Below are 72089 nucleotides of genomic sequence, written 5' to 3'. Positions count from 1 at the left end.
GTCTTCAGACAGGTTGCAGAGTGGATGGAGTGTGTTGGGTAGAAAGTGATCAGAGTGGGAAAGAAAAGGATGATGGGAGGGTGCTGGCAGGGATGGAAGACGGGGAGGGAAAAGTGTTAATGGATCTAATTATGAAATCATGATTGGCACAATTTCCAAGGCAAAAAGTGACTTTAACACGTGTCAAATTTCAAATTCCAAAAGATCTGGGTGGGACCCACACGTGTTAAAAAACGACTATATTTCACACGTGTGGTATTTAATAACTCCTTTATTTGTATTTTGCAATAATCTACTCTCCTAACTCAGTTCTCTTGCATCTCTACCTCCCTACTCTACACCATCAGCATCCAGACCAGCAGCAGTAGAGGTTCATCCCCAGCACAGGATACTCATCATCAGCACAGCACACTTGCAGATAGCTTCCAGGTTAGTAAGACAATCTATTTCCTTCTCTTCTTGTCTAATAGGATATTAGGGTAAGGAACTGATTGATGTGATGTAGGTTAGATATTATGATAAATATTATATGCATTTTTTAGATTTTCTCCACTGCATGTAGAAGCAGGAAGACTTTTTATTTGGGCCTGTTGAGTGAGAGCTTGATCACTTCTTGATGTCTATAGGCTCAATCCATGTTGCACCAAGCTGCATACACACTGAAATGACTAAAGGCATGTTGAAGTATGCTACCTCTAGAATTTGCAGCAAAACGCGAGGAGAGGGCTTTAGAAATCTCAAACAGCCCAAATCGCATTTTGTTGCAAATTTGAAAATGCTTCTTCATCCACCCATTTCATTGTGATTTTGTAACTTTCTCGGCTATTCAAGGCTGCATAGTTCTTGCATAAACTCAATACATATTGTTTATAGTTGAAAAGACAGAGAATTCACTGTAGGGATGCAATAGCATGTTGTTTCAAGTATTTGCAGAAAAACGTGATGATGAGCTGTTAGAAATTTCAAATCATCATAATCGCGTTTTGTTACAAATTGTTCAATTTTGCTTTATCCAATTTGTCATCACCTTCTTTTATCATTCCATGTTCTCCATGGTTGTAATCTTTTTCTATTGCTTTGTATGGACCTTTTCAGAGTGATGGTAAGAACCAAGGCAACTGCAAGGAGGTCTGGCAAGGGGCCAGGGCTTGCAGCAGCAGCAGCTGGGGCTGATGTCAAGGAATCTAGTGTGCCTCCAAAAGGAAGAGTTGCACATGGCAGGAAGGGGAAGCCAATGAGCATGCTGCAGCAAAACTCGTGCGGATGTCATCTTAGGACGGGAGTGGTTGTATGGGTTAGGGTCATCACTCAAAAGGAGTTATGAACATAATACGTTTACGTTTGAGGCCAATGGTAAGCATGTTTTACTTATTGGGGAACGTGATGTACCCCCAACACCACTCATATGTAATGCCGAACTCTCTTTTTTGGAGCATAGTAATCAAATAGAAGAAGTCTATTTTTGTTATTGTGTGTCTCAAACTAGTGGGTTTGATGTGTCTCAAACTAGTGGGTTTGATGTGCATGATGTTTCTTCTTCAAATGAATCTTCCTCAGCGATGCCTTCTTTCTCTTTACCTTCTTCTAAAATCTCTTTAAATAATCTTAAACAACCAGTTAATGCTTTGTCTTTGCAACAACTGTTACAAGAATTTAAAGATATTTTTCCTAATGATTTACCAGAGGGTTTGCCACCCGAACGAGCTTTGCCTCATCGCATTGATGTCGTTCCGGGCACCAAACCAATTAGTAAGCCGTCGTACAGGCTTAGTGCGACTGAAGTAGCTGAGGTGGAACGTCAGCTTGTTGATTACCTTAGTAAGGGCTTCATTCGCCATAGTGCTTCACCATGGGCATCGCCCATTCTTTTGGTGAAGAAAAAGGATGGATCCATGCGCATGTGTGTGGATTATCGCTCCTTGAATGCGGTAACCATTAAGAACAAATACCCGCTACCTAAGATAGATGAGTTGTTTGATCAACTCAAAGGTGCGAAGTATTTTTCTAAAATTGATTTACGTTCAGGATATCATCAAGTGCGTATTAACGCTGATGATATAACCAAGACTGCGTTCCGGACTCGCTTTGGACACTATGAGTTTTTGGTTATGCCGTTTAGGCTTACTAATGCCCCGGCAACGTTTATGACGCTTATGGATAGCGTACTAAGGCCGTACTTAGGCAAATTTGTCATTGTCTTTCTTGATGACATTTTAGTCTATAGTTTGACTTTAGAAGAGCATTTGGAACACTTACGAAAAGTTTTTCACGCGAGAATGCACTTTACGCGAAAGAAAGTAAGTGCGAATTTCTCAAGGATAGCATACAATACCTAGGTCATGTAATTTCTGCAGACGGAATTGCTATGGATGCTAGTAAGGTTGATGCTATTATGTGATGGCCAACACCTCAAAGTAAGGAAGAACTTCAAATCTTCTTGGGAATGGCAGGATTTTATCGCAAATATGTGAACGGTTATGCAAAGATTGCCGCTCCCATGACTGATCAATTGAAAGGTGCGGCAATTACCTTTCAATGGCGTGAGGAGCAACAACGTAGCTTTGATAAGCTTAAAGTTGCTTTGGCTACGGCTCCCATCTTGGCAATTGTGGATCCTCAAAAACCATTTGTGATTGAAACGGATGCCAGTGCTAAGGCAGTGGGTGCGGTTCTCATTCAAGATGGTCATCCTGTTGCCTATGAGAGCAAGAAGCTCAATCGTGCTCAACAAAACTACTCAGCTTATGAGCGTGAGCTCTTTGCCATCATATATGCCTTACGAAAATGGCGACATTACTTATATGGTGCGCAATTCGAGATTGTTTTTGATCACGAAAGCATAAAGTGGTTTATGAACCAAACAGATTTGCAGGGTCGAAAGGCCAGATGGGCTGAGATCCTTCAGGAGTATGATTGCAAGCTACGCTATCGCAAAGGATGTTACAATATTGTAGCTGATGCTTTGAGTCATATGCCGGAGATTAATTCGCTGCTATTCACAGAGTTGAAAAGCGAATTGTTAGAATCTTTACGAGGCAAATGCAAGCAGGATTCAACATACTCAAAGGTGTGGAATCATGTTCAAATGAGGGGTCCCTCTCACTCACACGGTAGTGTTCCCAGTTCTTCCACACACGGTTCTTCTTTATCACAAGATGAACTACAGCGATGGAAAAACTTTTCCATCGATGATGGATACTTACTCCACAAGGGGAGAGTTTGTGTTCCATTGGACTTAGAGGCGCCAAATTCTTTTTGAGTGTCATGATAGTCCAAGTGCAGGTCATGCGGGCATTCGCAAAACGTATGCTCTCGTAAGAAAGCATTTCTATTGGCCTGGACTTCACAAGGATGTTACTGACTATGTTCTGCAGTGTCAGAAGTGTTAAGTGAACAAAGCAGAACGTCTTAAAGCTGGCGGGTTACTGCATCCATTAGAGATTCCCGACGGAAAGTGGGAAAGTATCTCTATGGATTTTATAAAACGGGCTTGCCACAACGAATCGTGGACATGATGCCATTTGGGTAATCGTGGATCGATTAACCAAGCTTTGTAGGTTTGTGCCTACTAAGAAAACAGTTACAACTCCAGAATTGGGACGCCTTTTCGTGGAGAATGTTTACCGACTTTATGGCTTACCGTCCAATATTGTCAGTGATCGCGATCGCAAGTTTAACAGCCATTTTTGGCGAGCAGTATTCAGTAAGCTGGGTACTATGTTGAACCTTAGTATAGCTGATCATCCGCAGACAGATGGTCAGACTGAACGGGTTAATCAAGTGCTGGAAGATATGCTTAGGGCATATGTCAGCAAAAAACAATCTGATTGGGAGTCTTATTTGCCTATTCTTGAGTTTGCTTACAATAGTGCAAAGCATGTCTCGACAGGCTTTAGCCCTTTCATGTTGATGTATGGTTTTCAGCCACGTTCACCAGTGTCGGTGGGACTGGCGAATGAGAAAATCAAAATGTCAGGACTATGGTCCTACGGAAGTCGAACCCTAGCATAAGTTAATAGCTTTCGGAGTCTCGAGAGTATTATTAGTGCTAGCGGGGTTCAGGGGTTAATGGGCGTTAGGGTTTGGTCGATGTGTGTACACATCTAAGTTAGCACGGCTCTTAAGTAAGATGGGCGGCCGGGCTAGGAGGTGTGGACACAGGCCAGGGTTTTGGTATAAAACCCAACGAGAAACCCTAACTCGTCATTATATGGTTGGGAGGTGAACCGACTTCCATATAATGACGAGTTACGGTTTCTCGTTGGGTTTTATACCAAAACCCTGGCCTGTGTCCACACCTCCTAGCCCAGCTGCCCATCTTACTTAAGAGCCGTGCTAACTTAGATGTGTACACACATCGACCAAACCCTAACGCCCATTAACCCCTGAACCCCGCTAGCACTAATAATACTCTCGAGACTCCGAAAGCTATTAACTTATGCTAGGGTTCGACTTCCGTAGGACCATAGTCCTGACATTACTCCCCCCTTCGAAAAAAGTTTTCGTCCTCGAAAACAAAAGTGGGGAAACGTTTCCTCATCACACTAATGTTTTCCCAAGTGGAGCCTTCCTCTGGACGGTCCTTCCACTTTGATAAGAGCTTGTTTCCGAACTTGGTGGCGAGTAAGTAACATGTGGTAATCCAATACTCTTTCTGGTTCATGAGGCAGTATTGGGGGTTCCACATATTCTACCAAGAAAGAATCATCCACCGGCCTTTCATGACCCATAAGGCGTTTTCTTAAACGGCTTACGTGAAAGATGGGATGAACCTTGGAATGTGCTGGTAACTCAAGTTTATAGGCTACTGGGCCCACCTTCTTGAGTATCTTAAACGGTCCACAAAATCGGGGCGATAATTTTGGTACGGGACCCGTTTTTAAACTGGTGGAGTTTTCTGGTACCTTCAGAAACACCCAATCACCTTCTTGAAAGTGAAGTGGCCTACGTTTTTGGTCCGCAAACTTCTTGTAACGATCTTGCGCTTGACGAACATTTAATCGTGTAAGGCGCAACATATCCATATGGTCTTGGATAAAATCCTTAAACTGACTGATTTTCTCATTCGCCAGTCCCACCGACACTGGTGAACGTGGCTGAAAACCATACATCAACATGAAAGGGCTAAAGCCTGTCGAGACATGCTTTGCACTATTGTAAGCAAACTCAAGAATAGGCAAATAAGACTCCCAATCAGATTGTTTTTTGCTGACATATGCCCTAAGCATATCTTCCAGCACTTGATTAACCCGTTCAGTCTGACCATCTGTCTGCGGATGATCAGCTGTACTAAGGTTCAACATAGTACCCAACTTACTGAATACTGCTCGCCAAAATGGCTGTTAAACTTGCGATCGCGATCACTGACAATATTGGACGGTAAGCCATAAAGTCGGTAAACATTCTCCACGAAAAGGCGTCCCAATTCTGGAGTTGTAACTGTTTTCTTAGTAGGCACAAACCTACAAAGCTTGGTTAATCGATCCACGATTACCCAAATGGCATCATGTCCACGATTCGTTGTGGGCAAGCCCGTTATAAAATCCATAGAGATACTTTCCCACTTTCCGTCGGGAATCTCTAATGGATGCAGTAACCCGCCAGCTTTAAGATGTTCTGCTTTGTTCACTTGACACTTCTGACACTGCAGAACATAGTCAGTAACATCCTTGTGAAGTCCAGGCCAATAGAAATGCTTTCTTACGAGAGCATACATTTTGCGAATGCCCGCATGACCTGCACTTGGACTATCATGACACTCAAAAAGAATTTGGCGCCTAGTGTCTAAGTCTAATGCAAGACAAACTCTCCCCTTGTGGAGTAAGTATCCATCATCGATGGAAAAGTTTTTCCATCGCTCTAGTTCATCTTGTGATAAAGAAGAACCATGTGTGGAAGAACTGGGAACACTACCGTGTGAGTGAGAGGGACCCCTCATTTGAACATGATTCCACACCTTTGAGTATGTTGAATCCTGCTTGCATTTGCCTCGTAAAGATTCTAACAATTCGCTTTTCAACTCTATGAATAACAGTGAATTAATCTCTGGCATACGACTCAAAGCATCAGCTACAATATTGTAACGTCCTTTGCGATAGCGTAGCTTGCAATCATACTCCTGAAGGATCTCAGCCCATCTGGCCTTTCGACCCTGCAAATCTGTTTGGTTCATAAACCACTTTATGCTTTCGTGATCAAAAACAATCTCGAATTACGCACCATATAAGTAATGTCGCCATTTTCGTAAGGCATATATGATGGCAAAGAGCTCACGCTCATAAGCTGAGTAGTTTTGTTGAGCACGATTGAGCTTCTTGCTCTCATAGGCAACAGGATGACCATCTTGAATGAGAACCGCCCCTTTTGCCTTAGCACTAGCATCCGTTTCAATCACAAATGGTTTTTGAGGATCCACAATTGCTAAGATGGGAGCCGTAGCCAAAGCAACTTTAAGCTTATCAAAGCTACGTTGTTGCTCCTCACGCCATTGAAAGGTAATTGCCGCACCTTTCAATTGATCAGTCATGGGAGCGACAATCTTTGCATAACCGTTCACATATTTGCGATAAAATCTTGCCATTCCCAAGAAGATTTGAAGTTCTTCCTTACTTCGAGGTGTTGGCCATCGCATAATAGCATTAACCTTACTAGCATCCATAGCAATTCCGTCTGCAGAAATTACATGACCTAGGTATTGTATGCTATCCTTGAGAAATTCGCACTTACTTTCTTTCGCGTAAAGTGCATTCTCGCGTAGTAACTGAAAAACTTTTCGTAAGTATTCCAAATGCTCTTCTAAAGTCGAACTATAGACCCATTAGGGGAAGGTTGAGGTCTATAGGGGCCCTTTAAGCTGCCATATTATGATTTTAATGATTTTTTGTTAAAATGTTAAGTTTCTTTGACTTTAGATACCTTCTTATTCTTCAAATGGCTAGAAGTTTGAATTTCAAAGTTTCCCGCCAAAATTGAATTTAAAATTGAGTGGGCAAAACCATATCATGTGACATATCTATGGAAAGAGCTCAGCGAGTAGATTCTGGATCTCTAATCTCCGACAAATTTTGAGCTCATATGTAGAAGTTATGGATGTTCGAAATTTCAAAACCCCCCCCCCCCCCCACTTTTTGGGGATGAAAAGTACAAAAGGCATCTTCTAGAGAATCTTTTGACCACCTTTAATCACCCAACATTTTTGTATACATGGCATCACATGATTGGCCCTTTCCCTTAATAACCTTTTAATCATATGGCATCTTAAAGGGCCCCTATAGACCTCAACCTTCCCCTAATGAAAATGTCATCAAGAAAGACAATGACAAATTTGCCTAAGTACGGCCTTAGTACGCTATCCATAAGCATCATAAACGTTGCCGGGGCATTAGTAAGCCCAAATGGCATAACCAAAAACTCATAGTGTCCAAAGCAAGTCCGGAACGCAGTCTTGGTTATATCATCAGCGTTAATACGCACTTGATGATATCCTGAACGTAAATCAATTTTAGAAAAATACTTCGCACCTTTGAGTTGATCAAACAACTCATCTATCTTAGGTAGCGGGTATTTGTTCTTAATGGTTACCGCATTCAAGGAGCGATAATCCACACACATGCGCATGGATCCATCCTTTTTCTTCACCAAAAGAATGGGTGATGCCCATGGGGAAGCACTATGGCGAATGAAGTCCTTACTAAGGTAATCAACAAGCTGACATTCCACCTCAGCTGCTTTAGTCGCACTAAGCCTGTACGACGGCTTACTAATTGGTTTGGTGCCCGGAACGATATCAATGCGATGAGGCAAAGCTCGTTCGGGTGGCAAACCCTCTGGTAAATCATTAGGAAAAATATCTTTAAATTCTTGTAACAGTTGTTGCAAAGACAAAGCATTAATCGGTTGCTTAAGATTATTTAAAGAGATTTTAGAAGAAGGTAAAGAGAAAGAAGGCATCGCTGAGGAAGATTCATTTGAAGAAGAAACATCATGCACATCAAACCCACTAGTTTGCGACACACAATAACAAAAATAGACTTCTTCTATTTGATTACTATGCTCCAAAAAAGAGAGTTCGGCATTACATATGAGTGGTGTTGGGGGTACATCACATTCCCCAATAAGTAAAACATGCTTACCATTGGCCTCAAACGTAAACGTATTATGTTCATAACTCCTTTTGAGTGATGACCCTAACCCATACAACCACTCCCGTCCTAAGATGACATCCGCACGAGACATATTCATCACTTGGAAGTCAAGAACCATAGTGTGTTCTTGCACAAACACAGGCACTTGCCGTACTAGAGTATCCCACACATCGTGATCATCCCCCTGAATGGTGGACACCACATAACGATGAGAACTCTTTGTCTCCGGCAACTTTAATTTCTTAACTAATGCATAGTTCAAGAAATTGTGCATGGCACCATCATCAATGAGAATACGTACTCGATGACCATAAATGGAGCCATGCATACAGACCAAATCATGTGGTCCAACTGTCTCTTGCCACATAGATGCAGTGAGATTACACTCATGCATCTTGGCAGTGTGCGAAACCTCTACCGTAGAATACTTAGGATCAGCATCCAAGGGAAGCGTTTGCACCATGTGTACAGCCTTCTCCTTGACCTTATCCTTATTCTTGCGAGGCAACTGTGGACAATTTTTCTTCTCATGATCACTACCTAAGCAATGATAACATAGTTTCTCCTTCTTGGCCCGTTCATAGTCTTGTGGAGACAATGGACCACTTGACCCTTTAGACTTCTTTGTGTTTTCAGTAGAATTGCTGGCAAGTTTACGCTTATTAGCATTAAATTGCGAGCCATTGAATTTGGCCGGTCTATCCATGTCCTTCTTATCCATGGTGTCATCAAAGATAAGGGCACTTTGGATAGCCGCTTCCAAAGTTTTAGGATATTGGGTTTTAACCTTTGCCTGATATTCTTTATCAAGGCCTCTAACAAACCCACGAACCTTTTGAAAGTCGTCCAAACCGTCTAGCTTGAGAATGACTTCACGGTATTTGGACACATACTGATTAAGTGTAAGACCTTCCATCTTGCACTTGTCCCAGGCTGCGATCTTTCTCGTTTTGCGGTAAGAACTCCTTTTTAAAAGCTGCCGCAAACTCCTCCCAAGTCTTAGGGCGAGTTTCAAGAGGTAGACTCATCCACCACTTGTAGGCTTTACCTTCAAGTGTGAGACTCGTCTCAGTGACCATAACAGCAGCGGGAGTGTGGCATAAGCGATGCAAGTCCGTCCACTTGTGTAAAAATGTATGGACCGCATCCTTGTTATGATCGCGCTCCTCTCCCTTAAACACAGGCGGCTTCACGTTTTTCAACATAGCCCCTTCCTGCGTTGCAGAGGGTGCAATAGATTCTACTGTAGGATTTGGAACAAGAGGAGGCATAACTATCGGAATAGGCCCTCCACTTGCCGCTGATCCACTTGCAAAACGTGCCATAAATTCAGTAAAAAGCGTGCTCATGTTTGTGAGATTGGTATTGACATTTGTTATAGTGCGCTCAAGTGCAACTACCCTTGAAGTGAGACGCCCAAACTCTAACGTGTCTACCAAACCATAATCATCTAGTGGACTCGCACCCCCTTCGGCATCGGTCATGTTGGCATCCCGATCAGCCGCAACGGCCTGTCGCGAATCACCCACACCACCACCCAAAGGGCGTGCAAGGGCGTGCCTCACTAACATCAGGCATATCATTCTCAAAATCGAAGTGAACATGAGACGGTTCCGTTGAGGCCATGGTATGCATGTGCTTACAAATAGAGAATGGATTACCTTCAAAAGCGAACTCCAATTGAAGCGTCGTAGAAGAATTCCTCTTGCATGCACGAAAATCGAGAAGAAATCACCACTCGAGTCGTCAATCAACACATGCATGCAAAAAAGTGTGTTGCATGTAGCATGTCGTTGAAGATCCGTCCACCAAAAACTTCCAAACTTGGAGCATAGAAAACTCCTCTCACAAATTGAAAGAAGGAAAGTTGAAGGTGAAAAGGTCACTTTCCTTGTAGTTTGTGTCACTTTCCTTGCAGTTTGTGTCCTCCCTTGAAAGAATAAGTAGAGTTCTTTTGAAGAGAAGAACAACACAAGTGAAAAGGTGAAGTGGCTAGCACACTTGCCTTGGAGCTTGAGGTGGTGGGTTCAAAACCCCACTCCTTGGATGGTGAAGCCTCCCCCTTGTGCCACTCAAGTAAGGGAGAATTCTCGCGTGCTCGGCAACGGCGCGCCAACGATCGCTCACCGATCGCCTTCTAGGACTGCCGGACTGCCTTGGTCGCCGCCTTAGGCGTCCGCTGTGGTGGCCGTACGGACGACGGGTAGGCAGCGACGGCTGCTGCGCTCGCTATCGGCTATTCACGCAGTCGTCCGCGCGGCGGGTGGAAGGCTGCGCTCACTTCTTTTGCTGCAGCGCCGAGCTATTTCCCGTGTGCAGGTCATGCCCGCTGGCTCTGATACCAGTGTAACGCCTCTGCTACGGCTGCGTCTTCCTCAAGCCGCCATAGCCTAGGCGTGGAGAAGAAGAGAGGATGGAAGTCGGTTCACCTCCCAACCATATAATGATGAGTTAGGGTTTCTCGTTGGGTTTTATACCAAAACCCTGGCCTGTGTCCACACCTCCTAGCCCGGCCGCCTATCTTACTTAAGAGCCGTGCTAACTTAGATGTGTACACACATCGACCAAACCCTAACGCCCATTAACCCCTGAACCCCGCTAGCACTAATAATACTCTCGAGACTCCGAAAGCTATTAACTTATGCTAGGGTTCGACTTCCGTAGGACCATAGTCTTGACAGCAGCGTTTATTTGGTCGGGATATTGAGGATTCCACTCGCTGTCTCGTGGAGCGAAATAGTGATGCCTAGTAGTGACATTTCACTGTTGGGCAGCACTTATAGTGGCGAATTTTTGTTGTTCAGCAGCACTTATAGCAGTGCTTTTTTGTTGCTGAGCAATGCCTATAGTAGCAAAATTTCACTGCTATACTGTGATTTCGCTGCTGTGTGCAGCGAAAATAGCAGCAAGATTGTGCTGCTATTTTTGTTACATAAAAATCCAAAGAGTTGTTGGATGCTGAATTTAAGTTATACATGTCACATACACATAGAAAATGATTTATAGTTTTAAAAAACATCAATTAGAATCCATGGAGCCATGTTTCAAGAAAAAAAAAGATAATTAAAAACTTTTGAGAAGCGAAACAATGTGTCAAGATCATAAATCTATCCCATCTTGTAATAAATTCATATGTGTTGCTTCATCAATGTCTATATCTAATGGAAGCTCAATGAAAAGATGGGGTTCCATATCAATATCACTATCACTATCACGATCCAATGAAGCATTGTCATGATTGATAGGTGACTCATCATCTTCTTTGAATTGATGTTCCTTATGCTCTGGATCAACCCCCTCCAAAATGTTTTCTTTATCATCTTCTTCCAATGAGCCGATCTGAGGTAGTACTTGCATCTCATTCAGAGATTCGATCTCCACATCTTGATCTTGAAAGATATGTTTTGAACGAGAGGAAACTTGTATAACATACCACCACTATGGATCAATTCGATCGGCGTGAAACACAACCTAATATTACAAAAAGTAAAGGAGTTACACTTTTATTATACTACATCAAGATTTAATTTGGGATTGGTTGGATTACTAACCTATTGATAGTGTTGAGGTAGTACGAAAGTATCTTTCTCATCATTCCAAAACTTGGTGGAATCAATTTGAAAGAACCCATTTGGTTTTTCTTCATGGTTGCTTGAGCACCTCTGTATATCACCTTGAACCATTTGACATCAAAGATGAATAGACTAAATGCTCTAAATCTCACCTTTAAAATATCTTGAATAGTTCCACAATACTCAAGATTATCAGACTCTATGACATTGGTATATGTCTACTAGCTAGACTTTCTTGCTCAAAAGTTGCCATCACTTCATAATCAAATGTGTTTCTTTTAGAATCCACATACTCCGTACGCGAAAGTTCATTCCCTCTAACCATATTGCATTATATAGTTTGTACTAACATTAAACAAAAGCATCACATTTAGTATAGTGCATTAAACAAGGTATATACATGAGACAGAGATGAAGAATGTACTTACTTGAGGGTAACATCCTCTTGCATACTCATGCTCTTCTCTTGTGATCGTCTCTCCATTTTGCGATGCCATCGATATTGCCATACGAAGCCATTCTATATTGATCACATTTGGTAGAGGTTCCAAGCTAGGCGGGAATGGCAAGCATCTATTTTCTCTTCTGAAAGTAGTAGTGTGTGGAATACGCGGGCGCATCTCCTTGGAGCAGGCCACGTGCGGCTGTGCGTACGGGCTACAGCCAGATGGTTGTGTACGGGTGACCAGGCGGCTGCGCAACGAGCGACCAGGCGGGCTACAGTTAGCAACGGGCGCCAGTCGGGTAGCCAGGCGGGCGTCAGGTGTGATATGCAGCGGAAGTCTTTGTATTGGAAGATCTTGTCACACAAATGCTCACACCGTCTTCTGTATCGTGAGTTTCGTGAGTTTTGCAATCCACTTTAATACTTCAAACTTTAAAGAGATATGAGAGAGATATATGAGAACTGTACACCAGATTGGGTCCCGAATTACCCACTGAAGGGCCCCCTATCTCGATAACTGGATAGTATTTGCTTTATTTCTTTAGAGAGAATGACTGTGGACTGTAGATAAGCCAAACGCAAGATCTCGGAGGATCGGAGATTGGCTGAACTGTACACGGCTGTAGAAACACCTCGATGAACTGATCTCGAGCCTATGCACTCTTCCCAAGGGCACGAGGAAGGGCTGCACACCTGAGGCTGAGAAAAGGAGATGGTGGACTGTTCTAAGCTATGTTAGAATGCTGTAAATGCTTGTTTACCTTCAGCAGAGGGCTGGGCCAGATGTAGATGATGCACTGAAGGCTGGATACTGATGTAAACTGATGATTCAGGGCTGAACTGCTGTAGACTGAAACGCAGACCTGTAGGGATGATGCTGGACTGAAACGCAGGGCTGTGCTGCTGCTGGACAGAAACGCAGAGTGTAGGGCTGCTGCTGGACAGAAAACACAGAACTGGAGGTGCTGCAGATCTGTAAACGCAGGCTGACTGTAGGCGGCTGGTTCACATGCAGAAAACGCAGGACTGTATGCTGAATCGGGCCTTAATAGATGCTGAATGCAGGCGCCTATGGCTGTAGGGACTGCTGAACTGCAGATGTTGGAGAACCAGGGCTGGCTGAAGCAAACTCAAGCACTCCAAGGGCTGGATGAGACTAGTCTAGTGCTGAAGGCAAGGGAACTCCTAGGGCTGAGGAGGAAAGCTCTTAGCACACTGAAGATTGAATGATAAACTAAGCCCTATGCAAGCCTATTTATACTAATTGGAGGTTGGTCAAGTTGGCTGGTCATTTAATAAAGTTTATATTTATAAATGACAATAAATGCTAAATAAATACTATAAAATATGGAAAAAATACCAGATAAATCCTAGTAAATTCCCTAAGGCTTATGGGATGTTCTAAATGATGCACAGGCATATGAATGCATATTATGTAGGATGCAGAGTGCTTTCTGATGCAAACCCTAAGGCTTCTACTGACTCTACATGCATGAATGATTCTCTCCAAGTGGGTTAAGGGACTTGATTGACTGACTGACCCGCTAAGGCTGAGGAATGACCTACGTAGCTCATGCCTGACTTATCCTGGACTGAGGATGTACAATGGGGTCACGGCGTACGACAAATATCATCCTACTGGGTTCTAATACTGTACAACTGTTGCACTTCTGATGATGAGCCATCTTGTCACCATGCACTGAGTGCAGAGTGCATGTGACATAAGGTTCTATGCCAGGCGGCTGCGCTTATGGAAACAGCCAGCAACCGGCTGTGTGTATGGAAATAGCCAGGCGGCTTCACGTGTGGAAGCAGCCAGGCGGGTAGTGTTCTGCAGCGTGGAACAGGCCGGAGAGCGCGCATGGGCTACTGTTGGGCGCACCTCTGTGCTATGGGTGTTCGTACTTTTGTGTGGCGCATCTGTTGGGCTGCGTGTGGATTGCAGGCGCTGGTGCGTGGATATTGTTCTCTCTCTCGTCGCTCATTGCAGGCCTTGTTTTACGAGATTGGGATACAGAGGATCAAGCTAAGATGCACAGGATGATGTCCTTGGAAGAGATGTGTTGTTGCTCTTCGTCTTGGACTTACGTGTATTCAGGGATTGCTTGCCACGTCCTCTATCTTTCTCTCTCTGGGTTTTGGCAACCGTGCTTGGATGGTATATCTGTCATGGAAACAGGACATTGGTTTTTCGAGAGGAAACAGGACTTTGGTATCGAGGAAAGAGGCCTATGGTTTATGGGATACAGGTCTTTGGTTTATCAGATACAGGTCTTTGGTTTCATGTGGAATACGCGGGCGCATCTTCTTGGAGTAGGCCACGTGCGGCTGTGCATACGGGCTACAGCCAGGCGGCTGCGTGTACGGGTGACTAGGTGGTTGCGCAACGCGCGACCAGGCGGGCTGCAGCCAGTCGGGCAGCTAGGCGGGCGTTAGGTGACAGGCTCTCTACGCTAGGCGGCTGCGCTTATGGAAACAGCTAGCAGGCGGCTGCACGTGTGGAAACAGCCAGGCGACTTCACGTGTGGAAACAGCCAGGCGGTTGCACGTGTGGAAGCAGCCAGGCAGGCAGTGTTCTGCAGCGTGGAACAAGCTGGAGAGCAGGCACGGGCTACTGTTGGGCGTGCCTCTGTGCTATGGGCGTTCGTGCTTTTGTGTGGCACATCTGTTGGGCTACGTGTGTGGATTGCAGGCCTTGGTGCGTGGATATTGTTCTCTCTCTCATCGTGGATTGCAGGCCTTGTTTTACAAGATTGGGATACAGAGGATGAAGCTAAGATGCACAGGATGATGTCCTTGGAAGAGATGTGTTGTTGCTCTTCGTCTTGGACTTATGTGTATTCAGGGATTGCTTGAAAGTTGACACGTCCTCTATCTTTCTCTCTCCGGGTTTTGGCAACCGTGCTTGGATGGTATATCTGTCATGGAAATAGGACATTGGTTTTTCGAGAGGAAACAGGACTTTGGTATCGAGGAAACAGGCCTATGGTTCTTGGGATACAGGTCTTTGGTTTATCAGATACAGGTCTTTGGTTTCATGTGGAAAGCATGTCTTTGGATTCCTGTGGAAAGCATGTCTTTGGATTCATGTGAACAGGTTGTAATTTTCTCGAGGTTACATGCAAGCTGTGACTATAGGGAAGGACATATGGTTTGGTACAACCCTATTGCTGTTTGGGAAAGGGTTTGCTTTGCAACCGCACCACCTCGCAAGTAGCACCACAAGCGGCCCGGTACTCTATCTCTATAGACGACAAGGCAATAGTTGGCTGTCTCTTGCTGCTCTATGAAACAACTCGAGCCAAGGGTAAAACTGTAGCCTTATGTAAATCTCCTCGTGTCTGGATCTCCTTCCCAAACTGAGTCACTTCAACCATGGAGGCTGACTCCATCCGTCGTTCCCCCTCTAGTATCATAGCAGAGTCCAAGATCCTTCGTACGCTGTAGAAACCGCAAGATCCGCAATCCTGTGTCCCAATGAGTCTTGAAAGGCGTCTGCAAAAATGAGCTCAACAGCCCCACCAGGAAGCTCAAGTACAATTTGGTGTTCAACAACCAAATCAATGAACTACACCGCTTCCGAAACAAAGAGGCATCAACCTGCTCACAAGGATCATCAATTGTAACTTTGGTATGCCAAGTCCTGGGAACTTGCTGAAGACCACACAAGGTCTTCCGGAACCTGTAAACCACCCCCTCTGAACCCGGAACCTCAAAGCCTGGAGGCTGCTCAACATCCACCTCCTCCTGCAAGTCACCATCTGCCACTTGCATGGCTTTCCTATTAGTCCCCTAGGAAAGAGCTTCCTCAATTGCAAGAGGCTCTTCGTCCCGATTGAAACGAGACATCAAAGCATAGTTTACCTGTAAAGGCTCCTTTGACTGACGAATGTAAGAACTGGAGTGTTCTTGCTTGCTGCCATCATCTGGCAAGCCATCCACCATCAGGTCTCGGAAAGCCTGCTGCTGTAACGTATCCACATACAAGTGGTCATGAAGAAACTACCACACATCACCCAACTGAGAACCTATAAGAGAGTGTTGAGAGTTTGTAAATCCATTCTCCACTCCACCTTCCCATACAACGTGGCCTATCGCTTTGTCTCGGAGAGCAACAAAACGCTCCTCAAACTCTACCCATACACCAGTCTTGCAAACCTCATGCACTGACAATAGATGAACCAAGAGATGGGACAAAAGAACCTGGAAGGAATGCTTCCTCCATTTGCTATTGGGAACGATCTCTAACCTGCCCTCACTGTGAATAGGGATAGTGGACTCGTCACCAATCAGGATGTGACCTGCGTGCCTCCGAAGGTCCTGTAATAACTCTCGGGAAGGAGTCATGTGTATGGAAGCACCACTGTCTAGAATCCAGTCCCGAGTGTCCCTAGCGGTGAGTCTGACCTATAGTAACATAAAAACCCGTTTTGCCCTCTAGAAACGGCACGAAACGTTTTTGGCACGAAACGTATGGAAACAAAATGGAACCTGCCCCTCGGAACGGTGTTTTGCCCAAATGTTAAGTGAGGTCAAAAAAACGGGCGAGAGGTTTTTTTTTGCAAATGCGATTTTTGCTGTTGTTTCCATCTTTGTTTGCCACCCATTTGCCACTTCACGCATCCGACACTTCTTCTTGGCCGCAACCTGTTGCTCCGCCTCTTCTCCTCGTCCACTCCTTCCTCCTTTTCGCTCCTTCACTTCTTCTCCTCCATGCCTCCTCTTCCTCTTTCTCTCTTCTCCTCCACGGTCCACCCCTCCTCTTCCCTCCTCCTCTCTCTCTAATACCAAAAAACCTACTCCCAAAATCATGAATTTCATACCCACCAGTCCCAAAAAATGCATCTTCATCTTTCTATTGGCTATGTTATAAATTTGGTATGTGTGTATAAGAAGTGTCATTTCGAAACCTTTGCGTTTCGTCCAAAACAGGCGAAACGAAACGAAACGATGAAGCGTTTCATGTTACTATGGTCTGATCGCCTCCCTGCTCGAAGAAGATGAAACGCCGGTGTCCATAATCTCCAAGTGCACAAAAGTTGGAGTCTTCATGGTTACTGCTGAGGAATTTGCACCGTGCTTAGTGCTTTGCTTAGGATATTTCCTCCAATAGTGGCCTTTCTCGCCACAATTGTCACAGGTTCTCTTTGCCTTCAAGGCATCACGATCCACGTCGGGCTCTTGCTCGGAAGACTTCTCCCGTGAAGATTTCCCTTTGCCCTTACGACCGCTGGCCAGTCAAGGCCTCAGAACCTCCGCCCTGTGGAGGGTTCGAAAAACACTCTTCCTGGTCCAAGACCATAGGCACAAGCTCCTCCCATGTGATGGTGCTGAGCCTGCCACTGGTGATCAAAGAGGAGTAGAAAGCTGAGTACTGAGAGATCGGATGAGACAACAAAGTGATGGCCATGTCCTCTGAAGATATCTCCTTCCCAGCCTGAAGAACCTCCTACTGAAGAGCCTGCAACTTGTTGATGTGCTCCCACATAGTCGAAGACTTGGCAGGATCCATCACCCGTATCTGCACTTCCAAGGAGATTTGCTTCATGGGTGATACCCTGTTATACAGAGAACCCAAATGCTACCAAATCCCTCTGGCCAGCGTCATAAGTTTTATATGGTTAATCACCTGTGGTGTGCAATTAAGGAAGATGAAAGAACGCACAGGGGCATTGACACGATCCCACAACTGTGCCTAAGCCTCTCGTTCTTTCCGAGTAGAGGGTAAAAGCTCCCCGACCTCCAACTCTGGCCGTGGAACACCAACCACAATGAAATCAGCCAAGTCATAAGACTCCAAGATAGACTCCATCATTACCTTCCATATGCTGTAGTTGTTCCCGTCCAACTGTTGATCCACCGAGAAAGTGGGGAGAGTAGGGATCTTCACGTGCTTCTCAGCCATCTCAAGCAAGTTTGCCATCTCGGGGGGTTAATTTGGTCTTGTGAAGGGAGAGTGGGTGGGAAAAAAAATGAAGAAGAGGCTGCAACTAATATGCAAGGTGATGGCCGCCTTCTACCCAATCTCCAAGTCCCGAACAGCCCAAGAGATCTCCAATCAACACCAAAAAACCAGTAGTCCCGCAAGCTCTCCAAAGTCTCCAACCTTCAAGCCGCGTGGGGCTCTGATACCATGTCGGAATACGCAGCGGATATGAGACAAACTGCTGAGAGCACAATGTAGCAAGACACCAACATGAAGATGAGCAAACGCAGGAGAACCACCAGCTTGAAAACGTAGAGCTGTGTGGAGAAAAGGAAACGCAGAAGAGAGAGAGAAGCTGTAGGAACTCTGCTCTATATACAAGATCCGGTACAATACCCAATACTTAAGGTGTGGGGGGCAGCCCCTCTATATATCGTCCAGGGCTTCTGAAAGGCCAGCCCAAAATAGGCCGACAACAGTCCCAACTGCTCACGACCAGAAAACAGGAGTCGGCCAGAGAAAATCCAAGTCGGCCAGGTCACCACAGTCGACCAGACCAGAAAATAGGCGGCCAGAATTCTCCTGCCCCACGACCACAGAAAACAGGGGAAAAATACATGGAAAAATAGGGGAAAAATGGAGAAACACCTAATGGGCGGGCACACCCACAACAGAGGCCCTAGTGTGTAATGTACAGACAGGAGATGACTGCTAACACCTCCTTGTCCACTGCAGATGTCAACGGCAGCAGCCATCCCGGTGGTGCACATGTTGGTACATCCTGATCCATTGGTCTGGGCAGCACTGGCTCCTCCCCAGGTTCTTCACGTAGTTCACGCACCTGTTGGTGTCAGCAGTAGTTGTGCGAGACCCGTTGTTGGTCTGGTAGCTCTGCGCCATGCAGAGGGCGAGCGCGTAGGGAGGGGGGAGCGAAAGTGGGAGAGGGAGTGAGAGGCTACTGCTGCGAGGGGTTGACAGAAGGGTGAGGGAGAGGCTGTTGTTGTGGGGGATTGAGAGAGCTGGGAGAGGGAGGGAGAGAGAGGTGGAGCTGGGAGATGGTTGGTGGGAGAGAGGTTGGCGAGGACAGGAGGGTGAGAGAGAGAGAGTGTGGTGAGGGCGTGGCTGGCGAGGGGATAAATTGAGAGAGTTGGGGGATAGAACTGTTGAGAGAGGCGAGGGGGGAGGGTGGCTTTATGGTAGCAAGAGGGGGTGGCTAGAGCATATGTGCATGAGAGAGAGGGAAGGAGCTATCACCGGCCTGCGCAAGGAGACCATAGGTTGCTAGCGTGGCTGGCTAGTGGGGAGGAGAAGATAAGGAGAGTCTACGCGATAGCATGATTTAGTGGTCGGTGTAGCCAACGTCACTGTGCAAGGGGGGGGGGGGTCCAACCAGCGTTGACGTAAGGGGGGTCCAGTAGTGGCCAGCGCAAAGAAGACGGGGGGTGGGTTGGCATAGTGTTGGCCGCCTCCTCTATTATTATATAAGATGGGGGGTGGGTCGGCAGAGTGCTGGCTGCCTCCTCTATTTTTGACTATTATTATATAAGATGGGGGGGTCCGGTAGAGTGCTGGCTGCCTCCTCTATTTTTGACTATATATATATATGTGTGTGTGTGTGTGTGTGTGTGTGTGTGTGTATGTATGTATGTATGTATGTATGTAAGGGAAGGTTCTCATGCATGAGAAAATGCGGAATTTTACAGTGTGTGTGGGCCAAGGGTTCTCTGCCAGGGTTGTCCCCCAAAATGAGATGTAATAATCTAGTGTGTCAGAATTCTGTTTTTTTCCCCTTCTATGTGTGTAAAAGGGCCTTGATCACATAAAAGGTTCCATTTCCATATCATACCCTCACCTCTTGCATGAGTGTAAGCTATTGCACCTAGCAAGTTATGAGGATGGGAGGGATTATTGCTATGGAGAGGGCTTAGTTTTTTAGTTGTGGTAGAGCTCCCTTAACATGCCTTGTTGACCGGAGTTCCAGGTGTTGGCACCAGTAATGTGCAGTTCGGAGGCCATCATTGATGCCGTTGCTGAAGACATTCTCGAGCATTTCTCCACATTTGCTCCGAAGTGGGGTTTTGTTGGGATTTGGAGCTTAATGCATGTGAACCCCCCCTTAGAATGTGTAAGTGTGCTTATGTGTGTGAACAGCCTGGACAGGCTAGATATTATGTATGTATGTAGTATAGTGATGTGAGCACATGTGCCATGTGCCATTATTTTAGTGTGTGTGATTGAGTCATAAGATGAGGCTCTAAGCCTATAATAGTATTGTACTTGGTGAAGGATTTACAACACAACTTCATCATAATCTAATCATGATGAGTTGTGCAACACTATGAGCTTTGTCATCTCTTTCTCTCACCGGCTCTCCACACACTCGCGCCATGGCTGTCTTTCATCCACCCTAGCCTTTGTAAACCTTGACTGTGGATAGGACTCTATGCATAAGATTCTTTTGCTTAGTATTATGCATAGAGTCTATTGCATAGTCTTATGCATAAGACTCTATGCGATAACCCTTATGCATAAGAGTCTTTTGCAGAGAATTTGTCTATTCAACTTTTTCTATCGATTCCATAGCATGCTTTGGTTCTTGCATAACATTCATTTACAAGGAATTTGTTTGGGTTTTGCACTTCTTCCTCCTTTAAGTGCAACTGGAAGAGACAAGTTATCCTATTTGAATATACGACTGGCACACTGAGAACGTGCCAGAATGCGCAGCGGAAGACTAACGCACGTAGGAGACGCATCACCATCGAGCTCCACAAACACCCCCAACGGGCACTGTAGCATCCCTCCACTGGGCTTCCATCTCCCGGTGAGCTGCCTCCCAAAACACCGGCCGGAGGAGATGATTATGACAAGGTGCCACTCTAGCCTATATATGGCTCTTCAACTTCCCATGCTTCCACTTATGGGATAATCCAAGGCACCTTCTAGCCATAGATCACACGCTCGAAATCGCCGACCTTCCAACACCCTCCCTCGTTAGTCTTCCGCTGTGCATTCTGACATGGTATCAGAGCGCGGGCGTGTGTGGTCCTAGGCGGCTCAGGCGTGTGTGGTCCTGGGCGACCCCCTTCGCGCCTCGGTGGCTTGCGGAGCTCGATTCCGGGCTCCCATCTCCCGGTGAGCTGCCTCCCAAAACACCGGCCGGAGGAGATGATTATGACAAGGTGCCACTCTAGCCTATATATGGCTCTTCAACTTCCCATGCTTCCACTTATGGGATAATCCAAGGCACCTTCTAGCCATAGATCACATGCTCGAAATCGCCAACCTTCCAACAGAACCATAGCTCTGATACCAAATGTTGAATGTAGAGTTAGGGTTTACACAGGCTAGCGTGGATGAAAGATGTGTTTTTAGGGCACAAGACTGTGTGTAACCTCTATGCTAAGAGGTCTAGAGGATTGGTAGATTGGACATGCAAACATACAAGCCATGAATGGTCATGATGTGCTCATTTAAACTCTTCCATTGAATTTGAATAAAGAAATACCGAAAGGGGTGCCAAGCTTTGGGGCCAACTGGTGTCGTTCTTCTTTTCGTGTAGGAGCACTCTAGCTCCCATATATTTGTCTTATTTGCTGGATTACAACTGGTTTGGGTGACTGCTAGTCTACCGCACTTTGGTTTCTACCAGAGGCCGGTTTCAAGGACCTATGAGTACTTAGTGGATGATGATTATATCTTTTTATAAAGACTTGTTTTTACAAATGATTATGATTGTGTTTTTAAGTGTAAAATTGAATTGTAAAGCGTGTGTGAGTGAAAGTTAAATGACAAATTCAATTATGTTTGTATGCGTCAATCAACGAATCTGGGGACTAAGTGGTTGGGTGGAGGCTTGGCCAACGGATTCGGTAGGAGCTGAACAAACACTAGAAAGTGGGTGGTAGGGTGGGTTCATAAATACGGGGCCTTAACAAATGTCAAGACCAAAAGTGATTTTTAAACAAGAAAATCTAGGAATCAGCTTTAGATTGTAGAATCTTTAGAGAAATTAAGGTAGAACCGTTCCCTTCATAATCAAGGAATAAGATGTCGTATTGAGCCTAGGGGAGCCGTCGATGCCTCTTATTTGTGAGAATTATGAAGACATTTTTTACTTGGAGGAATCACACTCAATTCCTACCGCAAGGTCTATTCTAGTCCAGCTATGTTGACAAAGCTGTTGGATTGCTGAGCGATAGAATATTGATATATGGAGGCTCCGAGTGAGTTCGCTCTACCCTTAGTTTAGTCTTTCGTTGTGGTTTATCTTTTCATAGGGGGTCTCACAAAGGCTTGCCCAATAGAAAGGCATAGATTATGATGAAACTTTTGCCCCCACTTCTCGTATGACCACTATTCGTTGTGTTGTTGCATTGGCTGCCCATCATGGATGGAAAGTGTATGAGTTGGACATTAAAATAGCTTTTCTCGATGGGGATTTGCATGAATAAGTTTATGTAAATCAGCCCATTGGTTTTATTTGTCGTACTTGTTTAAGAAGGCAAAATATGTTTATGGCCCATTGGTTTTATTTGTCGTACTTGTTTAAGAAGGCAAAATATGTTTATGGTCTCAAACAAGCTCCTGGAGCTTGGTATGAGAAGATACACTTTTACTTGACCAGCTGGAATTTCAGGAACAGTCCAATTGAGGCATCCTCTCTGTGAAAGAGGATCATGGGATTTTGTTGGTGCTCATATTGGTCATCGTCTACACCAACTGAACGTTCATCAACACATTCAGCAGCGTTTTCAGCCTTGCACATCACTTTCAGCCGTCAGCTCTACCACAGTAGAAGCCCAGCTGATCTACGCACACATCTCCATCATCGGCTCTACTCCTGTAGCGTTTTGCTCCATCAGCATTCAGCAGCACACCTGCATCTACTTCAGTTCTGAGGTTGCAGCTTTCTACCTCTACATCCTCACGGAGTGCCACCGCTGTCCTCGATGCGAGCCTTCGTCACCGACTGACCTCTTACACCGACTTTGTCTTTGCTTTCTCGCCAATCCACTCCTCAAAGTCACCTCACATCAGAGGGCCTCTTGTACTGGATTACTTCACCATTATACATACATTCATTCATCCATTTCATGCTGTGTTGATTTGCTCTGATCTCTGGCACATCTGGTCCTTTCATCCTCTTGCCCTCACATAGTGTACATATTGTATGTATGTCTATATATGTACATTTGTACAGGTGTACAGAACATGCCCTTTGGGGATTGAAACTTTCGAAACTTGTTCGAAGTCCGTATTGTTCACACGTTTCTGAAGATTCTAACAACCCTGGTTGTGGTTTTTTGGAAAATGTTCATTGCAGTTATAAGCTAGGACAGATTCCAGTCTTGTGAATGTCTATATCTGGATGATCACATGATAGGATTTTCACCAAGATTTTGGCTTTCATATGTCTTCGTCCATATTTGAGTTGCTTCTTTAGAATGCTCCCTTGTTCTTCCTAAGATAGATTGCTTTCTCAGTAAGTTGAGGCTCAACGACGTTTTTGTTGTGAAATTGCAGGTGCATAGAACAAATCTGGAGGGCCTGCTCCAAAAACATGTTGAGACGGCAGCCGAAATTAAGAACCTTGATAGTGACATGCAGATGCTTGTGTATGAGAATTATAACAAGTTCATTAGCGCCACTGATACCATAAGAAGGCAAGTTCCATTTAGGTTCTGATAGAAAGTCATGTTAAAATGCAATTATGGGAGTTGTATTTGGTTTTGTCTATTGCACATGCCCCCCCCCCCCAAAAAAAGGAAAAAGAAAAAAGAAAAAAGAAAAAAACAAAACAAAACAACACAAAACAAAATAACGAAACCCAATTTCCAATTCCCTTCGAATAAAGTAAGGATCTAACTTGGACCCTTCTTTTTCTTTCATGCATGGTATCTGCATGAGCAAAGGGATATGCAGACGAATTTTTGACTCCCACCTTCAAGCAGGTGACCGCTGTAAGGACAAAAAGTGATGGTGTCAATGCTTCGCTATTTGAGAGGAGGGAGCGAATTGAAGAGTTAAATGGAACCCGTGGCCTCTTGCGAAAAGTACAGGTCAGCGAAAGATCATATTATAAACATTGAGGGGGACTCCTGCATGTTCTGTACGGGCCATGAAACATTCTATGCATTCCTTATTAGTGTGAACTGTGCCTTTTGTGGTGCATGCTACCCATGTAGTTTGTTTTCGACCTACCCAAAAGGCTTCGAAAATGCTTGAAGTCAAGAGGCATACGCAGATGCAGTGAGGTTTTATAAAGGGGCTCTTCCTGTACTCAAGGTAATAGGGGATCAAGTGAACCTTTCAGTGATACTGGCTATGGAAAGTTTGAAGATTGTTTGTTGCTCCTCTTTCAAATCTGCATGGTCTCTATTTAATGGTGTTTTGTGGTGTTCTTTTAGGGTAGGCATATGGAAAAACATCTTTTCAAGCATGCAAAGAGGAGTCCGAGGAAGTGATGGCAACAATTGTAAGACGATTGCAGGTAGTATTTTTTACGTTGCAGATTATTTTGAGCTATTGGAAAACTTGTCTTGATCCTTTTCTGAGCTAGTTTTTGTACAAAATTGATGTTGGAAAAACACAGATGTAGCTCGACTCTATCAGCGCACACCTGAGTGCTAGCTGTTTACAGCCCAGGCACACTCTGCCGCTTACAAACTTGATGGGAGGGATGAGTCCTACTTACAGACCCTAATGCATCCTCAAAACAGCCATCCAGTTTCAGCGAGCCCCTATCTCCTCATGTACGAGTGTGGGCTGGTCAGCCTGCCTTAGAGCAGCCAATGGCCATGTTTTCTAATAGGTACTCCCCGCATTCTCTTCATCCTCGAGAGCTGCAGCAAGAGTAGCAGTCAGTCTCTAAGTCTTCAATACACCTGCTAGAGAAAGAATTCAGCTTGTCATTTGTCCAGCTACTTTCTCAAGTTCCAGTTGTTGTCCAGCCACTTTGTGTTCTGTCTTTGAGCTGTCTGTATAGCAATTTACACATCCATGCGATGAGGATTTGCTGTGTTTAAGCAAAACTACATAAGTCTTCTCTTGTCACACAACTAAACCACAGCCGTAGTTCATGACACATGGTTTTAAAAATGCTTGTTCTGAGAAGCTTAGTTTCCATCAGTTCGAAAGGGGTCCGAGGGTACCCATCGCAAAGGCGGTTTGGTTCAACGAGAATGGGTTCCCCATCAAGTCTCTTCCATTATTGCAACCCTATAAGGAGGCCATGCAGCTGACCCAGTTGCAGTCCATGTGGGTATGACCGACACAAAGCAAAGTCACCTCAGTTCACACAGTGCCAATTGACATATAACATGCTTCAGCCAATAAGCAGGATAAAGGGGGAAGCCTCTGCCAGGGTAAGCTGTCAATATATTGAGGCAAGAGCAGACAACCAGGTAGAGGGCCCACTGTAATGGTTGATCGGTTGGCCTGTTGCCACAGGCCAATCAGACCCCTGTTAAGCATTGTGCCTGCATAGTTATTGGATTGGTCACAAGATAACCATGTGCAAGCTAAAAAAAAGTTTATCCCTCTTTGATGGCATGCCCCAAGTACTTCTCTAAAAGGGCAGGGTGCTGGGCATGCTTAAACTGGGGCATTTACTTGAATAGAAGTAGATCTAGGCCTTGCATTCTGCTTCTTTCAACATTTGGGCCTCTGCAGCAGCCAGCAGCAACAGTCAAAGGTGTAAAAGCAAATAATCTGCAAGGGGAAGAGATGTCACTGTCACTGGGATAAGTGTCGGTGTTGTGTGTGTGTGCAAGTTTTTTTCCCTCCCGACTGGCCTTGGGCCCAAGATCCTCTTGTAGATACCATTTTTCACCGCCCGTAGGTGCTTTTTATCTGCCCGTAGGCGATGCCGCCAAGGAAGCACCATGTGGGGTTTTGAACCCAGGACCTCCTGGTCCTAGACAAACATCTCTACCACTTGAGCTATCACCTCATTGGCGTGTGTGTGCAAGTTTTCATTTCAGTTTGTTTCTGTTTTTACGTTCCTTGTACAATTGAAAGAAATGATGATTCTCTCAACCTATCCTATTGTATATTGCTGCTGTGGAATTTTGTTGGTGTTGCTCCCAACTGTGGGCTGTGACACTACAGAGGCAGCTCCTTTTGTTATTGGTCCAAACACCAATTTTCTTGAAAATTTCTATACCTTTAAACCCTCCATGTATCTTTTGACAAGTTTGGGTTGGGTATAAAAACAACCCTGTTGCTCCCTGTCAATTCTAGCTGCACTTGCAAATCAGGTTAACATTGAAGCTTCTTGTCGAGCTTCAAATGCTCATTGAGCATGACCTAGTTGGGCTTGTTTGGCATGATCTAGTTGGGTTGCAGATACTCTTGCATGTCTTTGCTATGCTGCCACTTCATCTCCATCACTTGCAGCAATGATGAAGCAGAACAAACTGTGGTCTGCTGAATTGAGAAATCCAGATGACATTGCAACAGGACCATAAACTTCCAAAAACAAGATCTAGGTGAAAAATAGCTATCCGATACTTGATCTGGTACTTCAGAGAGAAACTTGTTCTAATACCTTTGTTAGGGTACAGTGTACAGAAGCATTCATCTTTAAACTTATCTAGAGCACTGTATGTTTTGAACTGCTAAAAGCTTACAAAATTACCAGTGAACTGCATGCTTAGCTCTTGTGCTCCAAGATCTTGGCCTGTGAATGGAGCAAGGAAACCTCCTGCAGACACTGCTAGTATTGGGGAAGCCCTAGACTGATCATCAATGACTGCTTCTGATGGCTGGATCTGATACCTTTTTGTCTCTTTAGGTTTGTCTGGCTGCTTTAAACGATCCATAAAAGGTTGGGGAGAGGGTGACTATATGTTGAAACTGCAAAATGGTTGGCCTACTTGCAATAAATTTCTTTATTTGCATTTGCAGTTGTTTATTTTGATAGGTTGATAGCCTCTTCTGCCCTTGTATAAATAAGGGCTTACTGATTCCTTTGTTGAACCCTAACCCGAATTAATAGCCCTAGCATGGCACATGCATCGAAGTGTTGGAGCTAATGCATGTGACATTGGCAGTTGGTCCTAATGGCTAGTGGCTTATGTTGATCAACTTGGCCAGCTAGCATCCAACGAGCACACTGCTCTAAAATTGGGTGGCCTGTAGCTTGTTGCTTCCTACTAAATTGTGGCCCCATGTGTCAACTATTTACCTGCCTCGAATTCATCTCCTATTCGCAAAGCACAAATCTGCCCACTCTCTCACTGCTTGTGGGAGACTTTGCATTGGGGATTTGCAGGCAGATAATCCCCACTTCCCTATCTCATGTGAAAAATGCCAATTTCCAACATGTGAGATATGGCAGGGCATGGCGTCTTGGAGCAAAGCCTTCAAGACAGCATCAAAGTCAGTCACAAGCTTCTTATGAAGCTGAGATTTCTCTCCTTGAGTCTGGCATCTAAATGGAATTAATCTACGTTGTATTCCTTCAATTAGCACATGCTGAAAAGTGTATCTATTTGAATGAAAGCAATTGAATGCTCTTGTTTTTGAGACCTGTTTATTTTTTTTCTCAACATGCGTGTTTACAGTTTTGGGGAATGCAACACCAGGCACTGAAGTGTGGTTTTCTGATGCAGGCTCGTGTAATGGCAGATTCAGAGCCTGTGCATAGCCGTTCAGAAGCTGTTGGATTACTCCAGGATCTAAACCATCCGGTGTGCCCTTGTTATGACGTGTGATGTTTTTTTAAAAAATGTGAAGTCATTATGCAGGGACCAAGATATTTTTGCTTTTCTGAACAAAGAATCTGTGTTGTTTTTCTAATGAATGAGAGGTGATTCTTAGGGGCAAACAAGCGCATCATTTTACCTTTCAGGTTGAAAAGATCATGGAGAAATATTTGGCAGGAGATCTGGAACGGCTTATTGCAGCTCTTGAAGGAGTAGCAAGCTTATCAAAGAACTCAAGTGATGCTTCTGTTGTAGATGTGGATAACGAGTCTGACTATCAGTCACCAAAGAAACTAATGGAGATTCTCAATAAGGTTGGTAATGTGTCCAATCTTGTTTGTTGATGCCTTCTCAAATTAATTTAGTCTCTTTTGGAGGGAACCTCCTCTCCTTGGAATCCATATCGGCTATAAATGCAGCTGCCAAGGAAGGGTAAAAGGAAATAAAGAGAGAAAGAAGAGAGGCAGGGGGTGAGGGTGGGGGGTGGGAGGAACTCTGTCTAGGAGATGAGCCTGTGAATGGTGGAACTAGCATGTTGTTCTAAGCATTAGTTCTTCCGTCTCTAGCAGGAGTTTCTGGCTGACTTTGCCCAATCAGCTTCCACTTTTCGAGCTATCTTTCCAATGGGGGAGAAGCGGCTCACCAAAGCTGCTACAACCCTATTCAAAAAGTGTGGATCCCGTTTCAAACTCAATACTTATATTCTTGATTTTATAAATTTTTGTAAGGAGATTTTATGTGCAAATGCATTAACTAACTGTTTTTGTGTATTTGATGTGCAGATATCTTGCAAGTGTACAGAAATCACTACAGCCTGATTTTGGAGATCCTTCTGCCAGTGAACTTATAGCTGCTCTAAGTAGGACTATTGAAGCCCAAACTTGAATTTCTCTTCTTGTTTTGTTAAACACAAACATTATGTAAAAATTCTTGCAAATACTTCTCTATACTTCAAACTCTCATCTCAGCCATCAATAGTACCAACCAGTTCACAAATAGAATAGAGGGCTTTCTTCTTAATTCACTGGGCTTTCTTCTTAATTCACCTCCCAGCCATCACTCATCCTTATGCATGGTTTATAAACGGGCAGGCGGACATGGCTGATGGCTGATCTGTCACCTCTGAGTACCTTTCTGTCCCAGTGCCCACTCACAGACTGCTGGGCCAAGGAGGTTCCAGCCATTTGGTGTGAGAGACTGGTCATTTCCTTCCGGCTACTGTCTCCATCGTTCAACACCAAGCATGTCAACTGCCTTGGGTAACGGGTTGGTGGGATACTTTGGATGGCAGTCGGAGTAGTAGTCATAAAATATGATTGGATGCCCAAGCTTGGTTGGCCTCAATATGTAGGACACAGAAGCAGCAAAACTGTCCATGAGCTGGACCTGCTCCCTTTGTGAATGCTAGGGCATCCATAGAGATGAGCTAGCCCAGTCACGAATGGGGAATTCAGGACTGCCATTCATATTTGTGAACCGGGCCTTATTTTCCTCTCTTCCCTCTCTTCCTCATAATTTCTTCCAGAGGGTTCTATTTGATGTATAGACCAAGTCTTCTCTTGCCTAGTAGTTGTAATGTGGCCCTCCTATATTTTAAGGCAACTAACCCCTTTGGTATTTCACCTTTACGTACCTCAATCAATGTCTAGGGACTCCCCTAAGCATTCCTCTTTTTGCATTGGCCACCTCAGCCAATTGCTTAGCCCTCTAAATCTGATTATTTTCTCCAAAGTCGAACTTTCTGTTGATGTGCCGTTCCATTTGACCAGACCTTCTTTGTACTCTGAATGCCAATTATGCCTGCTTTTAGTATTCAAATACCTATGTGGTTCATGTGAAAGACTAGGGGTTTCAATCGATTCAACACCTACTAGGTTATCCTCGTCACCCAGTTTTCTGCTTAAGGAGCTGATACATGAAGCACTAGATATACTTTAGATTCTTTGGGAGTTTGTAACTTCACCTATCTTTTTTCTTTCCGGAGAAAAGATCCTTCTATTAGCTACGATCAAACAGCCATAGGCTACATTACAAGTTCAGAACCCACAAATGGGGTTGCAGCTTGATTACCTTGACATAGTGAGTTGACTTGGGACACGATTCTGGTACTATCAGGCAGTTAAGAGTTCAACAGAGATAGGTTCTTACTCGTGATGATTGTCCTCCGTTTGTCTGGAAGCAGAGAGGATACATCAGTTCTGGTGGAACGTTGCCATGTGTTCAGTACCTAGAGATCATTTGATTGGTTAGGATCTGCCTATGATAATACCGAACATGTTATGGTTAGGCATGGGTGTTAGCCTAAGTTTCCCTTGAGAATGCCTTCTTGTCCTTAGAGGTTCGAGTTCTGATAAGTTCTCTTTTGCAACGAAATTCCCAACTTTGTAGAGACTTATCTGACTGGATAAATGGGTACCTAAGAGCCCACACAGCTGAACCTAAACCTGAGAAGGAGGAGGATGAGCCATGCACCATCGAGCATCCTCTCCCATAACCAAAACCAAAGGACATCCAAAACAAGCTGGGGCACTACTTCGAAAGCAATGAAATGAACGCCGATAATGTCAGATTTTTAAATTCCTCGGGAGTTCAATTGAGGGATTGTTGTGTTCCTCATGACCTTGGTTTGAGTTGGTATGTCTTTAGTTCCATTGAGTTAGTTGTAGGAATAGTGGCTCCAGATTTAGGTAGTTCCTATGACAGATATATGAGTGGAAAGATTAGACATGCGTGATCGAGATTATGGAGTCCGTTGTTAGATGATGTTGAGTTTCCCTTGTTTATTTTCAAGAGTGGACGTGTCTTAGGTGGGGAAGTATGTTTAGTACCTTGTACTAATCCTTGAGATTAGTTTCCTAATTTGGTAGGGTTAGGGGAGTCCTCGGATTAGGAGAAAGCAGGCTAATACGTGCGGCTAAGGTTTTTATTAATAAATCCATGTGTTGGCTATTTATAATAGTTTGGTTATTTATAACAACAATGGTGGGAACCGATTCTCAGATGAGAGTTGCTTAAGTTCGCTAAACCTACTCTACATTTGCATTCTTGGCCATTAAGGTCTTCTATGTCTCGGTCTAGCATACACTTGCATGTGTATGGATGCCAATGGAGCATATCTGCTTGTGGCAAGATACCAAGGATTGGGAAGTGAGGTCCTACACAGTAGAAACTGTGGATTCAACCTCTAGTACGGCACTTCTTGTTCGAAATGCATGAATCTTGTTGGAAATCTACCAAGCATTGCCCAATGAAGCTTGTATGTAAAATTTATTGATATTACAATGGGGGTCGGCCCTTTCTAGCCCTATTGCAGTGTCATTTAAATTTTTAGCATTGCTATCTTGTTTTGTGTTGTGCCAATTCATTTTGTTTACGAGCATTAATAGTTTAAGTGTGTGTCAAGATTGTGCTCAACCCCGACCGGGGGAATTACACTGGTCCTGTGCTAAATGCTTATAATGGTTACCAATAGGTACCGTTGCCTCATGGGGCTCACTTGCATGGCTCTTCGTCCAAAGGCGCCTTTGTGGGGGAGGGCGGCGTGACAGCGCCCGTTGGATTGGGGGCTGGTTGCGAGTGTGGTCAGCATCCTTGCCATGCCGAGTCTATTGCTCTGGTGGTGGATGACTAGTCGTCTGGTGAAGTTGGCAAGTCTCTTGCACACTTGGCTGGGGAGAGGGAGGGCTTGACCACCTGTCTCCTCCTCTCCAAGAGAGTCTTTGGGCTGGGGTTGAGTGTGAAGGACATTGTCTCTACAAGTCTGACGTCGAGGACAAGCTCTAGCTAGGTGTCCCATTTGTTTGCATATGAAGCACTGTCCGGGGAGGCTTGAATACTCAACCTGCTGTGTAATTGGGTCGCCCTCAAGGCTGGGGAGCACAATGAATTGGGGAAGAGCCTCTGGAGAGGCTATGCACATTGCAAACCCGAATGGTGGGTATCCCTGCTGCCCAAGCGACCACAGAAGTGGCAGTCTTGGGGGGGGGGGTTGGGGGGGGGTCTTGAGAACTTGTCCAATCAATTGGCCAATTGATCCAAGGAGGAGGAGATACTCCTTTCAGAGTCCTGGTAAGTAGACTGTGATGAGGAGGCCAGATGCACCTGTGAGGGGGTCGGATGCGGGGGTCGAAACCATGGTGCCATCAAGCGAAAAACACGTGAGCGCTGCTTATTGCTGTGGCACTCTCGATCAGTTGCCTTGGGTGAATCAAACTCCGCCTGGGAGTAGCCGTGCCCAAGAAAATGTATGTCGGTGTTTTTTCCAGGCTTGCCAATGAGGGCTGCTTGGAGTGAATCTTGAATCTGTCCACGCGCTGGTGGGCGGTTTTCTTGGCAATCTTGCATAGTAGAGAATAAGCCACAAGTGAGGATACTGTAGAAACCAAGAGCTGAAGGTCTGCTTCGGAAAAATGGCAAGGAGTGTCACCTCGGTCTGGGATGATGGAGCGACTGCCATGGAGTGACGAGTCGACCTGAAGGGGTGAAGGTGACTCCCGCGGCCCGCCGAAAGAACTGCTACTGGACGCTGGAAACTGCTGAGGGGGCGGGGGAAGGACCGGGTACAAAGGATGGGGAAGGGCAGAGGCGTAGAAGGACTAAGGCAAAAAAGGGCTGCTGGAGGACTGGCGGGCGGCGGAAGAGAGAAGGGCGTGCTGATGCAGGTGGCATGAAGAGGCGGGCGAGAAAGGGCCCGGTGGGGGGGGGGGGGGGGGGGGGGGGGGGAGCAGGAAGGTGGAAGGCTGGAAGCAGGTGGCAGAGAGGGAAGGAGGTGGGTGAGGGCGAAGGTGCAGGTGGAACAGAGGGAGGGCTGCCGGCAGCTGAGGCGCAAAGGGCTGGAAGGCGGGGTTCAGGAGGAGGGGGCAAAGGCACAGGTGCACAGAGTGCGCAGGAGGGAGGGGGGGATGGAAGGCAAAGCGATAGACGCCAGGGGAGTTCCAGATCGCTTTTTGCTCAAAAAAAGTTCTAACTTAACCTATCTTGCTGTGAGTGGATTGAGATAGCTTTAGCACATTCACTTTCTTAACTCTTGTAGAAGAATTGGCTATTTTTGAAGAGACTTTTGTGTGTGTAGTGAACCCAACCCTTCTTCAGTACAAGCTCGCATCGTTCTTGGTCTATCTTGAGATCTTGATCCAGCTTGATCATTTGGGATCTTTGCTGTCCATGATGGGCCTTTTCCTCAAATGCAATTCAACCATGCACGTTTGCAAAGAAACTTGAAAATTTCATTCTGCAGGAAAAAAATTTCACTTTTAAACCTTAGCTCTGATTTTAATGTCAGAGCCAACAGGTCACCTGTGGGATGCATTTTGCTCAAGAGAGGGTTGAGGGATACTGATTAACAAGTTTTTGGGTTTGGGGAGGGGGGTGGTCTCATAGACCAGTTCTCTCCCCTTACTAGTCTGCATGCTTGACCAGGGGTCGTGAGCATGAAATAAGGCCTTTTTGCCAAGCATTGTACTCAAGAGAGAGTTGAGGGATACTGATTAACAAATAAGGATTTTTTGTTTTGTGGGGACTTTGATAAACCTATTCTCTTCCCCTTCTACTAGTCTGCATTCTTGACCAGGGGTTGTGAGCAAGAAATAAGGCCTTTTTTCCAGGCATGCACCTACATCTACCGTATGCAACCCCCAACCTATCCTCAGTCAGTCATCGACCGTGCTCCTTCTGTGAGGCCTTACAATCTTATGTTAACCCTTATTTCCATATTCTACCCTGAAGGTGTTCTTAGGTTGGCTTCGCACATGCATATGAGGACTGATGCATGTGACAGAATGCAAAAAAGGGCAAATTCTAAGCTCCATCCCAGGACTGGTGCAACCAGCAGTAGGTGTGATTTGAGCCTCAAGCAGCAGCAAATAGATTGCCCTCTGTCAGAAGATGGTTTTCAGCAAAGGCAATGCTGGAAATCAAGGGATAAGGCAAACAGAAGTTGCTCAGGTTCGGGGTTTGTCAATTGCACAGAGAGTTCTCATAGCTGTAGGCCAAGTACTCTGCAAGTGAATGTGAAGAGGAGGGGCCGGTGTCCTGGTTGGAACCTAGCAAGTCCAATTGTGGATAATTGTTAAGTATTCATGCTTTCTATTGGATTCAAGTACCATTTTAATAGCATCAAATCAAATTGTTTAAGTCAGGCTACCTGACATTGTCATCTGCTGCTTTTATGATATTTTGAAGTTCAGATTCATTTTTGTGTATTTGTGGGCTATAGTGAGCTTGTAGCTCATGGTTCAAGAGCATGAGATTTTGATTCATTCACATGCACTTTATGTTGCTAAATGCTTGATAACCAAGTAGTTTTTGGTATTTGTTATTGTTTTATTGCATTTACATTTATGTTTCTGTTTGCAGAGATTTTGTCTACAGATGTTGCACAAATGGATGAAGTTTTACCTGATGCAGGTCTTCCACTGCTTGCTTTACAGGTGTTTATACGTTAGGATTCAACTCTTAGTGCTGTTTTCTTCCCAGTCTATATGCTATTAGCTCGGGTTTTAAAATATTTGCTCTTTTTTTTGGTGCTGGAAAAACATGCTGATAACAGGCAGCTGAGGGTGCTGTAAAGCAACATGTCACCAGACGATTCAAAGGATTGCTTGATCGATTGATTGGTAAGAATGCTAAGGCCAGAAGCTAGACAAATGGTGGGACATGGATACGTGAATGGCATCTCATCGATCATTGTGTATTGTTATATGGGGGGTACACAGGTGCTCTCTTAGTGGCTAATTCGCTGCAAGCAGTGACTGCTGAAGGAGAGGCTGTGGATGGAAAGAAACCATTGGAAGAAGTGCTAATGAATGGCCAAGATATCGTTTTACAGGGCAGTCTAGATGTGCTCTGGGTAGGAATTCTTTCAATATCTCTGATCCTTACACAGTCCTAGAATGCATCTGGTGGGTGCAGTTTGGTGTGAGCTAAGTACTGTACTGAAGATGCTTCAATGCTTTTATTCTGCATACTGTGGCATAACATAGATTGGCGTCTTTAGACTGCAGCTAGATGTATAGTGATACTCATGTGGATGCATGAATCAGCACATGGATGGCATTGAGGGCTGCCATGGGCAAGGCCAAAGTCATCATCTTGGCTGGGTGCATTACCCTGGCATCATGTCTCGACAGAGAGGCACATTGAATACATTTACACAGTCCCTTAAAAAGGAACTTGAGGCTTAATTCCATGTGCATAGTCTCAGATCTGGCACTATGAAGCATGCTGCTCTTACAAGCTAGTGGGGCTACCCGGCCAACACGATGGAAATGCCTAGATTCCTTGCAAGCTTGCGGCTTTGCACAACAAACGTGTTACATTCCTATCTCTGTAGGAGAAGATATGTTATCAGTGCATCATAGTTTCAAGTTTGCTATTCCAGCATAAAAATGGAACTGCTTGTTTGTATGAGGTGTTGATGACAAATAGCTTTCTAAACTGTGATCTTGCACACAGCGTGCGGAATCTACCTTTTGTACTTGGCATTAATCCAAGCATGACCCTTGAGGCTTGTATACTATCCATAGGAAAGGCCTCCCAAAGAGCTTGTGGAATCTACCTCTTGTACTTGGCATGAATCCATGCATGTCCCTTTTACACCAGCCATGGGCAAGGCCACTCAAATAGCCACTAAGGTAGTAATAAGTATACTGTAATATTTTTAAAGGAAAGAAACACCTTCTTATACAAGTCCACCAGCTGCACCACAAGGTATGGGTGCTGGCTTGCAAAGACTGTTTACAGATACCGCCGACATGTCAAACTGGGTGTAACAGTTGAATAAAGGTTATGCTTCTTGTGTGCACAGGTACACCTGTAGTGAGGTTGAAAACCAGAGATTGGATCCTTGCACAAAAAGATACAGGAACAGATTAGCGTTAAAAGCTTGCATGGACTAGAGTTAGTCAGGAGAGATGCACTAAATTGTAAGAAAGGCCAACCAAATGACACATTATAGCTTACTATTGTGGAGAGTGATGAGAGTGATGTACTCCATGCTCCCCACAAGAAAGAGAATAGGAAAGTGGACAAACATTTACATGTAGGTAGCCTATTGTCTTGCATGCAGCGTGTGTGTGTTTTGTGGGAGAAAAGGGGAAAGGGAACAGAAGGGGGGTGGGGGTCTTGTTTCAGGTGCTTGGGTGCCCAATTTCCTTGTCTGGCCACCCAAAAATGTTGTCGAGTGCCCACATAAATAACATGCAACTTGATGCCTGGGCATCCTGTTTACTCCCCAGCCCGCCTGACAATGAGGACGTGAGCATTCTGTTGAAGATGTGTCAGACAAGGTCTTTTAACCTCAGAAATATGCTCATCACATGTAATCTCAGTTGGCATATCTCTTCTTTATTCTGTTATTGAATGAGTTTGCATATCCAAATATGATGTCCGTTTGAAGTGATGATGCAACACAATGGTCATCTTGCAATATGCAAGTTCCTAGATTTATGGACATGTTTCCAACAGTAGAACCAGACATCATTAGTTCATTTTTAAAGTCTGGTGTTATAGTTTAGGTGTCGCTTTGATTTCACATGGACTAGTACTGTGTTCTTTTAAGACTATTGTATTGTCTGTACTGAGTGAAGGTCTGTCCTTGTCTTCTGCAGGACCTTAAAGAACTTCTTGATGATAGAGTGAAGCTGATGGTTAATTGGCGATCACTTTACGTTGACTTAGTCCAAGGTGGCGTCCAAGATCTTTTTGTGATGCTGAATGATCATTTTTTGGCTATGTGCACTTCAACAGGACATGACAACTCCAAGCAGGTCAATGTGCCAGAAGATAACGGGAAGAAGATGCTGGTGTCAAGTGGGCTTGTCCTGCTTCTTGCACGCTTCTCAGTCTATATAGAACAAATGGCAGTTCCAAAGATAACAGAGGTATGCCTTTAAAATACAGATAGCGTAATTTTCAAAATTCCACAGACAAGAATAAGGTAACAATAGTTGATCAGAACCATGCTCTGTATGATGCAATATCATTATCTTGGAGCCTTAGCTGCACAAGATCCAGAGCAGGGAAAACTAGCTAACACTAGTCATTTAGTGGTTGATGATAATGAGCCCTGATATGCATGAGCCATGACATAGGGCCTCATTGGGACACATAGGCGGGAGTGTGTGCTATCAATACTCCAACCCATGGGTCTACTAAAACCCATGGCTGCTCATGGAGGCCTGGCTCAAGGACATAAATCTATCCATTTTCCACATTCATTTAATAAATTTCAGATTTTTTGTTCCATAATGGAGTCAAGATAGCACTTAAGTTGTGGGCCGTGGCACACCTGCAGATACAAGGCGATCAGACAGGCTGGACGCCAGTGCACAGGGCTTGGGCGGGCTGTCAGGCAGATGTTTTTGGGCAAGCTCTGGGCAGGGCGTACAGCAGTTGGGCAGACTGACCAGAACAACCCCCCCCCCCCCCCTTTCCCCTTCTTCTTTCTCTCGCTGCCCCTCCCCCCAACCCAGCACCTTTGAATAGGTATCCTATTTCATTATCAGCAGCTTTGCCATATAGAGTGCTCGTATACAAGTGATCTGGAGAGCTGGAAACAAATCTGCAGCTAGCACTTTTGCTGAGGAGCAGGAGTTGACATCAAGAAGACTTGGGCTGATATCTAGGGAGATCACCTTTTGGTCATCTTTTGGGAATAGGTTACAATAGTTTCTCAGACAATCATTTTAAATGTTCACCTTTAATACAAGGATTAGAGTTGGATAGTTGTGAATGCTTGCATTGTAAGTCTTCCGCTACTCATTTTGTCTCTGTTCACACATGCATTTCACTAGTAATGTTACATTCTTTTTGTTAAGTTTGGGAAATAACTTGAAGTTTCCATTGGTACATCTTTCTGCCTTCTTAGTGGTCTTTTGAACTCATAGTCCAAGTTGCGGCCAGCTGGTTTCTATTACCAGCTAACATGTGTGTGTGTGTGTGTGTGTGTGTGTGTGTGTGCATGTGTGGGTTTTCTCTTTACTGCTAGCCTTCATTATGGCTGAGTCTGCCCTTCACCTCCAGAGAAGTGATAGAAACTCAGTTTGATGGTTTATCTAGGAAGATTTGTCTACGACACTGACATATCTTTGTCTACCACGGCGACATATCTTTGTGCATGAACCTGCTGCTACTCTTGGGTGCTGATGACGTGAGTGGGGATGTCATAGCACATAGTGCATGAGGAGTTGATAATTTGAAGCTTTCTGAGTAGACTCTCATGGAGTCAAGATGCACTTTTGTTTTTGTTAAATTTTAAAAATAACTTGAACTTTTCATTGCTATGACAGGGTAACAGAGGGAGGGAGATGTAGTTGTAAAATGGTGGTGTTGGGAGACTGACTTATTTGCTTTTGTGGCCATTCTTTTGATCTATGCAGGAGATAGCTATGTCATTCACTGGAGGTGGAGCAAGAGGCTCAGAGGATAGGCCTCCATTTGTACCCACAGAAGTTTGCAGGCTTTTTAGAGCAACAGGAGAAGGACTTCTTCAACACATGAGTGGGAACTAAACCGTATTTTTGAAATCGCCTTAGTTGGGTTTCTGAAGGCAACTGCCCACCACTGGCATCAAGCTCATGATTGGTATTCACTACCTTGCAAGGATCCATGTGGGCTAGTTTGGACCAGAATGGGGGGTTATCTCAGAGTAGTAGGCTCATGGTTTCTGTGACGCTGTTTGTGTAGTATCATCATAATTACATGTATAGGGTATGGTCATGGTTTGGCAATGTTGGCAAATAAAACCGTGTAATGCTCATGTCCAAAAGCAAGTCATACACATGTTCTTCTGACACAACATGCATAACACGGCATAAATTAGGATACTGGTTCTTTACTTGGGGGTTGCTGACTTGTTACATTTATATCTTATTGAGTGGTGATAGTGAGTCTTACTACCATTCAATAACCTATAGTCTTGGTAATTGCAACAACCAATGGTTTGATGATACCTTTAAATTCCTAAGACTCAGCTTCATTATTATTAGCTTTTCAAACAAAGTTTAGCAACTCATAATAAATTGACCTTAGCAACTCATAATAAATTGACCTTATCACAAAATACCATGCTTGTCAAGGTGGAGTCCCTAAACTCTTGCATAATGGATTTGACATTTCATCATAATTATCCTGGTTAGGGTGGAGTGGTGAGCCCCTACCTTCTTTTAAGATCAACAAAATCTAATGGGCTTGGGTGGAGTGATGCCCCTCTAGCAAAAGCATTTTTCAAATCAAACGTTTCTTTCCTATCTATGTGGAGTGGTGTCCACCTAGCTTTGTACAAAAATTCCACCCTTTTAGTTGGTGGGGTGATGCATGCCCCCTTATTAGTTCACAAGTAATTGGTCTCTTTGCTTGGGTGGAGTGATGCCCCCTAGCACTTTGTATTATTAATTTTCTACTTGGATGATGTGATACCCAACCACTTGTTTTATAGACTTAAATTTATAAAATTCTCATCTTTTTTGGTTTTGCATGTATATGCATAGATGCACTAGTTATTTATCACTCCTTGTCAGTGATATCAATAACAAGTGTGGGAGGGCACTGACACTTGCTTTCCAACCTATGTGGAATATGTTCTAATGTATTTTGTGTGTTTAATGGTGGCAAATAGTAACAACTCTCTCACTTCCCTCATGGTGCTGATTGCAAATTAGGTTGACAATGTGCTCTTAGCATGTTGTGGATTGTTGCATTTGAAAGTTTATGTGTACTCATGTGACTATCCAAAGATTCTGTAGAGTCTTGACAAACCTACGTAGCCTCCATGTACTAATCATGCCACTTCCCTAGTATTGACAATTTATGTTAGTACTAGCTAGCTATGCTACATCGTTCGTCGTACTAACATTCATGAGCATCATAAAACTAGCTAGCAAGGGCTTTAGTTAATTCGAATGGCATAAGTTAATACTCATATTAACCAAATCTCATTTCATAAAGCGGCACTTGATCTTGGATGATGGCTTCATATGCATTCTATTTAGTTTTGCATTAAAAGTGAAAGCAGCAATGTATATATATAGCATTCAAGCATGTAGGTGCAACTAGGTTGACCCAACAACTGGCAAAAAAAATGGGTTACATTAGCACGGGGGCACATAGTGAATCATGTAACTCGATCAGAGGGGAGCACAAAAGGGCTTGGAGGCCCGGGGCACCTCCCGTGTATGCTGGCAGACTCTCCCTCGCATCCTCCACTTGAGGGGTGAGGGAATCTGCTGAAAGGAGATTTCTGAGAAACCTGTGGCTATGGTCCGAACCTTCTGGGGGGGGGGGGGATTGCGTATGCTGGCAGACTCTCTCCGTTCGCCTCGCCTCCCTCTCTCTCTTGCGCACCCTGCCCGTCTCCCTGTCCGCCCGCCTGCATTTCGCCTGTCTTCACCTCTGCGCCCCTTTCCCCACCCACCCACCCTTGCTCTGCGCCCCCTTTCCCCACCCACCCTTGCTCTGCGCCCCCTTTCCGCACCCACCCTTGCTCAGGCCTCCAAGGCAGCAACATAACTCTCTTTCTCTTTCTCTCCCCCCCGCCTGCTGCTTATCTTTCTCTCTCTTCGCAACAGCCCCCTCTGGCCTCTTTCTCTGTGGGAAGCGCTGCAGACAAGCACAGAGTTCTTCCTATGGCCAGGGTTAATTAATTTTTAACCCGAAACCAGCCTTTTTCAGCCCAAGACAAGATGGAGAGGATCGACATTGAAGACCTGATCAAGGCAGCCATCCAACAACACAAGAAAGAGACGGACAATGCAATTAATATGGTCAACCGGAGTCTTTTTGACAAAGTCAAGAAGCTTGAAGCGTGGATAGCAGCCCAAGATGCAGAGATCGCAAATCTCAAGATAGAGATAGAAGAGGCACGTGCTCAACATAAGCTCGAGGAAGGTGAAATTCAGCCCGTCATGATGGAGGAGCTGAACATCATCAAGGCCCAAGTGAGAACACTTCAAGAGGGAGAAGAAAGGAAAGCTTACTCTGCTGCACATATGTATACAACGCACCACACACTAAGCACACACTCCACATCCACACACCCACACATGTAGACATGCAAGTACATGCATGCATGCATGTGTGCACACACTCATTACAAGATGCAAAGGTGGACATTCATTTTAAAAGTAGGTTGTGTCTAGGCATACGGATGTTTGAGATGTTAGATCGTTTCCTGTTTTAATGCCAACCTCGTACTGATAAGTGGCTGTTGTTTTGTATGCCTGTGCAAATGTGAAGTTCACGGGGTTTTAGATAGTTCATCATATGATAATGTACCTTTTTCTTTGCAGTACATATCCACGCGGTCCAAGAAGCTTTCCATGTTGATCAAGAAAAGTGTGACAACCCCTAATTGGCTCAAGGTGAAGTAACAATGCTTGAATCTTTTGGTTTCTTCATGTCTGGTATGGAGAATGTTTCTTAAGCTGGATGCTTTCTTCTCACAGTACAAGGAGCCACGGGAGGTACGCATGTTTGTAGACTTGCTTCTACAGGAGGTAAGTTGGATATTATGGAAGTATTCAAGCTTGCATTTTGTGGAGTTTTAAACACACTCAAGTTCTGAGTTCCAAGTAATGTGTTTCTAGGTTGACGCCATGAGCACAGAGGTGAAGCAAGTGCTCGAACCTGGGACTGTGCGAACACATCGGCGATCTGATAGCACAGGAAGTGCCAGTTCTTCAAGAAGCAATCCATTACGCGAAGACAGGAACAGTAGGACAAGCATCTCTCAAAGGGCCAGAAGTCGTTTGCTGGAAAGAGATGTTGCCAAGCTATTTAAGCAGAAAGTTGAGATTTTCACGAAGTTAGAGTATACACAGGTTTGATGTCGCTGCTAAGCAACCCCCTTGGTGGTCGAAAGGAAAAGAGGAGACTTCTAAAAGCTTTTGATGGCTGTGCAGATATCGGTCATCTCTGCTGTGATCAAGATGTGCCTAAAGAGCTTCCAAGAGTATGTCCGGCTTGAGACTTTTAGCAGAAGTGGGTTTCAGCAGATACAGGTGGATACTCAGTATTTGCGGGATCCTTTGCATGAGGTGGTGGATGATGAAGCCATTGTCCACTTCCTGCTGGATGAGGTGAGAAGACAGTAAATACTTGCTCTGCATCATAGTCCAGAAACTTTTATTGCTGAAACTTCCTCTTGTTTTGCAGGTATGTTCTGCTGCAGCAGAGCGCTGTCTTGATGCTATCCCTCTTGAACCAGCTATACTAGATAAGCTTATACAAGCAAAGAAAGCCAAAAGAGCAGAGAGTACTGGGAAATCCTAGTTTTGGTTCTGTCCTCTTTTCAGAACACTGGAGCCCTCAGAAAGATCACCTTGTACCCAATGTGGAGCATTCTACTGCTGCTAGATCATTGTGGAAGATTTTATTCCCATTGCATGGTTGCAGTGGCAGCTGCTAAAAACATTCTCCACGTCCACCAGATGGATGTTTGCTTGCCTTGTCCATGGCCTGCATTATTTGATGTATATGAAAAACATGAACATGCCTACAGTTTTACCTTCCTCAAGCTTCTAGAGACATGGTGTAATGATATTTACCTAGTGCTTATCAGTTCAAACATACAAGCGTGCAGATAAAAGATCATTATGTTTTTGAGGTGGACCCAACTCGAAATTTGAAGGCCAAGTTACATTTAATGAGATCGGCTCAGTGAGTGGAAGGCGCTGTAAGACGAACTTGCTTCTATGCTTGCTTACGTTGTATGGATAAATTTCAAGAAGCGTGCACCGATTGCAGAAGGTTTTCCTATCCTATATAATAGAGTGATGCAACTTAAGCAGCTGATCCTTTTCCCCAATACCTGAAAAGGATAATGGACCATGGCCTTCATTCAGATTCCCACACTTTTGCTAACCGCAGCTTGCTTAAACTTCTCTTCAAATAACTTTGAGCCATAGGGATTAGCCGCTCAAGAAAGCAGTGGCATGTTGACCCTCTGCCTGATATTGTGAACCACGGGTCATGGTTGTATGGTGGATGTCTTTCAGATATCTTCATTGGGATCCTGGTAAGTGGGAGTGGATTGATGCAATCAATTTTATGAAGAGTAAGCCTTTTTTCAGCTACACTGTCCGTAATACTAGGCTCCCCCCTACTTGGGCAGATTCAGAGGACGAGTACTCTTATGCTGCACTAGGAAAGCTATAACATCACCCCACTGATTCAAAAGAGATTTTGGCAGACTTTGGCACTCACTTGTTTTGGTTATTCTTACATGGTGTCATATTGAGGAGAGAGATTATTTATGTTACTAGGGGCTCTATTGCTTGGCTCACTCAGTCTGGTCCACAAATATTTTTTGAGGGCAGGGTTTAGGACACTGCCATAATGATGTATGCAGCGGTGTGACCCAACGCTGCATGCTACAAGAAATTCCTTATACCCATTATAGACCATCTCTACAGAGGATTGATGCTACTTCGCGAATATCACAACTTGGTAGATTTGGAAAGCCAGATGCACAGAGGCTATTGAGGGCACTCAGATATACGACATTCTGTGCATTTGTACTATGTGGGGAGATATTATGCACACTTTTATGGCCACATGGGCTCATATAAAGGGACCTTCTAGATCTGTGCATGCGAAGTGCACTGTTTTCATAAGGGAGTGGTGTCAAGGGATCTTTTTCTCAACAATCTCCATGAGACTCTCTTGGCACCTTTGTGCCCCACATTGGTTGAGATCAACCTACATTTTGGGATGAGGTTTTGTTTTACTTCGGCTTCATTTTGTAAGGTTTATTCATACTGCCCCCCCCCCCCCCCAAAAAAAAGAAAGAAAAGAAAAGAAAAGAAATCTTTTCAAATGCACTTAAAGCTTGGTTTTCTATAAATAAGATGATCAGGTCCATATCATTGAATTCTTAGGTTGATGATAAAGAAGCCATCATAATAGTGAAGGTAAAGACATCCGTTTCAAGTAAATGGCCATTGATTTAGTATCTAAGTAAATGGCCAAAGTGAATTTCTAGCAATAACAAAATGTACTAAAAAAAACATTGATGATAAGAAAGTTGCATGTTAAAAAATTCAATTGATATGTAAAAATGGAATTTTAATATATGAAACTCAAGTTTCCATTGAATTTTCTTCCAAACCTACTTAAAGCTCTCTTGGACCTTCTTGTACACAAATAATAAATTGATGTTTAAAAATACATTTGCAATTTGTGAAACTCAAGTTTTCAAATTCTCTTCAAAAACTACTTTAAGCTCTCCGTGGTCTTCTTGCACACAATTGTTGGTATTTTAATCCAATTTGGTTAAACATAATTGTTTTCAATCAAACTTTTCCTAACGTAAATTGTTTGTTGTATGCACATCTCCATTTGCCACAATATCACCATGCTTCATAAATTGCCCACAATCCAATGTAAATAACATTAAGTTTGCTTTGATATTTGCACCCACCTAGAAAAGAAACGCAATATAGAAAAACAACGATTAAAATAAAGAGATAGACACACAATTAATTGGACTATCGAGTTTCTACAACCAATGTATTCTTTTAATACAAGCTCGACAAATCCTTGAATAGAGCCTATGTTGTAATACCCTGTAAGAAAATGCAACTTTAACACTAACACAAATAACAAGATCTTCACAAATCCTTATCCACAATGGTTAATATTACTCTAATCGTGTGGGTACACCTTTTTTTGCCATATCTTTTTGTATTTGCGCTAATAGAATTTGGGATACCACTAAGCTTACAACTTGTATAATATTGGTTGATCCATAATTATTGAGCTTGTGACATGTGCAATGCCATTAGCTATACATAGCTTGAGAAATCATCTCATTCTAGTTTTGGGCTCTTGGACAACATTACTTTGGGAAGCCATGCATTGTAAATATGAGGCATGTATATAACCTAGTTTTGGCTAATGATGAGAATACACATAATCCCATTTTCATAATTGAGTCCAGTCTTGTGCTTTTGTGGTGAGAGTTGCATGCTTACTCACTTTTTCTTTGTTGCTTGCTAGTGGATTATGGGGGTGAGTGTATTGAGTGTTGTTGCTTGCCAGTGGATTATGGGGGTGAGTGTATTGAGTGTTGTTGCTTGCAAGTAGATTGTGTGGGGGAGTGTATTGTGTATTGTTGCTCGCTCTCCTCTTCTTCCCATCCATCTCTATCTCCATTTCCATTCTTGTACTCACGATTGGCATAGAGGTTAGGATATAGCTTTCCATAGCTCTCTTTGACACCAATAGTGGAGGCTAGGTTAAGGACCCTTGCTTCTCCACAAGAGAGGGTGACACCAATGGAGGCAAGGTTGATGACCCTTGCTTCTCCATAAGAAAGGGTTGTTCTCTTGTGAACGGGTGAGGGGTAGAAACTGGCCATGACCCTTGCATTTCCTCACTTCTTCTCCCTCATGCAAGGCACAAGTGTGGCTAACATCTTTGGTGCCACTGTTGGCAAGGTGACCTACAGTTAACCACTTCATAGGTTAACATGGTTTCACCCACATGACCTACCATAAAGGCACTTTGCTATCTTACTTGCTCGAACGGGTACTTATCTTTTTTAAGACGACACTGGAATATAAAAAGTGGCCTTATCCTATGTTTAATGTCAAATAGAGAAAGTCTACGAACTCCATGTACATAGTTGCTTAAGACTAGTAATAGAGATTGGATCATTTTTAAGTTTGGCCGGCCTAGTGGGAAAACTAGTCATTTGTGTTGACATGTATGTTATATGGGGAGTGGTATGTGAATACTAAGACCTATTGGAGCACTTTTTACTCTTTTTAGGAGAGGTTTTTTCCCTCGAGCTCTTGTACATGTGAACAGGCCCTTATTTCACTTATGGGGTTCACATATTATTGTACTTTTTCACATAATCTACAACATCGCTTTGTGTGCCTCTCCTTGTATGCATTCTCTAAAGTTTCCATAGGCATCCTGAGAGAGTGACATTTTGAATTGATTTTGTTCGATTTTGGGTTTTTTACACAATAACAGCATCATTTGGTGTGCAGACAGTGCCACCTGATAGCATCTTTGAGTTCATCTTCAAAAATAGCTTCAACAACATCGTCAACATTATCATTAGTTTCTACATTTCTGCTAAGTATCATTTCCACAGTCTACACTTGACACTCCACAATTTTTCATACACTTTGTAGGTTTACATCGTCATTCAGTGATCTACTGGTAGCCATTTCTGCATTCCTGTTAAGTATCATTTCCACACTCCACTCCGTAAATTTTCATACACTTTGTAGGTTTCCATTGGCATTAGTGATTTATTGATAGCCATTTCGGTACCTGTAGAGGTAGTTAGGATATTTGCATTCTATGTCAGAGATTCGATATTTGCATGCTGTGTTAGATAAGTTATTTGCACAGGCAGAATGGCAATGACGTATTTTGGATGTTTTTGCGAGGATAAGCTTGATAGGACCAACTACCCATTGTGCTCTCACCCCAATGAATTATTGTACTTTAAACATCTTCTCTATTTCTGTCTCAGATAGATCGGGGAGTGTAGGATCTTCTAAAACTTAGTTTTGGTGTATTATTATTCCTTTTTTTGCACTTGTGTTTTAAGTGTTTTTTTTTCCAGTAACACCACTCTCCTTGTTTCAGCGTCCTGTTTATAAATACTTGCAAATGTTTTTTCTGCACAAGGCCTCTCTGATCAGAGTACACAAGACATTTAGACTCCATGCCAGCTTGTACTGATTTAATTGTCTTAGTGAGAGGAGAGTAGTAGTTGAGAAGAAAAGTCCCGTGTAGCTTAAAGTAGAATTTGGCTACACCAATTTGATTGTCCTTGTGAGAACAAGAGGGTACAAGGGCTTGTTTTAGACAAGGTGGATATATGAGCTGGAGTCCAATGATGTAGACCATGGCAACAAAAATGTCAAAATCAAGTTTTGTAGCCCGGCATCCTGGTAGGTGATGTCTCCATTTGCTGAGTCCCATAAGATTTTTGGAACTTCCTGAACGCAGTGAGCCAAATCTCGGGCAGCCAAATTTAGATGGAATGCACTTTTTAAATATGAACTCTTGCTGTGCTTCTTGCAAGTTCTCAATAAATTTTATTTACACGGGAGATGTGGAGGGTGAAACTGACAGAATTGAGCCTGCTCTTATCTGGAGTGACTGCCTGAGTAACTAGCTTGTGTCCTGTTATCTCTTGCCGAAAGCACCTCTCAAATGGAGCTGCATCCTGAACCATTATCTCTCGCCAAAAGCACCTCTCAAATGGAGGGTAGGGAGAAGGGACCTGACGCCTCCTGAAAATCATCAAATTGATGCAGCTGCAGCATGAACTATTCTGATTGTCGACAGTAAACTTTGGAATTTTTATGTTTTCAAGAAGAATAACAGATAGTAATGCGTCCTGCAGGATATACTAGAGTTGATAAGTACCTTACACAGAATATGCCTTCTTCCACTTAGTCCCTCTATGGTAAGAGCAGTACATCAATGGCTTTTTCCAATCCTCTCACCATTAAGCAACAATGTTCCACAACTCTGTATGATAAGAGAGTAAGGCTGTCCTCACTATTAAATGTCACTTGCAGCTCTGTACCTATGGAAATGTTCACTCTATCAAAACGTTTACTCTATCAAAAGCATTGTTACAATATGCTCCACAGCTATAATGAATGGAAGAAGGGACAGCTGTCAAGTCAGCTTTCTGGTGTGCTTGATCTGATCTACAGCCGATAGGGTACATGAGTTTTTGCCTCATAAAGTTATGAAGGGAGAGTTTTGAAGAATTAGCACTCGTAACAAATTAGTGTTAGTCGGACTAGAATGTTTTTTGAACAGATTGAACAGTTGAACATGGGTTCTGCACATGGATATGCTGGCTCTTGGACATTTTTCTTTAGCTCTTCAACACCTCTGCTATGATTTTTCTTGTATGAGAGGCCTAATGTACTCCAATGGCACGACACTATTACAAAACATATAACATATTCAGGCACTAAATATATTAATAAGTTAATAAGCCATATCTAGCTTGATTAATTAATTAAGCCTTAATATTTCTATGGTTTTTCTTGCAGCCCCCATGGCTCCCTCTCAGCCCCTCCCATCTTTTTCGCCTCCACCTCGACTTATCCCCACACCCTTCTCTCCACACACCTTTGCTCCTCCCTCTTAAGTCGAACGGTCGATTTTATTTCCATTTGAGGCGGTTATTAGAAACTTCCTGAAAAATCATGACGTTACTATTCCATTATTTCTGGTTATACTTCCTTCGCTAAGGTTGTTCGCTTTGGTTATGTTTCGTTCGCTAAGGTTCGATCTCCGCGCTCATTAAAGTTCGATTCACTCATCTTAATTAATTAATATGAAAGAGAAGATTTAGGGACCATTAGGGCTCTTCAATTGAGTGAAAAATGCAAAATCATAAGTTAATTTTGCAAAAAGGCGTTAAAGAGTTAGGTTGGAAGTTACATAAGGGTGTATGGGTAAGGAGTAGGGTGTCTAGGCCGTACTAGTCATTTTTGATTGGTAAAGTGAATACAAGTCTAAGCGAGACATGTAATTGCAATAAGTTATATACCTGGTTAGCGTAGAAAGGTCGGAAAAAAGCAAGGCGATACATTTAGCCACTTGGTATGTAGCGATAGACCAAAAAAAGTTTACTTAAGGTAAATATGAAAGAGCAATATAAGGTTTCATTGGTCAACCTTCTAATTCACATTAAAACATTCTCTTTGTCACACTGATTTTTTTGAGACTTTTGCATGTGAGCTTTATTCCAACTCTCAAGATTATCATACCAAGTTTATAGCATCAAGATAAACACCATAGCAACAATATATTTACCTATCACTCAAGATGTTTACACACAACCTACATTATTTGAGTGGCTATACTATTTAAGAGACTCTGGGGGGCTTAAATACATACAATAGAATTTTTTGAAAGACTGTAGAATTTTGCACTTTTGACATAAAAAATGAGCTTAAGAGGCCCAAAATTGGAAGAATCGATTGTAAACATGCTATGTTCTGACCATCTTTCTTCGGCTCTAATGTTCTAAAAAAAGGGGTGCTACCAGCTCATGAATCGTCAGAGTTTGATTTCTCCAACTTTGATGTTATGGAAAAAGGGGTGCTGCCAGCTCATGGACTGTCAGCGTTTGATCTGGCTCTAATGTTATGGAAAAAGGGGTGCTGCCAGCTTGTGGACCGTTAGCATTGCTCTGACGGTCTAGAAAAAGGGGTGGTGCTAGCTCGTGGACTGTCAGCGTTTGATTTCTCTAGCTTTGATGTTATGGAAAAAGGGGTGCTGCTTGCTCGTGGACCGTTAGCATTGCTCTGATGGTCTAGAAAAAGGGGTGTTGCTAGCCCGTGGACTGTCAGCGTGACGCTGACAGTCCACAGGCTGGTAGCACTCCTTTTTCTAGAACACGTTGACGATTCATGGGTTGGTAGCACCTCTTTCCAGAACATCAAAGCCAGATAAAAATGGTCGAAACATAGGTGTGTTTACAGTTGATTCTACCATTTTTTGGCCTTTCGAGCTAACATAGGTGTGTTTACAGTTGATTTTACCATTTTTTGGCCTTTCGAGCTAATTTCGGATGTCAAAAGTGCCAAATTCTACGCTTAAATTTAAAAAAAATCTAATGATGGAATTTTAGGACTCCTTGAGTTGTTCTTTTTAAAAGTATGCTTCTTCTTTCCTTTAAAAAGTCCCCCCCAATGGTCTAGAATTCAAAAAAAGCTTGTAACTTTTTTAAAAAGCTCGCATACGGACGCTTGCAAAAAACATTCTTCATGAGCGTACATGGAAGTGTCATTGGAACATTTAAAGATGTCGAAAATCATACCCATGCTTTAATTTTTGAAGTGTTTTTTACCCAGGCTATTCTAAAGAAAAATGCTGTAAAATGGAGTTGTAGATATGATTGATTCTCCCAAAATGTATAAATGAATTATAACATCCTCTAGGGGCTGTGTGCAAAACTTGGTTGATTTTACTGCTTGTTTTCTAAGCAAAAAAAAATCTCAATGAAATGTCATCTCTGCAATCAAACTCTCCAAAAAATGTTCCAAGCTATAAATCTAAGATACACTTTGAGTTTAGGGTTTAAGATAAGCTAAAGTATGCTATAGATGGATTGTGAAATCTAAGGCCTCCAAAAGTTTTGAAAATCAATGGCCAATTGGCTAATTTGAACCTTGTCTCTAGGTAGTCAAACAGACTCAAAAATCGATCAGTATTTTACCTACAATTTGTTGTTGAATTTCAAAGCCTAGAGGTGTAAACTATGCTCCTAAAAATTTGTTAGTTTTTTTTAGCATGCTTTGATTATATGACAAAAGATGAAAAATACATATTACAATACCAGTATGTCAAAAGAGTTCCACAAAGTTTGTCAGTACATAAGGCATAAAAGTGTCCTTGGGACATTTTTATGTCTCGTTTTACCAAACTAGTGCTACAAAGAGAAAAGCTACATATAATGTAGGAAATTATGTGCTTGGTTGAGTTACATATGCACATGTGGGATGAGGGCCTAGGCACATACTTTTGGGACATAGGACTTGGATTTATGGGCAGCCCTAGTGTGAATAGTCTTAGAAGTAAGTGATATATAAGTCACTCATGGGGCAGCTTTTGTAAATCTCATTACCTTTTTGTCATATTACCAATCTTGGTCATCTTCATGCCTAGAGCAAGCTTTCATGGTAAGCTCTCCCATTTGAGAAGCTATGTGTGTTCCATTTTGAGTGGAACCATGGTACTCTCGTTGAGTGCATTTAGTGCATCTAGCCACTCTCTTGTAGTGGTATCAAAACCTTGATTTGATCAAGGAAAAGTGCAAGATTTACAAAATGTACACACAGATACACTTTTGAATTTATTTATTTGTGTGTAAATTTTCTTGATTTTCTTGATTAAGAGTCAGGCTATGGAAGCCTCTGAACCTTGCTGTATTGGTTCATGAAACATAACGCCTCCTAATGGCATATTGGAGCCTTTGCATGAATGCGTGTAGCCTTGCTAGAGATTGATTCCAGACACCCTAGCTTCAATGAACTCTTGCAGAGCTTCTGTAGCATGCTGTCTTATAATCTCATTTATGGCTCCTCTACGCTGTGACTCGTGCTGCAAGCTGTGCTTGCCTCAAATGCTTCCTTATATCCATGCACCGAGGCACAATGCAGACCATCTCTTTGTTGCAAGCTCGAGCATGTGCACTTAGAAGAACAATATAACAGCTAATGGATACACAGCGGCCCGCGTTAAGGTGTTGAAGCCCCATGCATGAGGTGTTGGGTTCAAAACCTGCTAGTTGTTGAACGACGGCATGAAAAAGCACACACGCACACAAGCACAAAGATCCAAAAAAAAAGAACAATACTATAGCAATCGAGGATAACTTGAGTTTGTGCATCATCTCTGGTCACGATAATACCCACCATCCACAAGGCAAGACAAGAACTGAAGATGAACGATAAATAAAAGTGCTGGTGGTGGCGATAGAGCCTTGCATCAATTACTGCTTGGATTTTGTCACTTGACCCATCATAGAGGTAAGATAAAGACCAACACACATCTGTTAGAACCTCCTCATAAGCGAAATTGATGAGTCAAGCTTACATCGGCAAAACTGCTTTTGCCTCTGCAAAAGGAGGTTGGGGTTTTCCCATCCACATTGCATTTCATAACATGGAGAGCTAAGCATCATCAAATTGTGCTACATTACTAAGAACTAGGTCTCTACACCTGGCACTAGATCAGAAGGAAACCTTGATGATGGTTGTTGCCAACATACTGGTTGACATGTACACTCAACTGCACAGCTTGTGCTTATACAGATTGCAATCATGGAGTGGATGGAACTTTTTGGGTTCTATGATACTGCCATATGTGTTAAAAAGGAGAGCTCTACAAAGAGGCTAAGGCAAGCACATGGCATCTTGAGGCATTCAAATGGGGGTAAGTGAGTTCTCTTGCAAGATTTTGGCTTCAATGGATAGTGCAAACTCTAAAATGGACAAAACCCCATGTGTTATGGATAAGAGTATGCATATGAGGATTTCATGGTCAAATTCATGTCCTTACAAGCTTATGCATAAACCATAATCACATATTGATGTGGTTGCATAGATTGAGCAATTTTAAAAGTTTGGGACCAAATACAAAACCCTAATTCAATCATGAATGCTTCGTGCTGTTATGGAATACATATGATGGTTAGAAAGTACTATCTAAGATCTACAAGATGAGCTATCAACAACCTCGCCAATCGAATACCGAATTCTAGGTGAATAGGAGATAGTTTGATCAGTTACAAAAACCTAATTCAGTCCAAATCTATGCGGACTAAAATTGAATGGTTACATAGTTCAAAAGCGTCATCAAAGAGCTTTCATTCAAGCTAAATACCTTTTGTTTTCGATGTCATTTCATGGGTCAATTTGAAGCGGTTGAACTTTTTAGAAAAGCCAAAACAGAGTCGTATAGCACTTTGATTAGGCACAAAGCAAGTTAAAATTTGGCAAGTACATTTTAAGTGTTTCTAACAAGCCTTAGTTCACTTGATTTCAATATTCCTAGCATCCGAGGTACTATTTGGAGAAGCTATAAAAGATTATGATAGTGAGGATAATAGCTATATTATGAGAATGTTGTTATTATAGTACCGACAATGAAAGTTACACCGCGATGAGAGTAAGAAGATTGCGTTGTCTTTGTTGACATTGACGATTCCACTTCCAATGAGAGTAGTTGCAATCTTAAAGACTCCAAATGTATAGAAGGTGACAATGAAGATGTGGACAATGGCTATGACTTCAAGGGCATGCTAAAGATATGGATTTCAACGACTATGCTTATGATAATCATGGTGGCTATGATTCTTCTTATGAGGTCACTATTTGTAAATGAGGATTGGGTTAATGAAAGTGAAGATGGATCCCAACTCAACACGTATGAGGGTAACAATGGTAGTTATATTTTGGACATATTTGATGACGATGACGATGACGATGACGATGAGGGTTACGATGCAATGCACGGAAGAGGCAATGTTTTTGATGGAATGAAAGCAAAAGGCGTAATGCTTTTGTCAAGAATCAAAACACTCGAGTTGAGCCTTCTCAAGTTTTCATTATATGGGACTTTATGGAGACAAAACTGCATAAGCTTCATGTAATCTTGCAAGAAGCCTATGCAAGCTCTACACATGCTAATCTGGACAACATGGTATTTTGGTGTAAAGGCAAGAGGTTATAACAATAAGTACTTAGGAAAATGAAAGGGAAAGATATGACAAGATGTATGATGTTGTGTGCTCTCCAAATTGCCAAAGCCTATGAAGAGGGATGAATTCATTGAGTACATGGTGTCGACTCAAGTGGGAAATCTATGGTTCAAGCATGGTGAACCATTCTTTCAAGCTTTGTTCTCATTCAATGGTGAAGGAGTCACTTGTGTACAAATTAAAGAATGGTTCGCAAATAGGAGGCCTAAATCTATGCATTCCCTTGTGATGTGATAAAGGCAAGGTGAAGAAAGTGACTTCACATTTCATGGGAAAAGCTGGATCTTGGTGGTTGCAAGTAATGCACAAGCATGTGTGGTGTTGGGAGCACTCAGCCTCTGAAGTTTTGGAAAGCTTTGTGAGTATCCATTAGTAAACAAGCTTTAGAGAAAGATGCATGACACTTCCACACGAGGAGTCTTTGTCTAGGTTTGCCAAGGAGAATTGATATCTTTCCTTCTTTGTGCTAGTCATCAAGGAGAAAGAAAACAAAGATAAATTTATGCAAAAACTAGATAAAGGTTTCATGCAAGTGGTCCAATGCATTATGTAGAGTGATGATGACATTGATCTTGGTGTTGGTGGGACTTTTGCACAAGCATACCTTATCTTTTATTGGGAAATCTACAAGGAGTTCACTTCAGTCCATATCTTTTATTGGAAGCCACCCTTATGAGGACACTACAAGTGGAGTTGAGATAGGGAGGATAAGTGTATATGCATTATTTGTGCCATCTCTTGGTTTACCTCTTGATTTGATGAGGGATGGAAGGGTTATTATGCACTCAATTTTGCAAGAGTTTGGCTTTGCAAAGAGAAAAGGAGGATTTCCATTCACTCTCACATTTGGTCAATGTATGGATCACACTATTCAATTATAATTAGTGGGTCTTTATGAGCACATCATGGGAGTTGTAGTGGACAAGACACTTGCTATAATTTTTGGATCATTCATGTGTTGATTCTATGGAGGATGTTTTGGATTTTGACGATAGTTTTGAAAATGGGAATTCATGCATTGATGTGGATGATGATAGCGCTTTGGATGCACATTTTGAGTGGTTATATGATATGGATTATGCCTATGTGGTTCTATGTGATAAGGATCATGCCTTGGGTGATTTGCAAGATGGTTTGGCTTTGCTTATACCTTGGCATGATTCATATTTGAAGGCACCATAGATGCTTTTATAGTTATGAGGCAATTGTGTTTGTTCATAGTGAATGCTATTTTGATGCTAGAGACTCAGTCTTTATGAGGTATTCACATCTAGAGGTACTTGGCATGCTATGGATGTGATGATTATGCATACTCATGATGGTGGTTATACACGTGGATCATGTTCAAGGAGACATTGATATAGTGGACCATGGCTTGGATCATTTGAGGGATTATATATATGATGAGGCCATCAGTTTGCTCATGATTGTGTATGATCTCGCCTATGAGGCACGTTCATTTAGTATTTGTGGATGTTGGCATAACCCTTATGGATGGTCTATGGAACCAAGGTATTTACTTTCGGCGGATGCATCACATGTCACTTAGGATGCATGGTTCTTGATTATGAGATAGGTCTTGCTTACACTTATGGTTTACTGGGTGACTGAGTTTTCCTTGGATGCTAGCACTTTTAGTGGTCACTTTATTTCAGCTGATTGATCAATGCTATTATGATTTCTATCACTATGAGACATTGATATTTAATGATGGTATTCATGAAGTTCTCTTTGATCCACATGGTTATTTGGACCATTATCTTGGTGGATCATTGCATGGATCTTCCTTCGGTACATGTGGTCATGCACATGTATATATGGATCGCTAGTTCTTGGGACTCACGACATTATGTGAGGATTGAGGATGCATGGCTACATTACTGTTTCGATCCAGATGGCATTGTGTTTTACAGCTTGGTCTCTCTATAGTTTTCCATTTGATCCAGGAGGCTACAAGGACCTTATGATGTTCGTGCTATTTGTGCATTGACATTTGTGGTTTCCATTTGATCTTGGTGGTGACTTGGTTTATTGTATGGGATCACGGATAGGTAGATATCTTTTATGGTCTACGACTCCATATGTTATGGATCACTTTTGGCTTTTTGCATGACCACCCTTTGATTTCATGGATGAAATCATCATAGGAAGGGATGGTTTGTAATGTAGGAGATTATGTGCTTGGTTGAGCTACACATGCACATGTCGGATGAGGGCCTAGGCACATATTTTTGGGACATAGGACTTGGGTTTATGGGCAGCCCTAGTATGAATGGTCTTAGGAGTAAGTGACTATATAAGTCACTTATAGGGTAGCTTTTGTAAATCTCATTACCTTTTTGTCATATTACCAATCTTGGTCATCTTCTTGCCTAGAGCAAGCTTTCAGGGTTACCTCTTGCATTTGAAAAGCTATGTGTGTACTCCATTATGAGTGCAATCATGGTGCTCTGATTGAGTGCATCTACTACATCTAGCCACTCTCTTGCAGTACGCAATATAGAGCAAGAAGATAAGGGATAATAAAACACCAATATGGACGGCACGAGGAGTTTGAGTAATAGGGCTATTTATTACTATGAAATTTATGTTTTTCTCTCTCAAACTAATGAGGTGAAATTTTTGTTGTTTCGCTCAAGTTAACGAGAAGGGGTTTAACGATGCTAGAAAGAAGGATTGGGATTAAAAATTATAGAAAATAGGCTATTCTTTACAACTTTCTAGCACTCATAGGAAGTATAGTAGAGCAATTGTCTCTATGGCTGGAGACGACGAAGCTAATGACAAAAGCGTTTCTCTATTCGAGTCTCAGAATGAGTCCGCTCATCTTTGACCCTGGCTCGAAATACAAAAACAAATCATAGGAATTATAGTGATCAAATTCAAACGAGAAGTTTTGGAACAAATTGGTTAGAATTTGGAATATCATTGCATGGTTTGAGGATAAGAAAATTGAGTGGCTATATAAGATGAAATGTTATAAACTAAAATAGATGCCATATTGATGGAATGCTAAACCAATAAACTTAATTTATGACAAATTTAAACTACTGTAATTTTATTTACATATGCACTTGAATAAAAATTACTAAGTATTCTTTTAATTTTCAATACTTCACAAAGCGATAAATCCAACTATCATTTATAGAATTTTGACAATTGGTAAATCACAAATAGGAGAACATAGCACGACTCCTTGTCATTAGACATCTTAGAGGTTAGTTGTTGTAGTTAATGTTATACAAAGTAAAAGTGTGAAGGATATTATTTTTCAGTTCTTTCATATATGCTATAAACTCTTTACATTCAGATGAAGTTCACTTTCCATAAAATTCTCTACTTCCCTTGAGTCTCTATCTAAAACTTAAGAGAGAGAAATGAAATGATATATTAACGTCTCTAAGAGGCCATAATGGCCTATGAGACCAAAACTGAGAGTACATCTGAAGTTGGTGTCTCATCAAAGAGAACAAGACTAAAAAGTACAATAAACTGATTGTCCTACAGTTATAAGAACAGAACTGCAAGACTCCAAGATGATACTGAGTAGAAAATACTGGAAAATACTGGAAAATGTATATCAGGTAGATCCATGTATGCTGATCAGTTGAAGTGTTGCCCTCTCCTTAAATCAAGTATCTCCTTAGAGAGAGAGAGAGAGAGAGAGAGAGAGAGAGAGAGAGAGAGAGAGAGAGAGAGAGAGAGAGAGAGAGAGAGATATCCACCAATAAGCTTTAGCCTTATGCATCATGGCCTAGTTTGGAATCCTCTTTCTCCTCTTTAGCTAATTTGTCACCTCTTTGAAAGAACTAATGAGATTCATAGATCAAAGAGGTCAAGGGATAGATTCAAAGTCAAGGCTTTTATGGTCGAGAAGTTTTTGAATTGCCTTTGTACAAGTGGTAAATCTTAGTGAGCATTTTTATTTGCTTAAGAGAATAATTTGAATAAATATAAAATGAAATGGAAAAAAACATAAAAGAATTAGATCAAGAAAAATGTCAAATCAGGTTCCTTTTTTCTCTCTCCTTATAATTCCTCTTCTTTCTCCACTTTCATGCTCTCTCTTTCTCTCTCTCACACACAGACACACACACACACACACACACACTCTCTCTCTCTCTCTCTCTCTCTCTCTCTCTCTCTCTCTCTCTCTCTCTCAATAATCCTTCATTTAAGTGTGTCTACTAAATGCAAGTCTCACACCCAAGATTGCTTAAATCCAATAGCCATGTCTTGGTATGAGTCTTGGTATGATATGTAAATGAATGAGTGAAGGGTTAAGAACAATTGATTACATCCATTTCTTACATTTGCAAACTTGTTTTTGAGTTCTTGTAGGGCATCTAAGCAAAACGTTGTGATTTTGAAATTAGTATAATTGGGTAAAATATGACCCTTGGCGAATATTTCAATACATAGATGTAGCTTGTATATGGTTATCTTACTATATTGCAACAAATATTTTTTTAAGCTTTGGTATAATTGCAACAAATATGACCCTTGGTGAATATTTCAATACATAGATGTATCTTGTATATAGTTATCTTAGTATATTGCAACAAATATTTTTTTTTGAGCTTTGGTATATAATCTTCATGGAGAAAAGCCTAATGTTGGAAATGTGGTGACGGGGAGGGAGCATGGTTCTTTGGATATGCTCAAGTTATATGGTTCGTTGGAACAAAGGTTAATCATGATCAAGATTAAGAGATGAATGTAGATGTGAAAAAGGGCGGAGATTGTCTTTGCCATGGATGATGTACTGGTTCACATGGGCTAGCCACATGGATAGTGTTTCGAATCACAAGGTTTGTGCTAGTCACATGGAGGGTGTGTGGATTTCAAAGAGATGCATGTGTGCCAAGTATAGATGATTGAGCTATATAAGGATGTACTTGGGAACCCTCATGTAGAAGAGAGAGTATGGTTGGCAATATGAGTTGATGTGTTGAATCTACAGTGTGAATAATTTGGGATTAAGCTTAATTCTTATTGATTCTTCATCAATAAGAATTAAGCTTAATCCCAAATGATTCACAAAGTAGATTGTGTTTAGTTTTTGATCCAACATTGTTTTGCTCATGGTTATCAAGTCACCTTTGAGTGGTCTTTCATTAGATGGTTAAGACACATACAAACATGATGGGTGTGTAGCTAGTTCAGGGCTAGGCCGATTGCTAAATCTTCTTTCTCCTCTCCCTACTGTCTATGTTATATGCCCAACAGAGCTTCCAAACCTTTGAGCTTGCTTGAGGCTCAATTCTCTTGAGCATAGCATCGCCCCCTACATAGGAGCCTTACACACAACAATGGCACAACAACTATGGCTGTTACCTCCAAGCAGTAGCTCGAACGGCCCTCTGAAGCAATAGGTTGCCTCTCATGGACACACAAGTTTGACTCCTTCACTAGCCTTTTCATCCTTCTTCCCCACTCAAGGATGGAGATCAATCATGTTTTAGGGTTACAACCCTCAAAACCGCATGCTACTTAGTGCCTTTAGGGATATCTCAATAACCTTATACACATCAAGAGGTGATTCACATGCACACATACACTCACTCATGTATGCCCTAGTAATGGTGAATAAAGAAAGAGAAATTAGCACGTCGGCACTATTTTTTTGCATGAGGTCTTATTCCATTCCCAGTCGCACACGAGAATTTCACCCAGCTACACACACACACACCATACTAACCACATACACACCTGAGTACCAGAAGGAGGTACTATTCATCCTTGCACTTTGGCTAGCTAACTCATTCATACATCATATAGCATCCAAATCCACATTATAGACAATGTGGAACTATCTTGACACACTATTTGGGGGTAAGGAAATCCACTAATAAATAAGCCTATAAATCAAATTCCTTGGCCTTAAAATGGAGTACAATGAGTCATTTGCTAGCCACATAAGTAATATGAAAGCATACTGTAGTAGTGTGGGCTCCTTTAACAATGATGAAGTTGCAATAGCCACTTTGCTGAAGAGTATGTTGAGGGAACTGTTAAAAACTACCCGATCTAGGCCTTGATGGTATGATTGTGTATGTTTCTTACTTGGATGATTTTGAGCCTGTCACTATTTTTCTAGGTCTACACATAGGACTAGTCTTTGTGTTTCTGATATAGTAAAGCAATCACCTATTGCACAACATATAAGTGAAGATCATGAATTTTATAGCGTCCTTGTTTTCACAGAGGGTGAAAAGGACTAACATATCAATAATATGCCACCATGATCATGACCATGATTCATGGATACATGTCTTCTGCTTCGTGTTCTTCTTGATGAAAGCCTTGAAAATCACCTTGATTTCTTCTTTAATCACTTTACCAATTGGTAATCTTCTTCAAGGATCCTTGGTTGTATCCTTTCAGTGCTCCATCATATTCTTGATCATTATGCTTTAATCTTCAATCAATTGCATTATAGCATATGTATCCATCTTTTCCACATGCAAGTAGATGCATGTTCACAAAAAGATACAAGGAACACACTCTAACATAAATTTTGAGGCTCCAATTCACTTATGTGAAATTGGACATGCAAGTCGATGCATGTTCACAAAAAGATACAAGGATCACACTGTAACACAAATTTTGAGGCTCCAATTCATTGATGTGAAATTTCATCAATTTTAAAATTAAAAATTATCATAATTAATGAAGAATTAAATCATATATGTCACATTATCAATTAAAGAAAGCATTGAAGAAGGTACAAATTGCACACTTTCGAAGAACTCAAACCGCATAAGTGATTCCTTAGAAAATCTCACTCTCACTCTCACTCCCTCTCCCTCTCACTCTCACTCTCAATTGCAACCATGAAGAGTCACAATCTTGCCTTAGAAGTGTTAGCTAAAAGAATTTGGTTCTATATTGGCAAAATTAATTATTTTATCAACCTTTGTTGGCATTTATACCTTTGTAAAATTTCATTGCAATATTTTTATAACAACTTTGTAAGTGATTAGCTTTAATAGAGGGTCCACAAATTTGTAAAAGCCAATATACATTTAAATTTGTTCCTTTCTTTGGTAGCATAGGAACCTTATTCAACTAGAAAAATAAAGCCTCAATTTAGAACCTTACTAGAAGTAAAAGATGTACTCTTTTTAAATTTAAATAAAATATCAAGAAAAGGTATTTTGGGTGATTGAGAAACGCATGACTCATGAAAAGAGGTTGTATCTTTTCTTTTATCCCTCTCTTCCACTTTCTTGCTTCTTGCATCTCATCTCTCAAGCTATGTGTGCAACAATGTCTCCTTTTAGTGATGGTGTGAGTGAATAAGATCAAGAAAGAACCACAGCTTAGTGTGTGTGTGCAATTTTTGGCCATTTTTTTTGTGTGAGTTACCTTTTTATCTCCTTCCCAAATCTTAGACCCAAATTTGAGCATATATTTTGCTAGCTTTTTATCCATAATTTCAAACTACAAAGAGGGATCTTCGTACTCTCCATTGGTGTGATAAGATTCCTTCGCACTCGATGCTAGGGCATATGTTTCATACCTATGGCTCAAATAGATTTCCCTAGTGTCCCATGATTTGGCCACCCTCAACAATGAGACATCCTTACAACTAAGATAAAAGTATGAGAGTGAAGCCATCCTCCTTACACCTAAAATGGGACTTCCTTATAGCAACAATGAGACTTCCTTTCACCTAAGATAAAAGCATAATAGTGAAGCCATACTCCTTACGACTCTCTTTAAGAAAGTGCTTGTGTTCTTTATTTTAGATATATATATTTTTTATCTTTAAGAAAGTGCTTGTGCTCTTTTACATTAGCATCTCATCTTCTTCCAGTTGCCTTTGATAAAGTGTAACGTCTTCCCGCACTTTACTTTTGTTTACTAAAATAATACATACTATGAGGTTTGTGCATTTATACCACTTGTCTTCTTGTGACTGCAATGTCAGTCGACTCATCCATAAGAAGACTTAAAAAGGGAGACTTCTTTATCTTGTAGATATACCCCTTCAAGCTTTATCATTATGATACAAGCTTTTAGGTAGAGAAGGACACTCACAAAATGATAGCAGCTCCAAGACAACAAGATCTTGTTCGGCGTGCTCTTCGATGATGATTAGCCTCTTCATCACTAGTGGCACCATTTTTCTGTGTAAGGCTCTCATTCTCTACTTTTGCTACTACATTGTGAACCACTCGTTGAAGCATGCTTGGAACTTCTCTTCCTTTTCTTTGACTCGAGGGTCCTTTCTTGTGAATCCATGCATCTCAAATAAAGTTGATTGAACAAAAGACATCTTTCCTGATACAAAAAAAACAAATATCTCAATCTATTATTATTTTTTAAATAAAACATCTCAATCTTTCATGTATGCTATTGGAGAGCATTCCTTTTATGTAAAAAAAATCTCAATCTTTCACGTATGCTATTGGAGAGCATTCTCTTCTCCTAGAAATTTCACTCGTCATGTACCATGGAGATTAAAACCAATTGATAGCAGGCATAAGTTTACTTTTACAAGCCCAAATTTATCAAAATATGTGAATTTTGATGTTAAATACAATGTTTATATTTTTAGTATTTTTTTTGGAGAGGGGGTTTAGGGGGATTACCTCAGAAATATGGAATCAGGGTGTGTGTTGCAAGAGTAAGTGAAATCAAGGAAGGTGAACCAACTATCTCCACTTTGCCTACCTTGAAGGAAATAGAGCTTTAGGGTGTGTGTAGCAAGAGCAAGTGAAATAGAGGAAGGTGAACCATCTCCACTTTGCCTGCCTTGAAGGAAATAGAGCTTCAAAGTTGCTACCTATGGAAATAAAATTGGTATTAATGTATTGTAGCTTTAACTAATACTTTAATGAAGTACAGAGAAAACTTACAAATGATACCTCTGAGGACTATGGAGAGACCATTGAAAAAAACTATGGCCAGTTTAAGCCCAAGAGATGAGGTGGGGTGGCTCAAGTGGTTACCATAGTAGGGATTAGCAAAGCAAGCTTGGACTCAATAACAAGGGCTTCCACGGCTCTCTCTTCTTGGAAACTAGAAGACCAAGCCCAATCGATTCGCAGAATCATGATTTGTAGCACACTCTCGTATCGTTATAACTTATCTCGATTTGCTAGTAGGGAAGTTACTAATAATAGGGTGTCAACATTTAGTGTGGGCCCTTTAATATGATATATCTATTATTAATATGTATTTTAATAATATAATAATATAATTATATACAAGTTTAAACTTCCAAAGTCTGTTTTCCTTAAAATCTATATACCTAATAGTCCTTTAGAAAAGCCTTGCTAACCCCAATCAAATTGGTTTTTCCCTATATTAGCCTTTGAGAAATACACTGAAGGATGGTTTTTTTCTAGCACCAGTATATGTTTATGCTAAAATATTTTTTTCATATATTGGAAATGGTTTATTAAATAGAGGGGATTAGAAAGAAAGAGGGATTTTTATGAAACCAGGAGATTTCAGAGGTAAGAGAGTAAGTGTAATAGGATAGATAACAGGATAGTCAAATTGAGTAAGGGAATGGAAGACTTTAGTGTTGACACTAGTGAAGGACTAAATAAGTTTAGAATGACAATATATTTTATTAAGTCTATCATTTCTAAGATGGGGAGGATTTTGCATGTTGGACCAAGTGAAGTCCTTGGGGTAGGAAGTATCTTGTAGAAACTGGAAGCTACAAGGTGAGCCCAGATTTCCTAAGTTGTGAGACCTCTCTAAATGGAGCCCAATCATGTTTGAATTTCTAGAAAGGATGAGCGATTGTGGGATATAATGGAGAGAGTCCCAAAGATCAGGTAGCTTATAGAAAGTGGAAGCTAACAAGGCAAGCCCAACTTTCTTTTTAGGCTCCCTTCAAGACATGTCTCAAGCTCTAAAACCTCCCTATATGGCCCCAATCATGTTGAAACCTCTAGCAAGCATGAGAGATGATGTGATTTGATGAGAAAGTCCTAAATATGAGGGCTAAAGTATCTTATAGAAAGTGGAAGCCAATAAGGCGAGCCCAACTTTCCTTTTCAGCTCCCTTAAGGACTTGTCCTAAGCTCTAAAACCTCTATAAATGGGGCCCAATAATATTGAAATATCTAGCAAGGATGAGAGATTGTGAGAGCTGATGGAGAGAATCCCAAAGACTAGGGGCGAGCCTTAGAAACATGGCCTAGAAGCATATAATGAGGTGGGAGAAAGGAGTCCCAAAGTGTAGTCTAAAAAAGTAGAAACACATTTTTCTTTGGGGTCCTCAAGCAAGCCTTTAATTAGTCTTTCCATCTAGGATGGATGCCTTTTGTGCTCTTTTGGATGATAAAAACCAAATAATCTTTAATGAACAAAAATCTTTGAGATAGAGTATCTCAATAAAATAGCAATAAAGTTAGGGGCAAGATTTGTTTTTGAAAAAACCAACCATCGAGAAATAACCTCAAGTCTTAAAAAATCAATAAACCCTTTGGGTACTGTAGGACATAATAGAGATGGATTTAATCATTTTTTTTTTGGGTTTGCGGGGCTTTCAAATTTCCTTCTACCTTTAAGAGCCAGGGGAGAGGAGGCTATACCAACCTTGGAGAATCTTCCCTCAGTTGCAGTCATGGCTATTTCACCTATCGTAATAGGAGTCTTAGTGGAGATGTTAGATTAGTCTTGGGTAGCAAGGATTCTTCCTTTATACCCTCTAGTTCCTTTGTGTTTAAGTTGTTAGGCTCCATGAATGGGGTATAGAAGTCAAGATTATAGATTCTTTTTTAGAAATGTCAGGAGTGTTTATGGGTTTAGAGAAATCAAGGTTAGAAGGGGAGGAGATATTTTGCAATTGATTTTGAGAGGAGAAATTGGCAGTAGGCATGTTAATAGCATGAGGAGCATCTCATTTACCTTTGGTTATAGTGATAAAATCTTCACTATCAATTTGAGTCTTGGGAGGGGGTGGAGCAGGATTAGAAAGATAAGTTTCCTTTGGTTGTTAATAACATTTTTCCTAGGGCAATCCTTATAATCTTTGATCTCATAAAGAAAGCATGACTTAGGAAGGCTTCTATGAATAGTTTCTTTTTATCTCTGCAGGAGGGAGAACCTGGACCTATATTAATGATAATTTTTCCTTGTGCAGATATTCCAAGGTGTTAATTTCATAGAGAAATCATGAGTTAGAAAGGATTCTATGTATAGGCTTTTTAATCTCTAAAGGAGGGAGAACTGGACCTATATCAATGATAATGCTATATTGTGTAGAGATTTCAAGATGTTAATTTCTACACAATCCTCAGAGGGACAATGCTTAGAATGAGCATCATTGGGTTTGAATCCCAAGAATTTCCCTAAAGGTTTACAAAGAAGAGAAATACAAGGGTAGAAAGGAAGAGGAATGTCATGGAGCTCAAGCCATCATGAATGTGGCATGGCCTAGGCCTTCAAGCATAAAAAGAGAAAGAGCGACAGGCTGGTTTCTAATAGACCATAACATGGAAAGAGGGATTGTAGAGAGAACAATGAGGTTGGTTTCTAATAAAACATAGTCCACAAGTAGAATGACTTTTTGGGCATTTAAGGACTTCTAAGCCTAAAGGAAATATATCCATTGGGGAGAAAATAGGTTTTGAGAACCTCCTAGCCTCTATGGACTATAGCTCATTAAACCACACCTTCTCAAACCCACCCAGTCTTTGGTTCCTAGCAAACAATGATCAATATACAAAGTGTTTCAAAGGCAAGACTCATAGACTCTAATGGATTATAACACATTAAACCACACATTCGCAAACCCACCTAGTCTTTGGTTTATAGCAAAAACAATGATCAATATACAAAGTGATTCCATATTAAGAAGGCAAGACTCCCTCTTTAGATTTCAAGACTCCTTCTTTAGATTGCAACCTCGTAGCCTCTAATGGGATGTAGCACATTAAACCATACCTTCTCAAACCCACCCAGCCTCCAATTCCTAGCAAACAATATAAGGTAAGACTCCTCCATCCAACTAAACATAGATGTGAGAGCAAAGGAACGATGCAATAAGAGAAATAAGAACCGACCATTTGAACCCCAGATTCACCAACTGGCTTTAGTAAATTGCACCATACCTTTTTTATGGGCATTAAACCACCCTATTGTAGGGCAAAAATCTTGAGTGAAGGAGAGAAGGAGACGTAAGACTAGGAACCTCAAGGTTTTCCCCCTTAAAAATGATGTCAAACCATCACAATGTTTCAAACCTTTGGTGCCGATTAGATTTGACCCAAGCTGGACAACAAGCCCAAGCACCCCAACTACCATAGTTAGTATGAAAATTGAGACATGTATCTTTTTCTATACCATTGGGGATGAGCATTCCACAAAGCACCCAACATTAAGCAAATATGATGCAACATCACCTTCTTAAGGAGCCCATTATAGAAGCTTCTTTGCCACTTCAAATTCCTTTCCATTTACATAAGGAATTAGGAACATGGGGAAGGAAGAGCCAATGACTCGGAATACCTCAAACCCAAGGGATGCACAAGAACATTCAAACATAACTTGTCCTTATCCCAATAAGTCCATAGCCTCACCGACATAAAAAATGGCATAGTCCAGAATCCCATGGGGCAAGAAATACCAAATTCTAAATTATAGGGCTTTGCACAACCATTCCCTTACATTTCACCACCATGTGAATATGCTGAAGGCATGCTTAGGATGACATTTGAATGGGAAGGGGAGTTGCCATAAACATAGCACCTAGAGGCTTAAAATTGGACAAAATAAAGTTAAACCACATGTTGAGGATGATGGACAAATTTGATGGAACTGGAAATCACATTCAATAATACCTAGAAAATTTCGATCAAGTTTGTGAAGCCATGGGTAAGATTGATGATCCCAGCAAGATCTCTTCATTTGGACCGCGAAGGGGAAAGCAAGCCATTGTTTTAGGTCTCTAAACCCACTTGAAAACACCAACTACTATAAGGTCTTGAGACACACCTTGAGACACACCTTCATTTTGGGATGTGGAGCAAGATGGAGCCCCATTGCATAAATCTATAACCTCAAGTAAGAGGAAGGAGAGATAATGCAAGACTATATTGCTAGAACCTCCATATGAGATGTAGTCCATAAAAGGTTGGATGGCTGATCACTCATTGATACATTTATGATTGGTCTCAAAATCAAGAGGCTTTGTAACCATCTATAGAAATGACATCTTTGATGAGTGTTGCTGTGAGAGGCAATAGACCTAGTAGACAAATTTGCATAATAGGGATGTAGAAGTCATTCACCAAATCAGGACACATAATCTAAAGCCTCAGCAGAGCTACAAATTTAATAGAGTCAAGGAAATTAGCATGGAAAAGTTGGCAAAAAATTTGTTTAATTAAATAGGCCGACAATGGCAGGGTGAGCCCCAGGGGCAAACCTTAAGGCTAGCCCCAGCCAGTTCCTTAAGCCGAACAACAACCTCACTTGTTTCCATGGAGAGACATGGTTTGTTGTGCAGTTTGTCAAATCTTACAAGTACAATTGAGGCCTATAAATTAATAGTTTTGTTCTCATTGCTAGCACCACAAGAACCATGACAGAACCCATTATTGGTACCACAATGAGACCTAACAAGGTGGACTCTGGCACCATAACCCGTGCTCTTGGCACCAAAGCAACCTACTCCTTCCAATGATTCCAAATGCTCCTAAATTGTCACATAATCTAGTACCCATTTATAAAAACCCCTTATCAAGAGGTACATGTGCATACCTTCACTAATGTCATACTCACCTTAGTATTACCACCCCAACCGGTTTCCCCTCCAGGGAGGCTGCACCAATACAATAATACTCAATGACCTTGTGAGTAGACTTTGAGAGTCTAGAACATGAGGAGCTATGAGTCATATGAGTAATATAGTTCATATGGATATATTGATCCATTTATAGATATCTTTTGTTAAGATGTCAAGCTCAACATGAGCTAACACTCACGAGGCGCCTGCATGACCATTCAACATGAGCTAACACTCACGAGGCACCTGCATGACCATTCATCAACACTTACATCACTGGCGGGTTTGGTAGAGCTGGCACCAACATATTTCAAATTATGGACTGCTTGTATATACTCTATTATGTGTTTAAGTCACTTTATCTTCTTAGTAGACCTCTTTTGTTTTGTGAAAAAGAAGAAGAATATTCAACCTCTCACCTTGTGTGTTCTCTTCTAGGGTTTGTGTGAGTGTGTGTGTGCTTTGCAAGAGCTCAAGCTCTCTTCTCCCCCTACATCTCTTCATGTGGTATCAGAGCCTGGTTCATGCTAAGGGATGAGCGACAAGCAAGAGAAGCACATGAAGTGGTACGAGGGTAAGAGCTTCATCTACTCTTCCCTTTGTGTTGGCTACTACACCCTTGTCGAGAGCTCTTCTCGGGAGAGGCACCAGCAAACGAACTCTGATTGAGGAGCTTTCTTCGCGGGAGCAGAGCTACAAGGCAATTCTATTATTTGTTGGATGGATTTTTTTGGGTCGAAAATGCGTTTCGGACGCATCTAGACCTCCGTTTTTTAGTTCGTAGAGTAGGTGTTCACGGGCACTACGGGTAAGTTTTGATTCTCTGCAGAACTCTTTTTTTGGATCTATAGGAAGGGCGATTGGTTGTGCAGACACTGTGTGTGTTGTAAAGAGGTCTTAAAGTTGCCATTGGGTGTATGTATGCAAATTGAGGTCACTGGTTGTGACAGTTTGGGTGTAGTATAGTACCGCTGTAGAGAATACAACAATTTGTGTAGGTCAAACAAGAGTGTTGTTTTTGGTAAATACGTGTTGCAGACAAGATGTCGAATGATGGAATAAATTAGATTGCTATAGAGAAGCTTGACAAGAATAACTTCCATGCTTGGATGTTTAGATTGACAAATTTCCTGATGGGAAAAGGTTACTGGGACTACATTGAAGGTGAACATGAGAGGAGGAACCAAAGATACCAGAGATTACTGGGACTACATTGAAGGTGAATATGAGGAGGAACCAGAGATACCGGAGATTAATCGAATTGCTGTTGATGTAAAAGAATTTAAGGATTGGAATAAAGGAGCAAGGAAAGTCATGTATTGGCTTTCTATCAACATACAAGACAATATGATTGGGTATATACAAGATGCCAAGTCACCTAAGGAGGCATGGGACACCTAGGTGAAGCTGTATGAAATCAACACACCAAGGCATGAAAGATTCAATTGAAGAATGAGCTTCATACTGTGGAGAAGAAAAATATGTCTGTGAATGATTATGCCTTGAAGATCAAGGGAATTGTGGAATCCCTTGCATCAATTGGTATGTCTGTTGTTGATGATGATAAGGTGGAAGTGTGTCTACATGGTCTCGGGCCACAATACAAGGCATTCATCAAGACGTCTATTCAGATTCGGGAGACCATTCCTAACTTCATAAATTTGGTGTCAATGCTGATTATTGAAGAGAAGAATTTGGGTGAAGATCAACGGTCTTCACAAAACAAAAACAGTTTCAGAGTAGCAGGCCTTCTACACAAGTTCAAGTAGAGGACGAGGTAGACGTCGTGGATGTGACCAAGGTGGTGGCCAAACATGTAATCAGAATTATGGTGAGTAGTAACAACAGTCCCAGGATTCAACAACAACACATAGTGGAAGAGGCCAGTTTAGAGGCAGGGGGAGTCAACGAGGTCGTGGTGGTAATTGTTGGCAAAAACATCATAACGATACACGAGGTTGTTTTTACTGTGGTAAGCATGGACATGTGTAGAGGCAGATTGCTATAAGAAGTAGAGTGATGCGAAATGGAAAAGTGCAGCAAAACAACTATGCATCCTATAGTAAAAATAATGAGGATAATGAGAGGTTGTTTATTATGTAACATGTGGTTAATGCTATGTCTAGAAATGATGTAGTAGCATGTAAGGATGATGTATGGTATGTTGATTCAGGTGCTTCGAACCACATGACAAGTCATGGTGAGTGGTTCAAGGAAATGAAGTCTTGAAAGACTAGGTTTTGTTGAAATAGGGGATGACACTGCTCATCCAATTGCCCATGTTGGAGATGTGCCATTGTCTATGCAGGATGGTAAGGTGAAGTACCTTGTAGATGTACTTCATGTTCCGAACATTACAAAGAATCTCGTTTCTGTTGGCCAGATGATTGAGCAGGGTTTGCAGGTCTGATTTAATCCTGATGGGGCTGTTATGTAGAAGACTTTAAAGATAAGTACATGTTGGTTGCAAAAGGCAACAGAGTGGGCAGAATGTTTACATTGAATGTAAATATGCATGAAGTGAGCGCTACAATGTTTGCAAATGGTTCAGGAGTTGTTGCAAATACAGACATTTGGCATAAGAGAATTGGGCATGTAAATGTGCAAAGAATGAAGTCTATGCAGACTAAAGAAATTGTGACAGGGCTGCCTAAGTTTAAAGTTGAAGGCATGCAAAAAGTATGTGAAGCATGCTAATTTGGAAAGCAAACAAAGCATGTATTTTCACATGACAGAAATGTGAGTAGGAATGTACTGGATGTTGTGCATTCAGATGTATGGGGTCCCGAAGACTATGTTTATTGGTGGCTGCAGGTACTACTACGTAACATTCATTGATTGACCACACGAGGAAAGTGTGGGTGTATTTCATGAAGGAGAAGAGTGAAGTGTTCACTCATTTTTAAAATTTCAGAGTGATGGCTGAAAAACAAACAGGAAAGCCTGTGAAGTGCCTAAGGTCAGATAGAGGGGGAGAATACTTCTCCAATGAGTTCTTTAAATTCTTGCAAAAGAATGGCATTCTGAGACAATTTACATGTAGATACACTTTGCGAAAAAATGGAGTTGCTAATAAGCAGAAAAACAGGCACATTGCAGAGATAGCATGAGCATTGATGGCAGAGAAGAATATGTCACATAGCTATTGGGCTAAGGCTGCGTCTACAATAGTTTATATCATGAACAGGACTCCTACTGCAGCCATACATGATGTAATGCCAAAGGAGAAGTTTATTGGTAGGAAACTTGATTTGTCTCACGTGAAAGTTTTTGGATGCATTGCATATGTGCATGTGCTAGATGAGTTGCATACCAAGCTGGATCCAAAGGCAAAAAAATGTATGTTTATTGGGTATTCCCTTGAGCAAAAGGGATATAGATGCTATAATCCTACTATACGTGAATTGGGGGCAAGTAGGGATGTTGTATTTGATGAGATCAATAGCTAGTATACTGCTAAAAAAGATGCTGTTGGGGCTAATGTAAGTGGAAACGTGGTTGCACAAAATGCAAGTCAGCAATCACATTCATTGAGTGGACTAGGAGAGTCCTCATCCACTGGTTGTGTTGATAGACTATGGAGTGACACGCTACGTCATAATACCACATAAAGGCAAAGAGAAAGTGGTTGAGCCTCTTGGTATGCCAGATATTTCTGCAGGGCATTCTCTTTTGTTAATGGTGGGTGGAGAGTCTAGTGGCTCGGAGGAGATGAGCCTTAATGGGAGAAAGCTATGGATGAGGAGATGGATGCATTGTATGGAAATGAGACTTGGGATTTGGTGCCATTGCCTGAAGGCAAGAAAGCTATTTGCTGCAAGTGGGTGTATAAGATGAAACATAACAGTGATGGTAGCATAGGTAGGTACAAGGATAGATTGGTAGCCAAAGGATATGTGCAGACACATGGGATTGATTATGAGGAGACATTTGCCCGGTTGCAAAGATGGCAATTGTGAGAGTTGTGATTGCAGTGGCTGTAGCTAAAGGCTGGTTTTTACATCAGATGGATGTAAAAAATGTGTTCTTACATGGTGACTTGTAAGAAGAGGTGTATATGGATCAGCCACCAAGTTTTGAGGATACAGGTCACCCAAAGTATGTATGTAAGCTTCATAAGGCCTTATATGGGCTGAAGCAAGCTCCATGAGGAACATGGTATGACAAGATTGCTGAATATCTTATCACTATTGGTTTTCATATGGCAAATGTAGATCATTCTTTGTATGTATGCAAGAGTGATAAGGGTATTATGATCATCACCATCTATGTAGATGATCTTATTGTTGGGGGCATGTGAAAAGTCTTCTCAAAAGGAAGTTTGAGATAAAGGATTTGGGAGATCTACGCTACTTTTTGGGAATTGAGGTCATTCGCACACCTGATGTTATTTGGCTGTCACAGAGATAGTATGTATTGGACATGTTATCCAAGTATGGGATGGCTGATTGTAATCCAATCTTAGTGCCATTAGATCAAAATGGAAAGCTTAGTGCGGATGCAAGTTATCTGTTGGAGGATCCCACTATGTGCAAGAAGATTGTGGGGAGTTTGATCTATGTCGCGATTAGCAAGCCGGATTAGAGTTACACGGTTAGCTTAGACAACTAGTTTATGTAGGTTCCGTGCAAACCACATCTTGATAGTGTGCGATGCACATTTCAGTATTTGAGGGCCACTATTGATTATACATTGTTTTATGTATACCATTATGGCTATATGGGCACACAGATGCAAATTGGGCAAGTAGCATCTCAGATAGGAGATCTACCAGTGGATTTATGTTTTCATTAGGGAGTGCTGCTATGACATGGAGCAGCAGGAAGTAGCTCACAGTTGCCTTGTTGAGTACAGAGGAGTTACGGTGGTAGCATGCGAGGTAGCTTGGTTACGCAAGCTACTTCGTAGCAGTATACAATTGGCCAAGAACCCAATTTTCTATGCGTGGACGAAACACATTGAGGTACATTACCACTTCATCAGGGAGAAAGTCTTGGCAGGCAACATAGACTTGGCCTACGTCAGGACACAGACGATCAGGTTGCTGACATCTTCACGAAGGCCTTGGGAGCTGAGAAGCTTCGCAGATTTCGAGATATGCTTGGAGTTCATGAGGTGGAGTTGAGCTTGAGGGGTAGCATCGTCTTATAATTTAAGGTCATGATCTCAGGTAGCCCTAACACCTAAAAATCCTCTTACCTAGCCATGTTGGCCACCCCCTCAAACCATTATGGAGATCCAAAACCTCATTGATGAAGATGAAAACCACTCCCTA

The 72089-nt window shown here is 42.1% G+C and overlaps 1 pseudogene across 1 annotated transcript; it reads left to right on the top strand.

The window, feature by feature from the left end:
- The first annotated feature begins 14630 nt into the window (after positions 1-14630).
- Positions 14631-42581, top strand: LOC147633919 (vacuolar protein sorting-associated protein 51 homolog; annotated as a pseudogene). Its single transcript, XR_015267014.1, has 18 exons — positions 14631-14859; positions 23998-24149; positions 24276-24375; positions 24503-24580; positions 27705-27782; positions 27944-28111; positions 28367-28467; positions 28580-28656; positions 34152-34225; positions 34345-34411; positions 34511-34644; positions 36404-36676; positions 38174-38308; positions 41081-41152; positions 41237-41287; positions 41378-41611; positions 41693-41869; positions 41946-42581. The product of XR_015267014.1 is annotated as a vacuolar protein sorting-associated protein 51 homolog (transcript).
- The last annotated feature ends 29508 nt before the right edge of the window (positions 42582-72089 follow it).

The sequence above is a fragment of the Cibotium barometz genome, chromosome 11 (assembly GCF_041138505.1).
Source record: "Cibotium barometz isolate CiBa-2024 chromosome 11, ASM4113850v1, whole genome shotgun sequence".
NCBI classification, from domain to species: domain Eukaryota; kingdom Viridiplantae; phylum Streptophyta; class Polypodiopsida; order Cyatheales; family Cibotiaceae; genus Cibotium; species Cibotium barometz.
Note: the sequence above shows the minus strand (reverse complement) of the source record. Positions and strands in the feature narration are given on the sequence as shown.